This window comes from Lissotriton vulgaris, chromosome 11 (assembly GCF_964263255.1).
Source record: "Lissotriton vulgaris chromosome 11, aLisVul1.2, whole genome shotgun sequence".
In the NCBI taxonomy this organism is placed as follows: Eukaryota; Metazoa; Chordata; class Amphibia; order Caudata; family Salamandridae; genus Lissotriton; species Lissotriton vulgaris.
In genome coordinates this window covers 172,553,419-172,625,507 of record NC_141699.1, presented here as the reverse complement: position 1 = coordinate 172,625,507, position 72,089 = coordinate 172,553,419, and positions in this window count along the sequence as shown.

Below are 72,089 nucleotides of genomic sequence, written 5' to 3'. Positions count from 1 at the left end.
GATAATCGCAAACGGTTTTTGCGGCCACTTGCGAATCGCTTTTTTTATCGCAAAACATCATGAATCCCGTTCTGCGATTTCTCAACTGCGATTCGCAGTTAATCGCTAATTGAGAATCGCAGAATCCGGTTTTCATGAATCAGGCTGTTAGTCCCTTGTCCTGAACTTGTATACAAAAATAATATAAGGCGGCAGGGTAGGGATACCCTGCCCTGCTAATTCCCATGGGGGGGGAGACCACATCCCAGAGGCAAAACATCCCCCCTCCCCCCAAAAAAACCAGTGGGAGTGATGTGGCCACCATCATTTCAAATGTATATGGGAAGGGGTGTTGTGTAGTTCCCAGTAATCCATAGACCCGAACATTTGTTGGACTGCATTAACTTTGGGTGAGGTGCCTAGACTGATTCTAAGCACCCCAGCAGGATATGTTGGCCTAGATACCAGCTAGCTCACAGTACCACCATAAGCCCCCCTAACCCTACATGGGAGTGAACGGTTTCTGACCACCACTGAACATGACAACCCTGACACCTCAGGATCGTGCTAACAGATCAGGAACTCTCGCTCAGTCACTCATGCTCTTTTGTTTTCAGAGAGATATACAGAGGATACACAAGGGGACATTTTCAATATTTTTATTGAACCAACGTTATTCTTGTGAAAAATACACCTGCTGCGATAATCAGTAGACAGAAGCAGATGAAAGTGATTACAAGCGCCAAAAGAGTAAATAGCAGATCTAGTTCTACAATGGTGCTGAAACATTGTATATACGCAGGCATATAAAACAAGGTAGCAATCGGGCCACTCTTACTGTGCAAACCCTACACTGTGTGTACTTAGAGTGTGTGTAGGTGTTAAATCAAGAATCCCCTCAAGGGATAATCCAACCCCATTAAACCGGCTGGAGTGAATGTAGGACCCTGTTTTGGTCGTTAACTGGACACCCCTCACAGAGATGTCAGACCGCTGCATGGTGAAGTTTTAGCATGCAGGGACCCTTGGTTTAAGCTGAAGTGCCTCCTCTACTAAACTTATGAAATGCTGATTATTTATAATAAAAAACATCCTTGCGATGTGCATATAGATTTGTAATGTTATGGATATATAGATAGCCCTGTCGCCAGTGGATGAAGATAAAAAGTCATTTGTACATTTGTGCGTAAAGGCATTATACTTGGTGTTCGAGGCATTGTGATAATGATTTGTGAAGCCAGATGTGTAAACAAAAGTACTTTCAAAGAAACAAATCCAACATTGTCACGCCCACGAATATGTGCAAAAGATCGCAGCAGTAATGTTATTGTGAAAAAGAGGACAATGTGAGAAATGAGCAGCTTCACTACATTTTGCCTAACCCAGGCACATAACAGGGGAGGGCATCAGTCGGACTCTCTCCCCGGCGCATTAATGCTCCCATCCCCCAGGCCTGGATATTTTTAAGGGGAAAGAGCATGCGGCTCCCCTACTTGAGCTATTTCTGATCCTGCGGACCCCATCCCTGTGGCCCAATCGATCCACTAAGGGGAGGAGGTGCACTGCCCTCTTCCCCAAGCTGTTTTTGATCCTAGGGACCCTGTCCCCAGGGCCCAATTAAATTATTATGAGGAAAGGTGGGCATGAGCCATATTTGGTCCCAAGGATCTGATCCCCCAGGGCCCAATGTATTTAAAAATGGAAGGGATGGTTCCTACCCAGCCTTTAAAATTCCTGGGGACCCCATCGCCCTGCCCATCATATAAAAAAAAATGTAGTGAGGGGCAGTGTGTGCCCACCCTCCTTGAGCCTTTAGTGTCCCCGGGACCCCATCCCCCAGGCCCAGCTCACCTGCTGTGTCTAGAGGAGCCCACCCCAGGACACAATGGTTTCCCTTCCCACACTGCACAGGCAGGGAAACTTGTGTTTGCCCCAGCCTGGCGGGTGCATTTTTTAATCTCCGGACAAACAGGAGCAAACACAAAACCATCTACCAGTGGGCGGGAGATTTAAAAATTATCCTGCCAGCTGTGAACAGACTTCTGTTCTGTTTCACTGCCTGCATTGATGCAAGCAGGGAAACATAATAACATACTGCTTCCACCCGCAGGGAGCAGCTATTTATACTGCTCCCTCCGGGTGGGAGCAATGTGGGCTCCTGCACCATGCGGGGAGCCCGCTGGGGCCACTTGTGCCCTGGAGCTCCCCCTGTGGGTTGGCCAACAGACAAGGGTTGTGGGCAGGGCCTGGCTGCAGTCTAGGCTTTACAGCCAACGCCAGATATGCACAGGCTCCTTGTGCAGAAAGGGGTTGGCCACTATTGGGAAAATTGGCTGCCCATGTGGGAATGTGTGCAGACCCTGCTCCCAACCTTACATTGCAAATTACCAACGGCCGTATGCAGCAGGGGTTGACCACCCACATGAAGTTAGGTGCAGAGCCTGGTTAGAGGCCAGGCCCTGTGGCCAACATTGTGCTGATAACAGCTGATGACCTTAAACAGAGTGGGTTTGGCTGTCCGTGGGCGACTGGCCACCAATGGAGGGTTGAGTGGGAAGACTGTTAATAGAGATCAGGAGAGGGTATAGGAGGATAAGTGAAAGCGAACAATGAAGCAGGACAAGTATGGAATGGAAGAGCAGTGAAGAATAACATCTTACATGAGAGAGATGAAAGAGGAAGAGGACTGGGGATAATATAAGATAATATAAAAGAAAAGAGCAGGATAGAGGAAATGAAGATGTGAAAAATATGTAATAATTATGAAGGCTATAGTTAGTAAATTTAGAAATAATATTGAAGATTTTGCTTACTTTAAAGGGTGGACAGCTCACAAAGTTATGAAACAACAGGAAATGCCTTAAAACAGTTTTGGCTGTGTGTTAAATAAATAAGCGTAAAATAGACCTTTTCAAACAAAAGGCAACACAAGTGAATCAAATGAAGAGGGAAGGGAAGTAGTTGATCTGCTTAAAGTAAAAGGCATGCAAGTTTTCAGTGAAGAGGACTGGTGAAAAGCGAGTAACCAACAGCTGCTGCTGTGGTGCAAGTGGGTGGGTATGCACAGCTGGGATTTCGAGTATTACTTGGTATGTGAGGCACTGTCGACTACTGCGTGATTCCATGTAAATGCGTGCGTATGTCTGAGCATATATATTTAGATCGAGCCTAGAGGCAGCGCTTATGTGCTGCTCTTCGAGGCATGCTGTATTGGATTATGCACTTGAAGCCCCACCCACTCTCTACCCATATTTGTCATTTGGCTTGTGTCATTGTCCTTCCTAAGTGCTGGCTTCTGATTCGTAAATAGGCTTGTTAGTCCCTCCTTGGTACCGCCTTGTCTGCATTTGTTGCCTAGTGACACAAGAAGGGTACAAAGTTCCCCGGAAGAAATGTGAAAAACAGTATGAGTGTAGCGTAGAGGACAGAAAAGGGGGAAATTCCCTTTTTGGAACTAAAACCCTCACACACCCAGTAAACTAGGTGTCATGGTTCATCATATGGGTTCTGCTCCTCGTCAGACTGGCGCTGCAATGTCTGACGGGCTCCCGAAACGGGGCTCTTTACCGGAGATCTTTTGTTCCAGCCATATGGTGCATGCGTGTGAGAGGGCAGAGGAAAGTGTAGTCGTGAAGTGAAGGTGGATTAAAAAAGGCAGGTAAGTCCACAATGCACTTTATTAGCTTGGTTGACTCCCTTGATTAAAAGGGGTGGGAGGGGAGATATATACCGGGAAGATTCACAGCAAAATATCTACAACCCTCAGGTCAGGTCAACATGTTTCTTGCCGTCATGGCAATTCTTCAGGACCTAAGTGTTCAGTACTACACAAAGAGAAATGAAATAATGTAAATTACAACCTCATCTTGTAGGTCAGTAAGCCGGCAGGCCAAATGGTCCTACTCTAGTGATGCGACCTAGAAAAAAGTATAAACAAGCAACAGAGGAAGTGGTAAGTGCAATACTCTATTGCTTACTAGTTCGCAAGTACTATACATAGTACACACACACAAAAGACATTAAAAACATTAATCAAAAAAGGGTATTGTGAAAGCAAAATACCCTTAGTTTTGCAGGGACAATCTCAATCGAGAATGAGGGCAAAAACGCTGCGAATAATGGAAGGGAGGGCTCAATGCTTACCCTAGGAGGTTCCCTAAGGTGCCCTGCAGACTGCTCCCGTGTGACCGGCACAATTGGGTATGGTACCTAGGAGAGAAAAAGATGCCATGCAGGGGGCTTATCTTGGAAGAGACAACAAGGGACTTTGTTACCTCCCATAACGACTGGACCTTTTACTTGGTTTGTTACACGGGCTGCATTATTAAGTCATGAGCACTATTTTGTCTATTGACTAATGAGGACAAGGGCAGGGCCCACCCAGGACAATGGCTGGCGCATTTTTGTATGGAGCACTATGCCGCTCTAACTTTAAAAGTGGCTGCCCCTTACCCCCGCAGCACTCACAGGCCTTCTTTCAGCTTTCATTTTTTTATTTAATAAACTTGAATGCTGAGAGTGGCGCCCACTTCAGGGACACCGTCCCCAGTTTCATTTTTTTTTTTTTACTTTAATGTTGAGCGCGGCGCCCGCTTCAGGAACACTGTGCTCTGTTTCTTTCAGGTTTTTTATTTACTTTAATGGTGAGCGGAGCCCGCTTCACGGACATCGCGATTCGCGCCTGCAATACAATAGGTCTCGCTTTTGCCAAACTTTGACCTCTTGGTATTGACAATGACAATGCCTTTTAATAATATAAAAGGCATTGCCATTTACAATGCCAATAGCTCACAATCTCGCAATTGCGAGACCTATTGCTTTGTAAATGCTTGTTTTATGTAGATGTCGGGCAGACAGTGATTTTCTTTGTATGAACTTTGAGAGGTTGTGGGCTTTGCAGCATGCGTATGTATGCAATAAACAGTACATGCAAAAAGGGCAGTAAATCTTGTCTTTAAAGACTAAAAAATCAGCAATCAAACATACTTCTATAAACAGTGTTGCTGCTAATTGCAATAAATCGACTTTCAACAGAAGTCACTGATGATTCAGTTTGTGAGAGTGTACTGTCTGAGTGTTCATGTGCATCTTGTTACTCAACAGCAAGTATTTACTTAAAACAAGCAAATAATGTAGTCATAATCACAATATGTCTTCCCACCAAGTGTCAGCTGTAATGGATTCTAATTTCGCTTTTAGCAAATAGACTAAATGCCTCGTAAATCAGCACTTTTACTGCTTGCAGTAATTTGGAGAGCAAATTATACTAGGGTGAATGTTTAGTGCAACTACAAAGGTGACCCTTGCCCTTTCACTCGTATTTGTTTTAAACGCAGCTGTCATCGAGGGAGTTTGTCTGAAAGCTCAAATCGACTTGCGATCTTGGCAAGATATGCATGGGTAAACGTTTTAAATGAGAAAGCATCAAGGGTAGTCCTAGTTTAAGAGTAAATAATAATAATTTTGCCCTGTAATATCCTGAAATCAGGCAGCGTGTTATGTTACAACAGAAACATTTAGGGGCAGATTTACAAGCCCCTTGCACCATTTTTGGGTCACTTTTAACATGGGAATAGTGACGCAAAAGTGGCGCAGGGGGCTTGTAAATCTGCCCCTTAGTTTGCAATAGGATTAAAGAAGGCAGGAGGTAGAGAGTGCTAATGTTTAGGAGAAAGCATTTATTTTGAGATGGTTGACATACAAGTAGGCCTCACATTCAGAGCCATTATACTTAAGATATATTTAGGAAATAACAATTATTCTGCGGCTGCCTGAAAAGTATTTAGGCAGTAGGAGCAACGTTGCTATGTTTGAGGTAAAACATTTATTCTGGGGCTGGCAGATATGAAAGTAGGCAGGGGCGGTTTCTCCGCTAAGGCGGAGGAGTGTCGCCCCTCTGCCTTATAGCATTGCAAAAAAGGAAAAATAAAATGATAATAATGTGCTTAGACCAATTACAACGCTGCATTGCCGCATTATGATTGGCTTAGGGGAGCCTGGGTGCTCCTTCTCGCACAGAAGCCAGAAGGAAGAGGAAGGAGAGGACGGAAGAGAGGTGGCGGCCAGCCAGCTGATCAGCAAGTGATATATTTTGTTTTTAATGTAACACCCCCTATCTCCCCTCATCCCTGACCCACTACTGCTTCCCAGGAGCAGCACCTATTGAAAGTAGGCTGCCTGAAATACAATTAGACAGATCAGAAATATTGTAATTGAAATCAGAAGCAAATTCAAAACTTCTGTGACATAAAAGTATTTGAAATAATAACGTGCAGAAGGTTGAAGACTTTGATTTTTTGACTCAAAAGAAAAAAATATATATATTTTTTTTTTGGAGGCTACCTGAGACTGACAATAGCTATGGCCCCCAAAGGTAGAGGATTAAAAAACAATGCCACTAACTTAGCTAACTCCGCAAATATCACGCCAGGACCTATAGGAGCTAATGAAAAAACGACAGCAGCTTCAACGTCAGCAACGGTAAATGAGTCTATTAAGGAGCCCATAATACCTGAACTATTTAGAAAGAAAAACACAGCCAATTTTTCTAAAAATAGCAGCAATGAGCATACTTCCTCTAAGGCTTTATCTGGTGCTACTTCTAAAAACTATGATGCAATTCCGTCAGCTAAATCTTCTGCAGACCCAGCAACGATAACAGAGGAAGAAGGAGTAAGAGACGGAACGAGAGTAGAAGCAGGAGTGAGTGATGATGCATTATCTGAACTCTGTCAAGCTGTTGAGGGAGTTAGAGTCTCGCCTAGATTGAATGAACAGCACGATGCAGACTCTGTTGAATCAGGGGGTCAATTCTTTTCATTTTCTGATGTTTCGATAACATCTGAAGGAAACCCTGATGAAGAACTACTTAGTGAGGATCAACCTCCAGTGGAAAGCTGGGCTGATGACTGTAATCACATTTCAGAAGAAGATCTACTTGGGTCTGATTTCTTATTGAATGAAGGAGCACCAAACACTGTCCGTAGGATTATAGAAGCTAAAACAGCTGAGAATCTAAGCTCTATTGGTCAACCGCAATGGGAAGGGGCTGGAGCGAATGTAGCAATTGATCTTGAATCTCCAGAACTATTGGAGGGAGATGAGGGAGATGAAGAGGTTACATTAAAGTCGATATATAAACTACAGACCTCTATGTACAGAATGATCATGACTCATTGAGAGGAAACCAAAGCAGAGGGGCTTCGCACTCAAGGAGCTGTGCGTAAGCTCCAGAATGTCGTTCGTCGGTTAGCTAAATCCAGTACGGACACTAATCCGAGAGTACAGGAAACTGAGACCCGCATATCTGCGGTAGAGGATGAATTAACTATACAAAAAACCTCAATTAAAGAACTTGATAGCACCAGAAAAGATGTTGATTGGAAATTAACTGACTTGGAAAATCGCGCTCGGCGTAATAACCTCCGCATATTGGGAGTGGCAGAAAAAGCAGAAGGAAAAGACGTCCGACGGTTTGTTGTAGAGATGTTCTCAGATGCCTTTCAGGATCTCAAAGGCTGGGATTGGGATAAAGAAGTTATAAGAGCTCACCGTTTTCCTTTTAATCAAAAACACAATCAGGACCCAAGAAATAAAAACCCAAGAGCCATTCTTATAAACTTGCAGAATTACTTACTTCGTGAGATTCTATATGACTTGGCAAGACCATCTAAAACTAGAAAGGGTCTGGGGCACGAATTTTTTGTTCGACCAGATTTTTGCTCTGCAACAGTGCAACAACAATGGAGATTTAAGCAGCGAATAACACCAATACAATCTAAGGGGGGACAAGCCTTTCTTTTAAATCCAGCCAAGCTTAAGGTTGTGCATAAAGGGAGAACAATCTACTTTGTATCGGAGATTAAGGCACCACAATTCCTAGAAACTATGTAATAATGAGTCAAATGACAAAGGTTAAGGATAACAACTGCATTTAAACTAGGGGCTGGCCCTCCTAACTGTGTTCTATCCTTATGTCTTTCTTTTCCTTCTTCTTTGTGTCAGAGGCATATTTTTCTTTCTTTTTCAGGTCGGACTGGTTTGGGCGGAACTAACAGCCCATACTCACTTACCATCAATGAGGGCAGTTGCCCTGTGGAATTTTAGTTTGCGAGCTAAACATCATCTGCGCCAGCTTGTCACCCACGTACGACGTACACGGCAGCCATTTTAGGTATCATGGTCTCCCTGTCCGCGATCAATCGCCAGCGCGCCCCTCTGACCCAGCAAGCATCCTCCGCGCACCCTGGCTCCCCCTCCCTCCCTCTCATGAGCATAACCCTTCTGCATGACCCTGTCCTTGGGAGTCACGCCTGCGCCTGACCAGCACCTCCTCTCCTCCCATGAATGCCCCTCTGTTGATGAACCTTCCCTCCGCGCTCAATTGTCCACGCGGCATGAATACCACTCCTTTGATGACCTCTTACCCCGTGTCCGACTGTCCACACAGGTCCGAGGCCATTGCCTAAGCCGGGAGATACCATTTACTGCCCCTCATTGTATGCAATCGCCCCTCTTCAAAGGACACACTGTTGATCAGGGCCTCCCCACACCCTGGGATATGATCAGGCGCGCACATCCTAAGACTTGGCGAAACACTCAGCTGCGTGATGACCCCCTCCTCTTATCAGCAGGTTGAGGACCTCTATTGTGAAGGTATATGGGGGTGGGATTGACACGAGGATTATGGGGATGTCTTTTTCCTTACTTCACAATGTTCTGATTGTAATAAAGAAAGGTCACATGCCATAAACCAGTGTATAAGAGGCCAGGCCTCCGAGAGGCTGTTAGAGCACCTCGAGACGATACCTTGTTGTCTGATCTGATGTGTTCTGCTCCGTCGGAATAAAACTTCTGTTTCCTGCCTTCTGGTCTCCGGCGCCTGCCTCATTGCTTGGTAATTTGAATGGTACAAAGGCGGTTAGCGCCGGGCAAATCTTGAAAAAGGTCATAGCCCTACCTTTTTCTACAATTGGCGTCCCAAAGCGTGGGGCCCATCAGCGACACGTGGATCCAGTGGGAGAGGTCCCGACGACAGAGTGAACGACTGCAACGATCGGGAGAGCTCGTGTCCGATAGACCCTCGTCTGACAGCCGATCATCCGACCTTCACTAGTTCCGAACAGACCTCTCTCGAGTGATCTACGGTCCTGACTGGGAACCATCAGGAGTGCCACGAACATCACGAAGAAGAGAGGACGATCGGGCGCTGGATTCAGAGGACAGGAAACCGTCCATGCGGTCCGGGTAAGGTCGTGTAGACACGACAAACTGAGAAATGATTGTTTGGTTTGGATAATACTAGTATTACGCTTTGTTGAACCCTCTGGAGATTCACCGTCTGCAAACGGAGAAACAACAGGCTCTCTCTTTGCAAACAGTGAAGGATAATTAACGCAGACTTTTGTCCCCATTGTAATCCGTCGTGCCTATCTTCCTCCCCCACTGTTTTCCCGAACTGTCGTTCGTGGATTATTGCCTGGAGATTCTTTGTCTGCAAACAGGGAAGAACAAGGTCTCTCTTTGCAGGTAGAGAAAGAGTGGGTAACGCAAACCTTTTCGCACCCACTTATTCTCCCCACTGATTGTTTGATTGACCGAACATTGATTGTTCGGTATTGGTTCTTTTGAGGTATTCACCGCCGGCAAACAACGGAGAATAGAAATATTCTGTCTAGTCTTTGCCCGCCGTGATAAGATAGGTAGTGCAGACCTTTGTCCCCGTTGTAACCCGTCATGCCTATCTTCTCCCCACTGATTGGTAGCCTGTACAGCCCGGACCGCTTATTAGAGATGAACCATCCAGCTCCACTGGAGGGCACCCCTAATAAGGACATGTTCACTAAGCATGGACTAGTCGCTATAGCTTATACTAAGCTATGGCATAAATATACAAAGAAGAACCCTGAAAGTCAGTGGCCACTGATAGGTTCCTTTGATGAAAACAAAATAAAAACATTGGAAATAGCGCTCCAGAAAAATAAGACCACGCCCACTATGCTTGATAGTATAGGCATGTGGCGCAAAGAAACGGAACAACGAAAGAAAAGAGAAGAAGCAAAAATAGGGAAAGAATTACGAAAGGCAGCCCACCTAGCCGCTAAGCAACTAGAAGAAGAAATAAAAGAAAGAAAAGAAGCAGCACAAAACCAAGAATCAGGGTCGACAGGTCAATGCCCTATTAGGACCCCCTCTGCGCTCTACCCTGAATTGCCCTCCAAACAACGGGCGAACGATGAGTTACTGCTAGGTCCCCCAATCATCTACATGCCCCCTCCATATGCTCCCAGCCAACAAAGCTTGCAAGCCCCGAGTGCGAGCGAAAGTGACCTTAGTGCTAGTGCACCAGCCCTCACGGCCTCCGCACCAGCCACATTAACAACATCGTCAGACGACCCCGAGGCTAGCAAACAACCACCAGCCAGACCAAATAGGTTGAGCAAAGATGAGCGGGATGGGATCGACAAAATAGCAAAGACATTAGTAGAACGAAGGGAGAGCGAAGAATACACAATGAACACATATAATTCGCATGCCGACAGCCACAGACGGCATTTCATTTTGCGATTCAGCTACCACACCCTGAACGCATATGAAGATAGGTATCAAAGTAAGGGTCCCGCTAAACTAACAACGCTGTATAGGAAGATTGATGTTGGAGATGGGACTGAATGTGAGGCGACGGAACTCTTCATGCAGATGCTTGAGGTCTTCCGCCACCTCACGGAACAAAAACCAGAAGCCAAGGTTACAGTCCCTGAAACGACCTCAGTAGAAGTAGCCAATACGATGATGCCCATCAGAGAAGCGGCCCCTTACTGGATCCCGCCACGTGGCCAGGGAACAAGCGATGATATTAATCATGCAGATGCAAAAGGGAGAGGTGTGTACAATTGGGTTTACCAACCATGGGACCGACAAGATATCCTAACCTTTAAACAAACTCTGCCCGATTTGAGAAAGAACCCGACAGCATTCTATACCGAATTAGGCACAGCCTTGGGTTCGACGATAATGACTTTAGCGGACATTGACTTGTTCTTCGGGTTATGCCTGCCAGCTGACGTGTGGAAGCAAATCCGGAAGGCTGACCACACGGATCTGTTTGGACATACCTGGGACCAACTCGGTAAACTAGATAGACAGCAAGAGCCAGGAAGGAAACCAGTAAAGGACATACTGGAACTCCCAGACAAACTAGTTCAGAAGTTAAAGACACTGATCCCAGAAAGAAAGGTAGACTGGTCGATAGTCACGGCCTGTCGACAGAAACCCCAGGAAGATGTGTCAGAATACTTCTCCAGATTCGAGACAGTGTTCTCCGACTACAGTGGCCAAGACATGACCACCGCAACCGGACAGCACCTGTTCGTACAAAATTATGTAAAGGGCCTATCACCAGAGGTCTCCCAAAAACTACAGACGAGTGAGAGTAGTTGGGGGGCCTCCAAACCCGCAGCTATCCTCCAGATGGCTCAGTATTACGAGCACCAAAAGAATGAGAATGATAGGGCGTCCAAGAAAAAGAAGAAAGATTTAAAAGAAAGGGTAATGATAGCTCAGATACAAGGTATAGCGGTAGGACGGGAACACCAAAGGGGGAACTACCAATCGACCACCCCCAGAAATCTACCTCCTAAAGATCACACCCCAACACCCCACACTGGACGTAGAGACATTAGCAATGACCAATGCGCCTTCTGCAAAGGATTTGGCCATTGGAAATCCCAGTGTCCGGTTCTGCTAGAGATGAATAGAAATAGGGACACCAGGGATGTGGCAGGTGGTCCGAGCAATAGAGGACAAGGACGAGGGCACACAAACGACACCAACAATGACAGATCAGGGAGATTAAACACATTTGACCGCCCCCGACAGAACCAATATCAGCTATCCGATGGTGAGAATGCCCCCGATTTTGCATAGGACTGCCAGGGGCAAGGGAGGGATCCAGTCGAGCTCTGTGTTGACCAGCAAGGTCCTTACGTCACTGCTAAGGTCCTGGGTACAGAGTCTCCATTTTTGGTAGACACTGGGGCGACACGTAGTGTGTTATCGAAACGACTGATTCCAAGGGCACCCTTGTCTGGCTCACACATTACATGGATAGGTTTCGATGGGACGCCCTCCACTAACCCCCTGTCCGTACCTATCACCTTTGACCTAGAAAACAACACCACTGACGCGACATTTCTGCTCTCCTCCAACTCCCCTGACGCCATTATGGGCATTGACTTACTGAAACATTTTCGAGCTACCCTTAGGTGTTCCCCAGATGGAATCCGAGTCATCCTGTACGACAACCCAGACATGCCCAAATCCTGCCCCTCACGACACATGTGCCCCATAACTGACGCTGACCTGTCCTTGCTTGATACTCTGCCACCGTACCTATGGGCCAAAAATGACTCTGATGTGGGACGAATGATGATTGACCCCATTCATATAACTGTAAGACAGGACGCTATGCTCCCGAAACTCCCACAATATCGGATATCTCCCGAAGGCGAGAAAGCACTGGTAGCGATCATTCAGTCTTTGGTAGATGCAGGAGTGGTTGAAGAAGTGGTTAGCAACGTCTGCAACAGCCCAATCCTACCTATTGTTAAGAAGCAAGGCGAAGGAGATGAGAAAGCATACCGCTTCATCATCGACCTGCGAGAAATTAACAAAGTGGTTGTACCCCAATACCCTGTAGTCTCCGATATCACCACCATTCTGACCCTCATCCCGTCCACTGCCACCACCTTCACCGTTATCGACCTTAAGAATGCGTTTTTCTCTATCCCCATCCATCCAGACAGCCGTTATCTCTTCGGCTTCACTTTAAAATCCCGCTCATACCGATTTTGTAGAGCTCCCCAGGGGTACACTGAAAGCCCCAGCATTTACAGCCAGGCCCTCAAAAGACAGCTGGATGCCTTCCAGCTACCAGATGGAGTGGTGTTGATTCAATACGTCGATGATATCCTTTTGGCGGCAGACACCACCCCCCTCGCAACCACAGCCTCTGTCCAACTCCTACACTTTCTTGCAGAGAATGGCCATAAAGTTTCCAAAAAGAAATTACAGTTCTGCCAGCCACAAGTGACATACCTAGGCCATCTCCTGTCCAAAGAAGGGAGGAAACTCACACCCGACCGAATCCAAACCATCCTAGACACCCCCGTCCCAAAAACACAAAAGCAAGTCCGCTCTTTGGTTGGCCTAACCTCTTTTTGCAGACAGTGGTTACCTAATTTCAGCCTCATTGTGAAGCCCCTACTTGCCCTGTTGGCCAAAGATGTCCCCTCCCCGCTCCCCTGGACCCCTGAGTGTCAAGCATCCTTTTGTGAATTACGAAATGCACTCTGTTCAGCACCCGTCCTAGGAACCCCGGATTACTCCAAACCCTTCTCCCTCTTCACCCACGAAAGGGAGGGGTGTGCATTGTCTGTCCTAACTCAATCAATTGGTCCTAAGCAGCGCCCTTGTGCCTACTTCTCCGCCACTCTTGATCCTGTAGCCAGAGCTTTGCCTGCCTGCCTTCGAGCAGTAGCCGCCGCTGCTGTCTCTATCCGCCAGAGCGAAGGAATAGTACTTTCAAACTCCCTCACCGTGTTAGTACCCCATGCTGTCGACACCCTTCTGAACCAAACCAAGACTCAACACTTAACTAGCGCACGACTTACAGGGTACGAACTGACGCTACTTGCACCCCACATCACGCTAAAGAGATGCACAACTTTGAATCCCGCCACATTGTTGCCCCTGCCTGAAAATGACCCCGACGTTCCTCCCATACACGACTGTGTGACCCTCACGGACGAACAAACTAGGAGTAGAATTGACCTCCGAGACACTGCTTTCACTGACCCCGATGGAGAGCTATGGGTAGACGGCTCATGCATCAAACTCCCAGATGGCACCACTTCAGCTGCCTATGCAGTAACGACAGCCCGAACAGTAGTTGAGACAGCCTGCATCACACAACGATCTGCCCAGGCAGCAGAGCTGATAGCCCTCACACGAGCATGCATCATAGCCACAGGGACCACCGCGAACGTATATACAGACAGCCAGTATGCCTTCGGGGTGGTTCACCATTTTGGACTCTTGTGGAGGGAGAGGGGATTCCTGACGTCCCACGGCACCCCTATCCTCCACGGAGATCTAGTCTCCGCCCTGATTGATGCAGTTCTCCTCCCCAAACGATTAGCGGTGATCAAATGTCAGGCACACAAAAGGGTGACAGACTTAGTCGGACAAGGGAATGCACTGGCCGACATCACTGCACGAACCACAGCTGAGAATAGGACGGTGACACGCATGTATGTGACCAGGTCACAAGCAGAGAAATGGACTGACACAAGGGAAATGATCAGAGACATCCAGTCGGCCAGCACCCCTCACGAACTGACTAAGTGGGCAGGGGTGGGTCTGAAGGATGATGAGGGCTGCTGGCGAACAAAAGATGCAGACAAATGGTTGCTACCTGACTCATACCTGATCCCCATACTGACAATGGCTCATTCCCCCGCACACATAGGATCTGCACCCATGATCGAACTCATTTTCAAAGTCTGGCACAACGACAAAATCCCCGACTCAGCCAGATGCCTAGTCCAACAGTGCCTTATCTGTCTGCAACACAACCCCGGGAAAGGAACTGTGGTACCCCGGGGAGGGTTTGGGACCCCCAATCACCCCTTTGAGGTCCTTCAGATGGACTACATCCAACTAGAGAGATGCCAAAGCTTGAAGTATGTACTAGTCATCGTATGTGCCTTCAGCAAATGGGTAGAGGCCTATCCAACCCGTGACAACACTGCCATGACTACTGCCAAAGTACTACTGAAAGAATTCTTCCCTCGCTATGGCCTTTGTCGAATTTTATGGAGCGACAATGGCCCCCACTTCATAGCTGAGGTTATCCAACTAATCCTAAAAGGATTGGGGGTGAGACAGAGATTTCACGCAGTCTTCCACCCCCAATCCGCCGGCCTGGTGGAACGCCATAATGCCACACTGAAGTTGAAATTGTCAAAAATAGTGGCAACCACCGGACTTAAATGGCCAGACGCTCTCCCTTTGGCCCTGCTATCGATGCGCTCTACCCCCACCAAACACCATTTGACCCCCTACGAGGTTGTATTCGGGCGACCGATGAACCTCTGGACCGCTCCCAAGCCAACCTCCATTCATGACGTCCCGGACGTCCTACTATCTGATTATTTGTGCAAGTTAACTAAAACGTTGTCTGTCATTCATCAACAGGTGCAGCAGGCCATCCCCGATGCTTCCAGGGGCCCCGGCCACGACATCCAACCGGGAGATTTCGTGCTAATACGAAATTTCCAACGGACCAAGAGTTTGGAACCCCGGTGGACGGGCCCCCGGCAAGTGCTGATTACCACACGGACGGCGCTTCGAGTGGAGGGGAAGAGGCACTGGCTGCACGCACATCACTGCCGGAAGGTCTCTGCAAACCTGGCCACAACAGAAAACGTCAGCACCCAAGAAGAGCTCCTGAACAAAGACCGACCGACATTGAACTGTTATCCCGATACTGAGGCACTCAAACTTGCAAAATTCTCTGATCCCACTGTGCCGTCCAGAGAAGGGTATTTCCTGCGTCGAAAGGAGGGAGCTTCGGCTAAGTAGGCCACGGACTAAGTTGAATCTCAGAACGGTGACCTAAGCACAACCAAGGGTTGCCGGGAGAGAAGTTAAAACGAGGTCTGTGGTTCTGCCCGCTACCGAGCCCCTTGAAGGTGATGGAAGCACCAGATAAGAAGATGATGGAAGCGCCAGATAAGAAGATGATGGAAGCAACAGGAAATACCCACTATAGAAACCCAAAGACTGACAATTTGCTCAAATCAAAGACAATCGCCCTCTTTATTGTCTTCCTCTTCTGCCTCCTCCTCATGGCCTCCTTCTGGATTCTGGAGGAAAGCACACCGGCTCATGAGGCATTGCTACCTACTGCACCACCAACACCCCTGAAAGAGCATCACCTAATCTCTCTGTCTCCTCAGCTCCGAGAAAGGCGCAGGGAATTCTGGAACAATTCCTTCGTGCAACTGTTGCACCAACACAACCTTGCTGCAAATGCTACGAACTGCTGGATCTGCGGGTTGCTCCCGCATGCCACTGGACACTCCATCCCCTTCATCCCTTCTCCTTTCTCAGTTCACGGCTCCTGCCTCGCCTGGTTGATCCTCAGGCAAGAGAGCCACAAGGACAACGCCACTTCCGGCCAGACAGTGTCGCACTTCTACTCTGGGTTCTGGCTGAACAAAACCGGAAAGACCTCTGCTCCCCTGTGCCCTGCGCTCACAGGCGCCACCTTCCTTAAAGACATTCCAGCCAAAGAACGTGTCGAAGTACAGGTACTCCACAATCCAGCTAGATCCACCTTCTCTCATCTGCAAAAACAAACCACCGCCACTCTGACTGTGGCCCTGTCTGTTATCAATATCACCGGTCTTGTGTGCCTAGAAGGCCAGGGAACGCAGCTGGTGGGTCACAGTTCCTGTCGAATCACCAGAACATTGGACTCAGTTGACCCCCCTTCTTTTGTTGCTTCTCCAAATATGTACTTTGTGTGTGGCACCAAAGCTTACACCTGGCTCCCGAAAGGTTGGAAGGGTACCTGCTACATTGCCTTCGTTCTTCCCCCCACGTATGTAGCCCCTGCCAACCATCACCGGCAGAGGCGTGCAGATGACATTGGACAAGCCGACTCCACTGGAGCACAGTTCCTAGATGCAGCAAAGGGACTTGTTCCTCTGTGGGGCCCAATGGCAAACAGCCGCGCTATCCGGCACCTGACCCAGACAGTGGAAACAACGATCAACATCACCGCTGGCATCCTCGCTAACAACACGGCGGAGCTTCAGGCGGTCCGCCTTGTGACCCTCCAAAACCGCCTTGTCCTAGATGTGGTCCTAGCCGACCGAGGAGGAGCATGCCGCATCATCGGATCTAGCTGCTGCACCTACGTGCCAGATAACTCGCCATCAGTCTACAAAGCCATTGAACACCTCCACAGACTTTCCTCGGAGGTTCACCAAGAACAAGAAGGATGGTCGCTTGGGAGCTGGTTTTGGGACACTTTGAGGAACTGGGGTTGGAGGTTGTTTTCCTTAGTGCTGATACCTGTTGTGCTATTATGTGGGTGTTGCTTGGGTATTCAATGTCTACCCTCCTTGTGCAGCTTTGTTTCTAACTGTATGTGCCCAAAGACTTTGGACTTCCGAACTGAGCACATGAGTCCCCTCTACGAAGTAGAAATACGTGGCCTTATGGGGATAAATCCGAACTGACAAGTTGGCGAGACATGTTAAAAGGGAGGACTGTGGAATTTTAGTTTGCGAGCTAAACATCATCTGCGCCAGCTTGTCACCCACGTACGACGTACACGGCAGCCATTTTAGGTATCATGGTCTCCCTGTCCGCGATCAATCGCCAGCGCGCCCCTCTGACCCAGCAAGCATCCTCCGCGCACCCTGGCTCCCCCTCCCTCCCTCCCTCTCATGAGCATAACCCTTCTGCATGACCCTGTCCTTGGGAGTCACGCCTGCGCCTGACCAGCACCTCCTCTCCTCCCATGAATGCCCCTCTGTTGATGAACCTTCCCTCCGCGCTCAATTGTCCACGCGGCACGAATACCACTCCTTTGATGACCTCTTACCCCGTGTCCGACTGTCCACACAGGTCCGAGGCCATTGCCTAAGCCGGGAGATACCATTTACTGCCCCTCATTGTATGCAATCGCCCCTCTTCAAAGGACACACTGTTGATCAGGGCCTCCCCACCCCCTGGGATATGATCAGGCGCACATCCTAAGACTTGGCGAAACACTCAGCTGCGTGATGACCCCCTCCTCTTATCAGCAGGTTGAGGACCTCTATTGTGAAGGTATATGGGGGTGGGATTGACACGAGGATTATGGGGATGTCTTTTTCCTTACTTCACAATGTTCTGATTGTAATAAAGAAAGGTCACATGCCATAAACCAGTGTATAAGAGGCCAGGCCTCCGAGAGGCTGTTAGAGCACCTCGAGACGATACCTTGTTGTCTGATCTGATGTGTTCTGCTCCGTCGGAATAAAACTTCTGTTTCCTGCCTTCTGGTCTCCGGCGCCTGCCTCATTGCTTGGTAATTTGAATGGTACAAAGGCGGTTAGCGCCGGGCAAATCTTGAAAAAGGTCATAGCCCTACCTTTTTCTACAGCCCTTACGCTTCTGGTGGGGTGGTGTTGGGGGAAGGGTGGGCTGGGGGGGGGGTGAGCTGGGGGGGTTGTGGGTGGGAAAAACTTTTTGTTTTGGGGTGCAAGGACATACAGCGGAAAGACTTTTTCATTCTAAGTTCATGATTCATTCAAGGCAGGTGTCGAACTTTGGAATTTTCAGTTATTTTGGTTATTATATGGTCAACTGTGCTAAATCACTAAAAAAATATAATGGCTAAATTGACTATATGTTCTATTAATGTCTGTGGCTTAAATGATAAACGAAAAAGGGGTATAATGGCACAGATGCTCAAAACCATGCGGTTAGACATAGTCTGTATACAGGAGACTCATATTGCTTGGCCTAACAGAAGTTGGTTAAGAGATCTCGGATTAGAAATCGTAGGGTGCTCTCGCCAGAGCTCTACAATAAGAGGAGTTGCTATTTTAAAGCGATTTGGATTGGGGGGGAACTAAAAAAGTCAAAGAAGATTCAATAGGACGATGGGTCATTGCTGAAATTAAATTTGGAGGACTAAGTATTACTATTTGCTCAATTTACGCATCTATAATGGATGATCCTACTGCTCTTGATCATCTAAGTGTGGAGTTAGCTCAATGGCCATCTAATATCATACTATGTGGAGATTTTAATCTACATTTAGATGAAACATTTGATATTTATGGCAGTACAATATATAAAGGCAGGAAGAAGAAGGTATTTGGGGCACTTAAAGGGATAATTCAAGATTATAGAATGTTGGATGTAGGGTATGAGAAAAGAGGAGCAATGTGCGGATATACCTTTTTTTCTGCCCCGCATCAAAGATTCTTTAGATTGGACTACTTCTTCGTATCAAAATGTTTATATAATGAGCTCATTGAAGTGGAATACGATGTGTTACCGAAAATTATTTCAGATCATAATCCCATCACTTTTAAGTTCGAAGCAGTTACTACTTTTACCCCTCGATCATGGTCTTTCGATCGCAAATTACTGTATGATTCACTTTATATCGAACATATGAACAATTGGATTCCGGAATTTTTTTCACATGACAGAGGTACTGCATCTACGGAAATAGTGTGGGATGCTTTTAAGTGTGGGGTTCGGGGAGAAACACTGAGCTACTCAATAAGAAAACAAAAGGAGGACAGAATGCGAGAAGTATTAGAAATGAAAAATCTAAGAATCCTAGAGATTCAACTCATGCAGGCGTGTAATAAGGGATCATCTACTGATAGTATTACAAAGGAGATAATGAGCCTGAAAGTTAAGATTCATCAGGGATTTGCCACAAAGTCTGCTCAACAATTTTTTGCCTTTAGGACAGAGGTTTACGTAGTTGGAGAAAATGTTGGTAAACATTTGGCTAAGAGGGCTAAACAGAAAGCGACATTTGCCAGTATTGATAAAATAAATAATATGACAGGAACGACTGTTAATAAAATAGAAGATATTTTGAAAGTATTCAGTGACTTTTACTCCAATTTGTATACTGAGGATGCTAGATTAGACTGTTCCGATCAGATTACCCAGTTTCTTGATTCAGCTTTGAACATCATTTTATCTAGCGAGGAGAAGGAGAAATTAGACTTGCCTTTTACATGGGAGGAAATAGAACTCTCTTTAATGTCTTTAGCATCAGGAAAAGCAGCGGGCCCTGACGCTATTCCTCTAGAGTTTTTTAAACAGTTTAGGTCTGTCTTAAAAGCAGAATTGCTGAACTTATGTCTAAGAGCGCAACAAGTAAATGCTCCTCAATCATGGCACGATTCTATAATTACTGTGTTTCTCAAAAAAGGCAAACCCCCGTTACTACCCTCATCTTTTCGTCCTATATCTCTTATAAACGCAGACAGTAAAATTTTCTCTAAAATCCGTGCAATACGACTATCTAATATCATCGCTTCCTTGGTTTCTATTTTTCAACACGGCTTTATTCCTGCTAGAGACACTGCTGACCATATTCAGCGAGTGATAGCATTTCTGGATTGGTCCCAAGCAACTCGGTCTAATGTAGGACTTGTATTCTTAGATGCTGAAAAAGCCTTTGACCGGGTTGCTTGGGGCTACCTCTGGGATCTTCTATCTAGGAAGGGGCTAGGCCCTGGTATTATAAAAGCCTTAAAAACTTTGTATATTGCTCCTAAGGCATATATTCGAATTAATGGGCAAACTTCCTCGCCCTTTTCAATTACCAGGGGCACCCGACAGGGCTGTCCTTGTTCCCCTTTACTTTTTGCCTTTTATATTGACCCTTTAATTAACCGTTTTCTTTTAGAACAAAAATTTAAACCAATTTTTCTAGCCAATGTTAATTAGCGAGTGTTAGCTTATGCTGACGATATAGTTATAACTACCACTGATGTTCAGACAGCCCTACCAGCGATTGATGATATCGCTAAGCAATTTGGCTTTTTTTCGGGTTACAAACTTAACCTGGAGAAAACACAAATTCTTTGTTCAGGAGATAAACCACCTTCAATTATTTCTACTACTTCAGAAGTTACATATTTAGGAATCAAGATCTCCCTACCCATAGAGAAGATACCTGAACGCAATGTAAATCCTATAATAATCCAAATCAACGCTTCATTACAGCGTCTAGACCACTTACATCTATCACTTTACGGCAGACTGAATATCTTAAAAATGCTGATTTTACCAAAAGTACTATATTTGTATCGCACAATTCCACTAGAATTCCAACCTCTTTGTTTTAAAAACTTAGAAAGAAGTACTTTTCGGTTCTTATGGGGCTATAAACGCCACAGAAAAGCATCAAAGAAAATGATATTGAGTAACGAACGTGGCGGATGGAATGTACCTTATTTTCTTTTTTATTATTTTTCTGCCGTATTACAATATATAACCCCTTTAATCTTGGGAGACAGAGTAGAAGTGCAGAATTTTCAGACTCCATCAATCTACGAAATGATTATGGGGGAGAAAGTCAAAGGCAGCTTTCTGAGGATTGTAGAGCCTAGTTACTATAAAAAAACAAAATATAAGATACTGAAGGCGGCTTTTGGAGTCACGCAAAAAGTTCGAAAACATTTGAAATTAAGCAAATTAAATTTTTATACTCCCCTTATATCTAAAGACCTTTTTCCTGACATTTTTTGTGATTTAACTATGTATAGATGGCAACTGAAAGGAATATGCTATTTGGGAGATTAGTTTAATAATGACCAAATGCTTTCTTTTCAAGATTTAATGAACATATTCACTGTGGGAAGAAATGACTTCTTTAAATTTCTCCAACTACGAAGTTTCCTACAGAATCATCCTTTAATCCCCCCAGTTAAAGTCTCATTGTTAGAACTCTTGCAAAAAAAAACCCGCATAGGAGTTATCTATTCAAGCCTAATTCAGGAATATGGAGATGACTTGGGACAATGTCAGCTGAGATGGGCTAACAACCTTGGTATACCTGATGTTGATATTTTGCTCTCAATTAATATGGCTGCAGATTGCTTAATAACAGGGATGATGAAATCTCAACATTTTATGTGTATTCATAATTTGTATTATACCCCTAGTAAAGTTGTTAAGTGGAGTACAACGACAGGTACAAACTGCAGTCGTTGCGGGTTATTTGCAGCTGATGAACTGCATATGTTCTTTCTTTGTCCTAAACTCTCTACGTTGTTCCAACACATGGAAAATTTCTTATTTATTATAGTTAAATGTCAGGTTAAGATAACGGCGGAACTGCTGTTACTAGGTATTGATCATACTGTTACTAGGTCAAGTTCAATTTCTTATTTCTTATTTCTTAGCATTGGCTGCAGCTAGAGCTTGTATTACCAAGGAATGGATCAGTTCGGATCCGCCGTCATTCTTTATGTGGCGGGAAAAACTACTATTTATGTATAACACTGAATCCGCTATATACAAGTTAAAGGGGGTTAGAAAAAGAGTATTGGGGGAGAAAATCTGGGCACCAATTGCCGAATGGATATAAATCAGTAAGCTGTTAGATTTACATTGACATTTATTTTACAAAATGATATGTACTTTAAGAAAGATGTTTTATTTTATGAGCTATATTTCCTTGCAATAAAACAATAAAATTTATTTTAAAAAAAAAGAAAAAAAAAAAAGAAATAATAACGTGTAATTTCTAGCTATCTTGTTTGGATAGAAAATATAACAGAGTGAAAGTGCACAGAGGTAAGACTTTGAAGTAATGTTTAAGAGTAAGATATTTGGCTACTGCCTGATATGAAACTGGTCATCAGATGATGAATGTGTATTTCCTTGCGAGTTAGAAAGGATGTAACCCTTTGACTCACGAGGAATTCAGTAGAACTGGGACGCAAGTGTTAGAGCATAAAGTATGGAAGGTTGTTTTTAAAATGTTGACTTTGCAGTTACATGTAGATGAATAAAGACCTGTAAAACTAAGCTCTGTGTGTGGTGTAGTTATTGGCGGGTACCCTAGCTGGTGAAGGTGCTACAACTGGTGACTGGTTAGGGAATAAGTAACATGAAGACAATGCGCTCCCAAAGAGTTTACTGTGGTTCAAGCAAACAGCTTGTGCGTGCCACGAGTGTTAAAGACAAAGTACGGAATCAACGCTTAACGCATATGGACTCAAAGCGCAATTTCAGTCACTGTAGAGAAGTTGAAAACAACAAAAGCACTGCAAAGAAATGTACATATTGGTGACCGAGAACCTGCTGGTCACACCATACATCAAGGCACAGCGCTGCTACACAATATACAGCCATATGTCATCCTGATCGTTAACGCTAAAAGCAAATACAACCAGGTTTTCAAAGAGCAGCTATTAATAATCCCAAATTGCAAGAGAACGTTGCAATGTGAAAGTGGTGAAGACAAAATGCAGACAGAGAGACAGAGAGACATCAAAGAATAAAACAGTTATCTACTCACCAGACCCAACAGTAAAGTGAGCCGGTATGACCTCTGCACCAGATGTTGCAAACCAGGTAGTACAGGGGTTGTGTTTAGCAAGCTGGTGACAATCCGAAACGACCGAAGATATCTTTGGAGCTGTGGAAGGCTGAGAGAATGGAGGCAATGACCGAGGTTGTCATTTCAAAAGTCACAAGGATGATCTAGAGGCCAGCACATCTCAAGGCCTTAGAAATGGCTGACACAAACCTATTCAAGATGAACCGCCGTGGGAGCTGGAGAGAGCTCCACCCTCAATATCAACCACTCCCAGAAATGGTTACAATGCTGCTGAAACCACCACCACAGGTCGATATTGCCAAAATGCTAAATATTGGCGATAGATGGACTGCTTGGATAAAGAAATTTGATCATTTCATTGATACACTTGAAAAGACTGGTAACAAAAAGATGATCAAGTATTTCATAAATCTTGCTGGTGATGGTGTAAAAGAAAACAGAAAGAAAATGCTGCAAACTGATGAAGATGTCAAATTTTGTCAGATTAAAGAAGTGTTGAATCTCAAGTTTAATCCAATGCCAAATGCTGATTACAAATGATGCATCTTCAACCAAGAACACCAGAAAGTTGGTGAAACCATTCATGAATTTGTGGAGAGACTCAACACACTCATCAGACATTGTAAGTTCAATGAAATTAATGATGAAGAAGCTATGCCTCTGAGAGTTATTGACAGATGCTTGTCAGATTCATTTAAATGATAAATGCCGAGAGTCTGGAATGAGTGTTGATGCCAGCCCGAGCTGAAGAGCGTGCGGATAGACCCGCTGCTTACATGGAGACTGGAGGTGCCCAGAACCAATCTTTCTGGGCTGTGAAAAGTAAGCTAAAACAAAAGACTGAAGGACACAAAGCGATGTCAACCCATGAAAAGAAATTGTGTTTTAAATGTGGATTTTTGTTTCTACATGAAGGCAAACGTCCCGCTCTTGGAAAGATATGTGAAGGCTGTGGGAAGGAATACCATTTTGTGACAGTTTGTTAAACAAAGGAAAAAGCAAGTGTGTCACGGCGTGAAGACAAAATGGGTGCCAGAACGTTCCCGAATCAATATTCGACGCACACCCACAAGGCCAAGCGGAGACATCAGTTAAGACAAATCAACACTGAAGGAAGTCGATCGTCATCTAAATCATTGTCAAATGGTTCTTCTGTAACAGTATCAAGTGAAAGTAATGAAAATAATTGTGTCATGTCGATGATTACCTCAGAAAAGCGTGGACATGTTAGGTTGGCCACTTGTGCAAATAAATGTCAGACACAGAAAGATGGACATGCCAAAACACCAAAGTCATTCAAACACTGTCCAAAAATTACACTGAAAGCAAATGGTTGTTCGATACCTTTCATCATTAAACAGTGGTGCCTCGAAAAACAATATGTCTGAGGAAAACACATTGAACTGTCTTTGCTGCAGCTTATGCCACTGAAATCCAAGGTACTTACTTGGGCTGCATGGATACCCTTTAAAAGTCAAGGTTAATTTGTAGTGACAATGAAACAAGAAGACGAAGGTACAAGCACCCATTTGTGTGCTTCAAGGCACCGCGTCAAGTGTCTGTCTACTCAGTTTCAGCCCAACTGTTGAAATGGGGCTGATTTCTGGGAATTACAACATGAATGCTCACCACAAAATAGTAAGTCAGTTCCCTTTGTTTTTTCATGGTTTGTGAAAACTTAAGAATGAATGCAACTTTCAGGCATTTTTTTTCTTTTTTTTACTTATATAACTCTGATTTTGTGGGTGTGGTGCATGCACCTATAAAAAGACGCCACCAGCTGTGCCAAATGCTTTTTTTTTTTAACTGCAATGAGGCACATTATTGGGGATGCTGGGCAGCTTGGTTGAGAACAATTGACCTAAAAAGATGGTTCTTGATGACAATCTACTGTTCTAGGTTAAATGGTTTGACTATATGGTTATCAGGCTTAGCGGGATTGGCAGCTCGACAAAGACTGAAAAACAGGGGGGGCGTGGCCAACTGCCGAACATGGCGGCAGCTTAACTCGGGAGCTCCGCAAGGCAGACCGGCCCGCGCAAAAATCCGACTGCTCATCCGTATACTGACCCGCCTGAAGGGGTGAAATCGGCTCCAGGTACCAAGCGGCGCACATCGAGCCGCCCCCGGTGCAAATCCGACACCGAGAAGTGCTCCGTTCGGCAGCGGCGAGGTGAGGCCTCCAACAGCTCGGCAGCACCGGCCTGAAGTACTGGGAGTGCCCGACCGGAAGTTCGCCCTACCCGGCCGGAAGAAGTCGACTCCAGCCGGCGCCCACGTCTCGCCGCCAGACGCCAGGTCTCAACACGGCGTTTGCATAGCGCTGCCCCTGGGATCGGCCACCGGTCCCTCTGAGAAGCGATATAACCGCCCTCGAGGGCGGAGGAATCCCTGCACAGCGAAGGAGCCATCCCAAGACTGCTCTACCGGGCGGGCGCCCCACACACACGACAAGGTAAGGCGGAGGGCACCTGGATCGGCGCAGCCCCCCCCCCGCAGCACTGAACTTTGGTCCGGGACAACGTTGGGGAGGAGGGACACTCGCAGCTTAGCGGCGCCAGCCACCAAGACAACCGTAGAAGGCCTGGGGGACGGCAGTGCGACCCACGTGAAGGGGACACCGCCCTGAGCGGGAAAAAACGGCGAAGTACACCAAGCGCGGACGCCGCCGGCGACACAGCGAAACTTATTATTGACTCCCATTACTGCGACCACGGAGGCGAGGGCCTCGCACGTGGCTGAAACATAAGACTAAACTCCGAGCGGAGTGCGACTCGGGCCTGGCATCAAGGGGCTGCGGTGAGCCACGACCCGAACCTTTACCATCTGCCTCAACGGCACACGCCCAGGGGACAGTGAACACAGTGGGAGGCCGGGCCAAGAACCACGGAACAGACCGAACAGTGCGGGCCATACTCAGCATAATGGCAGGCAAGAACACGAGGAGCACAACAACGACGCAAGCGAAGCTTGATAAATTTGCCTATTCTCAGAGCGGCCACTCGCAGGGGCCTGGACGTCATTCCACCGGTGCCTCCTCTGATGCAAATGGGACTGGGAAAGTTACACTGGAAGCCATTATGAGAACCCTCACTGAGGTCCAGGCGACAGTGGGCACCATTTCCACCGAGGTGAACCTGCTGAGAGCAGACTTCAAGAAAATGTCAGAGAGGGTGTCTCAAGTGGAGGTAGTCACAAAATCCCTCATTGAAGATACCTCAGATCTACAGGTGGCGATGGAGAGACTGGAGAAGACCACCAAGCAACTACAAGAAAAACTGGATGACCAGGAAGGGCGCTCCAGAAGGAATAACGTCCGCATCCTAGGCCTTCCGGAATCGGAGGGGAAGGGAGCCATGGACCTATACATCGAAGACCTCATCAAGACCAAACTGCAGCCTAAAGGCCTGTCCAACTTCTTCTCCATCGAGAGAGCACACCGCGTTCCGGGCGGTGCGGCCAAACCGGGAGCCTCACTGCGGCCGGTGCTGGCTAGACTCTTCAACTTTAGGGACAGGGACGCCATTCTGCAAGCAGCCAGGGTGGCACCGCCGGTTAAAATTCAAAACTCTACTCTGGCATTCTTCCCAGACTACACGGCCGAGGTGGCCAGACGTAGAAAATCCTTCAATGAAGTCAAAAAGACACTACGTGACAGGGGCCTGCCCTATTCGATGCTCTTCCCCGCCAAACTGCGGATTGTGGCGGAGGGGAAGACGTGGTTTTTCGACACCCCCGAGGTGGCACGAGAATGGCTGGATGGCTGGAGACCGGTGGGCAAACCCCAACGCCCGCACAAAGAACGCCAAGACCGCCGCAGTGAGAGGACGACGGACCACCGTGCGGCCAGCCCGGCTACTGAACAGGGCGCAGCCGGGGGAATAGACTCTGATCTTGAGAGGGACCCGTTTGATTCTGGTCAGCCTAGCAGGGGTTGATTACCGAGCTGGATGTAACATGATCTGGACACAGCCCTTGGGACTTCGGGCCGATGGAACTGAGTAGGGCGGGTTATGGCCGGTGCCTGTAGGGGACTCACCAACCCCACAAGCAAGTAAGACTAGATAGGGGGGGGACAAAAGCACTCTGCCAAGTTGGGGATGCGGGCGGGATTTCGTCCGTGGTGCAGGGGAGCAGGGAGGGGGTGGGGGGATGGCAGTTGTGAGGTTAAAGTTAAAGTTATGTTTATTGGTCATCATCATTACGATTATACAAGGCACAATTACATTACTAGCCGCCGGCGACAGGCATCGCATCCGCACACTGGCTTCGCCATATTGCTGCACATTGATATCATGGGTCGTAAACCTGAATGGCACAACAAGGCCAAGCAACGCCCGCTGAGGGTACCCCTGTAACAACAATGGTGCCCCCACTGACGCTCCTTACATGGAATGTCAGGGGGTTGGGGGACAAAATTAAGCGTGGTCTGGTGCTGCAAACTATTAAACGTCATAAATCTGACCTAGTGCTGCTGCAGGAAACACATCTAGCAGGGACCACTTGCAAAGCACTGAACAGGGGTGGCTACACCATGGCAGTACATTCCGAATTTACCTCAGGCTCCAGAGGCACCGGAATACTCCTCAAAAACAACTCGTCCTTTTTAGTCACTAGCCACAAGGCAGGTGATCAGGGGCGGTTTGCGGCACTCTCAGGCCAGTGGGAGGGGAGGGCCCTGAATGTGGTATCGGTATACATCCCCCCAGCACTTCACTCTACAGCATTACCAGCACTTGGCCAATTTCTTATCGATCTCCCGGAAGGTGATATGATCCTTGGGGGAGACTTCAATGCTATAACAGACCCCTTACTAGACACCTTTCCCATACGAGATCGCCAAAGAGGGGCTGCCACACTTCCTGGATTTCTGACGGCCGTGGGCCTCACGGACGTGTGGCGTCACCTGAACCCCACAGCGAAGCAATACACACACTACTCAGCACCCCACAATAGCCTCTCACGTATTGACTACTTCTTCTTTCTAGGGGTAGGGCTGGGCTCAGTGGATGGACTTGAAATCCTGCCGAGAGGCATTTCTGATCACTCCCCGATCTCCCTTCACCTCTCTACCAAAGAACGTAAGCGAGCTAGGCTGTACCCGATCTATCCTAATTATCTGCAGATACCTGGCATCAGGAAGAAACTTAAGTTGACTACGACACAATATTTCAAGGAGAACACAGGATCAGTCACCTCACCCTCAGTACTATGGGAGGCATACAAAACGGTCCTACGAGGAGCATCCATATCGGCCATTACTGGGTATAAAAGGGAGTCCAGAGCTGAGCTGGCTAATTTGGAATTGGCATTACACACGGCGAACATTGCGCACATGGCGGTCCCCACCCCTGACACAGCACACGAGCTACAGCTCCGTCAGCAGCAGCACCAGGCACACCTCACTACAATCACTAAAGGACACCTTGCGAACACCGCGCACCGCATCTACGATGTGGGTGATAAGGCAGGGAAGATGCTGGCATGGCTGGACAAGCGGGGAGGCAGTAACAGGGGGATTCAAAGACTATACGATGCGATGGGCCAGCTACAGACTCACCCAGAACGGATAGTCCACGCACTAGCTCACCACTTCCAGGGGATCTACACACCGACACGACCGGTCACTGAGCAGGAGGCCATAGCGTCACTCAGTCACATTTCCATCCCTGTGCTCACACCTGAAGCACAGCAGGAACTTGAGGCTGACCTGACAGAGGGGGAGGTCCAGTTAGCAATACAGGCGCTGCAGTCCGGCAAGGCTCTAGGCCCTAACGGCATTCCTGTGGAGTGGTATAAGGCGATGGACTCGGTGCTGGCCAAGCCCCTCTTAGACATGTACAAAGACAGCGCGAAAAAGGCACTGCTTCCACTCGATCAACGCACGGCCACTATCGTAGCCATCCCCAAACCAGCCAAGCCACCGACAGAATGCGCCTCGTACAGACCCATTTCCCTACTCAACACAGAAGCAAAGGTCCTGGCGAAACTCCTGGCCAGTCGTCTGACTAAGCACCTGAGTACCCTGATACACCCTGACCAATCGGGCTTCATGCCACACAGGAGCACAGCGCTGAATCTGCGGAGGGTACATGGGGTACTGGCGAGGGCGCATCTTCTTACGGAACAGGCTGCGATACTCTCCCTAGATGCTAAAATGGCGTTTGATCTGGTGGAGTGGGAATACCTGTTTGCTGTCCTAACTCGGATGGGGTTCGGCCCCCAATATCTAGCATGGGTGCGACTACTCTACACCCTACCGATGGCGCAGGTGGTTGCAAATGGCCACACGTCGTCAACCTTTCCACTGGGGAGGGGAACTAGACAAGGGTGCCCGCTATCGCCCCTACGATTTGCGATAGTGCTGGAACCGCTGGCAATCCTGCTCAGGGCAACGCCGCTATTCCGGGGCATCACTTGGGACGGCGGGTGGGAGGACAAGGTTTCCCTATACGAGGACGACATGCTGATCTACATGACCGGGCCGAATGAAGGGGTCCCCGCCCTGTTGGCCGTCTGCGATGAACATGGCAAGGCCTCGGGCTATACCTTGAACTGGTCCAAGTCTGTACTCTATGTCCTCAAGGGCCCGGGTCCGGTACTGCCGGCTGACTGTCCCCTCAAGGTAACCACCTCCTCGTTTAAGTATTTGGGTATTTTTGTGACGACCGATGCTAAACAGTTCTATACCGAAAACTTGCAGCCACCTCTGCAACGATTGCGTACTGATGTCAAATATTGGGCTGCACTGCCGCTGACCCTCCTAGGGCGAGTGGCGCTCTATAAAATGATGGCTCTCCCAAGATTTCTTTATGTGCTCGAAAACTCCCCTTATGTAGTTAACCCACAGTACTTCCGGCAGGTAGCGGCTTTGGTTTCCAGTCTGCTATGGAGTAATGGTCCAGCGCGGATAGCGCAGACTAAATTGGTGAAGAGCTGGTACGAGGGGGGAATTGCACTGCCCAATCTCCAACTATATTACTGGGCATCACAGCTTAAGGTTATTAATCATTGGATCCATGTCACACGGGAGGACCCCGCATATAAGGCGGATTGGTCACAGCTGGGGACGGAGGGCATGCTTTCGGTGCTGTACAACTACCCGCAAGTGAAAGCCCTACTTGGCCCAACGCTCCACACAGCGACACTCTGGCACGCGGCACAATCACGCCTAGGGTGGAAGGGTAAAATCACCAGGCTAACTCCGTTGTGGGACACTAAAACACTGGGTAACCTGCGGACTTGTAAAGAGTTTGCGAGGTGGGACGACATAGGGATCTCGGTGGTGGGGGATCTCTGGGACAAAGGTACGGTTATTCCCTTCCCACAGCTCCAACAGCAATACAGCCTGAGCCCCACTGAAACATACCGATATGTACAAATCAGGCATGCTCTACTACAAGCAATCCCGCCAGACACCACACTCCCAGAGTCGTCGCCACTAGAGGACAGGCTACTCACCGAATTCATGGAGCAGAAAGCGACCTCACTCACGTACAAAAAACTGATTAATAACCTGCCAGATCCTACACAAAGACTTAAAGAGAAATGGGTGGGAGAATTGGGTGACATGGATGAAACGGAGTGGAATGAGGCACTGGCCTCGCCGCGGGAAGTAGGCATTTCGGCTAGATTCCGCCTAGTACAGCTCAAGGTGTTACATCGCACCTACTACACCCGCACACTGCTACACAGAATACAGAGGGCACCGCACCCATACTGCCTCAGGGGATGCGGGGAGGAGGGAACTCTCCTCCACACGTTATGGGAATGTCCGCTAATCAGGGAACTATGGAGGCAGATTATGCGTACAGTCTCACAGGCCATCAATGTATCTGTCCTGCCGGAACCTCGTAAATGCCTGCTGAACATCTGGGACCCTACGGACTTAAACAGGTATGGACAACTGTGGGTCACACTGGCAGTGACAGTGGCAAAACGAGATATTGCACAGAGGTGGGGCGCCCCGGAGTTGCCGACGGTGGCAGGGTGGATAAGAAACATGGACCTCCTCATGGTGAAGGAAAGAGCAGTGTATGTATTAAGAGCTTGCCCCCGCAAGTGGAATCAGGTATGGACGCCATGGAACAAGTATAGGGGCGAGCCGTGTGAGGCATTGCCGGAGGGTGAGGACTCGGAATCAGAGGGGGACGAGGACTAGTGACAGAGGATGTGCCAGCATAATGAAGAGGGGGGCCGGGAGGCGGCGGGTGCACACCGCCGACATAGGTGAATTGCTGAATGACTGAGCCTGTAGGACATAGTATGTAAATGAACACACTCAATTGCACAACGATGACCACTGTTGGGTTTAATGTTTGTTTTCTTTTTTCCTTTTTGCTTTCTCTAAGACCTCATATAGTTGATATCGGACAAATGTATCAAAATTACATTATCGGGGTATTCGTTATGGGCAGGGGGCAGAACTGGGCCGTGATATGCATGTGCTTGTTTTACTCCCTGTTCGACCACTAGGCCGTCACTGAAACTGATAGTTGCTGCTGTAAAATGTGTTAAGTTTTTACCCTCTTGGGGACACATGCTGCTGAAATGTAACTGCAACTACCGAATGACTGTGTGAATATCTCTTTTGAACTCCTGACAATAAAGAATGTTTAAAAAAAAAAAGACTGAAAAACAGTGCAAACTGTTTTTTGAGGTGTTCTTTTTATTGTACAATTACTGTATTACAAAAGCCCCTCTCTCTCCCACAGCCCTCAGGAATGTTTCATCCCAGGTGGGGAACAATATTTTTAAACAATGTGTGTTGGCTTATGACAAACAAACTAACAAATAAATACAATAAGGTGGCAGGCAGAGACAGTATACATTTTAGGATCCAATACAATATATTTATATTAACAAGTATTCAGGTTTACATCTAGAATGAATTCGGCGGCATCATTACATCTTACAACTTCATTGTATCCCCTAAATGGTTTTCAAGCTGAGGATGACCCTACCTTTTATAACCCTACTAATGTGAGAAAGTTTTACTTTCTTTTCAGTCATTCAGTGCATAGACTTTCTTTTATTCCATCAGCCATTATTGCAATTTCCACTTCCACAAGTCAAAGGAAAGGCCAGTGTTTTGCACCAAGAGTAAAGTATACATGTGTTTGCAAGGAGGGACAGTGTCATCCATTTGTACCTTAGCCTGCCCTTCCTTAGTCTCGGATGAAGATCAGGAGTACACTGGTGTAAACTAAAGTTTTTCAGCCCACCCTCTGTGCAGGAACGAATACTACATTCAAAGAAGGGTTTCACTCTCCCTACCAAATCACAGTTAGCGCAATCTCAAGAAAGGCATACTCAAGGATTTCAAGACAGGCAAAGTTCCATTTCCTAAATGTCTTAAAATTCTGTTTATTTCTCCATGGCTAACAACTGTAAATATTTGTGGGACCGTTGTTCAATTCCCGCTGCCTCCTTCTTACAGTGAAGTGTTATGAGCATATTGGAGGAACACAACATGCAAAAAATTCTATCGAGGGAGTGGGCTGATGAGACGGCTGAGTAGACAAGTTACAGCAGCACTCCTCATGCAACATTTTAAATCCTAGATAAATAGCACGTGGCCTGAAGTGCTGAAGGATAACCCTAAGACAGAGGGCTTACTGCAAAAGCATCGCCCCAGCCAGGGAGGCCCAGTAGTGTGGGTGACAGTTGGCCCAGTGCAGTGCTTAATTTGAGCTAATGCTTTTTGGTGCAAGACACCGGCACAACTTGTCAACACTGTTGCTTGTGATAGAGTGCCAGAAGGTGGCGCTGTCTGTCTAATTTAGAGATGATCACAACAACAATTAATAATTCAATATACATTAAAAATGACTATTACCTGCCGCCCAAGCCATTCTTATAGCTTAAGGGGCATGGAATAGTGCAAACTGTCACATTTGCGGGAATGTGATGGTTAGTAGTTGTGTTTTTACCATCATTGGCATCATGGCAGGAGCAATGTGTGGTTAAAGCTGCAGTGGCCTCCTGACTGGAGCCCTAACAGTTATTTTTTTAATAAATTAAGCACTGACCCAACTGGCAAGAGCAGGGGAATAACATATGCTCTGTGGTGCAGGAGGAGCCTCATTTATGAGGCCCCCAGCCCTTTAATGGCGCTCAATCACTCCAAGTCCAACAAATATTTGTGATGTATGGGAAGGTTAGGGGCCCCTCATCACATTCTGCAGGGGGGCCTAATTATTTTGTGTTAAACCGTTGCAAAGGGTTCAGGAAGGAGGAGAGGAGGGGAGGAACGGAAGCGGATGCCTGTGGCAGCCACGAATGTCTGACTAAATGTCGATATACAAAATAGACATACAAAAATATCGCAACAAAAATATCGATGTCAACAATATCGACATCCTATCTCCAACAAGGTAAGAATAAAAATATTGTGAAAAAAATATCGTCAAAAATATCGTAATTAAAAATATATATATTTTTTTTTAATGAAAAAAGATGTAAAATAAATTAAATAATACTTATAAATGTAATAAACATAGTTAAAAATATGTTATAATATTTAAAACTAATAATTAATATACATTGGGGTCGATTCCGATTCGGCAAAATTCCCTACGAGTCGCCGTACGGAGCGTTTTTCCCATAGGATTCGTACAGCTTCAACGTCCCCGTACGTACGATCAAGTACGATCCAAACCCAAAGCAGATCTCCGTACAAATCGTATCAAACACCGTACGACAAAAAAATACATACGATTTGTATCCGGTTCACGCAGTACGCGACGTCCGTACGTAACCAAGCAGCAGTTTCCGGATCAGCAAGTACGATTCGTCTCTGCAACACTCCGTACGACCCTTTTTCTACTGGAGCTGAAAACAGCTGTAAAAGCAGAGTCCGGCTCGAACTGCACCCCGGTACGCGACATACACGCCATGAACCCCATCGTCCGTGTCATCCCAGTCCTGTACGCCTAATACCTGGTGCATAGAAACCGATGACGGCGCAGATGGTGAGTACAACGTACCGCAGCAATGGAAGTTTACTTGTATGTTGCGTCTTACAAGTTCACCTATACCACCATTGCAATAGGGATACGAGCCGCACATACGCTATCAATGTTGGGGTACGGTGCGTTTGACGCTCACGTATGGCACCATTGTAATAGTGATACGACCCGCACACACGCCATGAATGTAGGGGTACGGTGCGTTTCACGCTCAAGTATGGCACCAGTCTAATAGTGATACGAGCAGCACACACGCCATGAATGTTGGGGTATGGTGCATTTCACGCTCGCGTATGGCACCGGTCTAATAGTGATATGACCCGCACACACGCCATGAATGTTGGGGTACGGTGCGTGACATTTGAGGGGTGGGCGTATATGACTCCCAGCAGTGTCCAGACAGATGAGGGCTGGGTGGATATGACTCCCAGCAGTGTCCAGACAGATGAGGGCGGGGTGGATATGACTCCCAGCAGTATCCAGACAGATGAGGGTGGGTGGATATTACTCCCAGCAGTGTCCAGACAGATGAGAGGTGGGTGGATATGACTCCCAGCAGTGTCCACACAGATGAGGGGTGGGTGGATATGACTCTCAGCAGTGTCCACACAGATGAGAGGTGGGTGGATATGACTCCCAGCAGTGGCCAACATTATGGGGTTGGGTGGATGTGACTCCTAGCAGTGTCCACACAGATGAGGGGTGGGTGGATATGACTCCTAGCTGTGTCCACACAGATGAGAGGTGGGTGGATATGACTCCCAGCAGTGGCCAACAGTATGGGGGTGGGTGGATATGACTCCCAGCAGTGTCCACAAAGATGAGGGGTGGTTGCAGAGGACTCCCAGCAGTATCCAGACAGATGAGGGGTGGGTGCAGAGGACTCCCAGCATAGGCCAACAGTATGGGGGTGGGTGGATATGACTCCCAGCAATGTCCACACAGATGAGGGGTGGGTGGATATGACACCCAGCAGTGTCCACACAGATGAAGGGTGGGTGGATATGACTCCCAGCAGCATCCTCATAGATGAGGGGTGGGTGGATATGACTCCCAGCAGTGGCCAACAGTATGGGGTGGGTGGATATGACTCCCAGCAGTGTCCACACAGATGAGGGGTGGGTGGAGAGGACTCCCAGCATAGGCCAACAGTATGGGGTGGGTGGATATGACTCCCAGCAGTGTCCACACAGGGGGGTGGTGGGTGGATATGACTCACAGCAGTGTCCACACAGATGAAGGGTGGGTGGATATGACTCCCAGCAGTGTCCACACAGATGAGGGGTGGGTGCAGAGGACTCCCAGCACTGTCCAGACAGATGAGGGGTGGGTGCAGAGGACTCAGAGCATAGGCCAACAGTAAGTGAGTGGGTGGATATGACTCCCAGCAGTGTCCACACATATGAGGGGTGGGTGGATATGACTCCCAGCACTGTCCACACAGATGAGGGGTGGGTGCAGAGGACTCCCAGCATAGGCCAACAGTATGAGGGTGGGTGGATAGGACTCCCAGCAGTGTCCATACAGATGAGGGGTGGGTGGTTATGACTCCCAGCAGTGTCCACACAGATGAGGGGTGGCGGCAGAGGACTCCCAGCATAGGCCAACAGTATGGGGGTGGGTGGATATGACTCCCAGCAGTGGCCAACAGTGTGGGGGTGGGTGAATATGACTCCCAGCTGTGTCCACACAGATGAGGGGTGGGTGGACTTGACTCCCAGAAGTGTCCACACAGATGAGGGGTGGGTGCAGAGGACTCCCATCATAGGCCAACAGTATGGGGGTGGGTGGATATGACTCCCAGCAGTGTCCAGACAGATGAGGGGTGGGTGGATATGACTCCCAGCAGTGTCCACACAGATGAGGGGTGGCGGCAGAGGACTCCCAGCATAGGCCAACAGTATGGGGGTGGGTGGATATGACTCCCAGCAGTGGCCAACAGTGTGGGGGTGGGTGAATATGACTCCCAGCTGTGTCCACACAGATGAGGGGTGGGTGGACTTGACTCCCAGAAGTGTCCACACAGATGAGGGGTGGGTGCAGAGGACTCCCATCATAGGCCAACAGTATGGGGGTGGGTGGATATGACTCCCAGCAGTGTCCAGACAGATGAGGGGTGGGTGGATATGACTCCCAGCGCTTTCCAGACAGATGAGGGGTGGGTGCAGAGGACTCCCAGCATACGCCAACAGTATGGGGGTGGGTGGATAGGACTCCCAGCAGTGTCCACATATATGAGGGGTGGGTGGATATGACTCCCAGCGGTGTCCACACAGATGAGGGGTGGGTGGATATGACTCCTAGCAGTGGCCAACAGTATGGGAATGGGTTCATATGACTCCCAGCAGTGTCCACATAGATGAGGGGTGGGTGGGTATGACTCCCAGCAGTGTCCACATAGATGAGGGGTGGGTGCAGAGGACTCCCAGTAGTGTCCAGACAGATGAGGGGTGGGTGCAGAGGACTCCCAGTATAGTCCAACAGTATGGGGTGGGTGGATATGACTCCCAGCAGGGTCCACACAGATGAGGGGTGGGTGCATATGACTCTCAGCAGTGTCCACACAGATGAGGGGTGGGTGCGGAGGACTCCCAGCATAGGCCAACAGTATGGGCGTGGGTGGATATGACTCCCAGCAGTGTCCACACAGATGAGGGTTGGGTTGCAGAGGACTCCCAGCTCTGCTCATATATAGGGTGTGTACATAATCATCAGCATACCACAACTACATGGGGGTATGTGCATATCCCTAACTTGTGACTTTCATGACAGTGCCATAGCAACACATCACTTACAGCAGTGTCCCCCTCCCTGGATGATGGATTACTGTCACACACTGCGTGACACACCACATGTGGGTGTGATGTCAAATTCCACATGCATACCCACCCATGGAGTTAGCTGGCTAAATACACACCCGACCATCATGACACTATAGTGTCTAGTGATGTAATAGCCCAACAATCAAAGAGAGCGAAATTGAACACAAACTGTCACATACATCCCTGGGCTGATATGAATGTCCAGGTGGTGGGCAGACCACCAAGATGTAGTCTATCATGGAAGGAATAGGGTTCAAAACCCTTAGGTAAAATGCTCCGAATTGTGAGTCATGTGCCCAAATACCATGCAGAACAATTTCCAACATAGCTGTAGGCTGTGATAACACACATGCATAGGGCCAAAAAGGGTGAATGTGTCCATGAACGCATTTGTACATACTCAAAACACAAGTAAAGTGAGTAGCATGGATGGCACACACAAATGAGCAGTACAAATCTGTGAGCGGGCATGGCCTTTGCTGAAGGGAACCGTCACCAAAACAGGAAATGTGCACACATGTCAGCACAACAATTATGCAACTGTCTGCAGTGAAGATCTCAGGTGTCACAGAGGAAGGAACACTTTGTGGGACAATGTCTGTAGCCAAACTGAACATACACAACCAATGATTAATTTCAGAGCCATTGTGAAGACACACAGATCCCATGGTCGACCTCATGACCATCATCAAAAAATATAGTTTACAACCCCAAAACATTAGCATGACACCAACTCCATGGCCCTCATCAATGACATCAAGTACCTGAAATGCAATAGTGTAGAATGCAAAATAAAAGGCTTTATTCAGCTTCAAAATCAAATAATGCAAAAATGAGTCCAAGCTCTAAAGAGTCCAATTGGCAGTCCATAACAAAGTCCTTTGGGGGACGTAGGGGAGGTTGTCTACCCCAAACTTGCCTGCACAGGAATGAACATATGGTCTGTTAACCCTTGGGGGGCATCATCGGGTTCAGGACCAGGCACCAAAGGGACAGTAGTGGGAAGGGTAGGTGTGGTGGGTGCAGGGTGGGACGTATCATCCTCAGTGGCTTGTGCAGCGTCAAAGGTGGAGAGGTACTCAGTGCTGCACACTGCTGCCAGTTCATCAAGACTACCACCTGCACCCGGGGACACTATGGGAGTGGAGGTTGAGGGCTGTGTGGGTTGCAGACTGTGAGTTTGGCTGCGTGTGTGTGGTCTGACCTCAGTCCCTGTGGGTGTGCCTGCCGCCCTCTGAGATTGCGTGCCAGGAGGTGTGTGCTTTGACTTTCGTTGGGGTGTGCTGCATGTGTCCGTTGGTGTGCATGATCGTGCCTTCCTGTGTGTGCTTTGGACAGGTATGGGAGAGGGTAGTGTGGATGGGTCCGAAGGAGGGGGGAGACGGACCACTGCAGGAGGGCAACTGCTGCCGTCAGTGAGGAGTCCATGGACATGAGAATACGACGTTGGTCAGACATCATAGCTGACATGCCCTCCATGAACGACAACAACTGGGTCAGTATTTTAGTCTGGCCATGGAGGACTGTCAGCATTGATGTCTGCCCAACATGAATCTGCCAGAGTAGGTCCACAGACTCGGCACTGAGGGCCGCAGGGAAGACAGGGGCAGGGGGTGCGGTACCTGGGACGAAGGAGACATGGGGGGCTGCGTGGACAGGAGGGACTGGAGCGACTGGGAGGGTGGAGATGGTACTGGAGGAGGCGGGGACAGACACAGTGCTGTTGTAGGGTGTTGCAGCGTATTCTCCCTCCTCCAGGGAGTCAGAGGCGGACCCATCTGCATGGTAGGAAGTGATGACTTCCAAAAGGTCCGCAGGCCAACTCCCCTCACCCTCCGTTCCACTGGCTCCCTCCGACTCCACAGCGATGGTGGCACTGTTGCTGGGTCCCTCCTCTTGGTCCGTGCATGTTTCTCCTTCTGTCTCTGTTGATGATGCTGTGGGCAAGTAGAAGAAACAGAAAGGCATCAGTCACCTGTACACATCTGACACATGAGCACAAAAACAGTAGGTCACACTGCAAATCATGGCATGCATCATGAGTAACAGCCAGATAGCCCTGCACATATTTTAGACTTGCACTGCCCAGTTGGTATGGACACAATTCTACTTGGACACAAGGATCCAAAGAACACACCAGGCCACAACTTGAATGAGAATTACACATAGAGGCTACTGTTTCTTTACAGGAGAGCTAATCAATACAATGAAGTGATGCCACCTCAAATACATCAAAAAGTAACAGTAGTGGTGACCCTCAGGGAACAATAACCCACCTCACTCCCCAATGTGATACAACACTCAGAGCCCTGTAAGTACATTGTTTAAAAAATCAATTTTAAGAAATGTTAGCATCTTGGGACTCACCACACTTTACACAATCAACATGTATTGAATGTGGTAATTCACCATCTTGTGAAGTCAACACGTATGTGCCTGCATGACAGATGTCTCACAATGAAAAGCACACAAAAAAGATTTACACTTTTTTGAAACAGCTGGCACCCTTTAAGATAAAACACTGTTAGAAACAAATGGCATTGCAGATTTGGCACATACATGTTCCAACGGAGTTCTGGATGTCTTGACACTCATTACTTTGTACAATTGACAACAAACGAGTTTCAAGACCTCAAGACCACTGTGGGGACATGTATATGGCAATCAAGACACGCCATTAATCACTAACACGGGACTCTTTGAAAAACTGCCTGCTTCTTTGACGAAAGACGAAAGGTCGTTTTGTGTGCACTACCTTGTGAGAGAACTATCATGCAGGCACATGAGTGTCATTTACAAAATTCATCATATTAACACATCCAAAACATGAACAACTTTTTACAAGTCTTGAGTGCCAAGGTACAATCATTTATGTGACACTACTTGAAATATGACAGTCCTCACATGGGCATCCATTCCCTGATGACACAGTTGCTTGCACATAAGACCTACTGGTTGTCATTTGAAGTGGCACACATGTCCCAACTCAGGACAATGCTTCAGCTAATGGGCCTTCAATTGTGATGGACAACATCATTGCTGCATTGTGGACACACCGTTATCCCCAGGCAAAATGTCAACGCAGAAGTGAGCACAGTAACACAATACACCGTAGCATCTGAACTACATACATTTGACAAAATTGTATGACGCACAATCATGTCTGGAACCAAATGACATCGGCTGCCAAGCCCCAAATGAAATCACTGACCAACATCACAGGGGCAGTGCTTGGTGAAACATTGATCAGCCAATTCACACTCACAGGTCGGACCTGGCAAGGCTAAATCAGGCAGGCCCATATAGACCTCTCCTGCACAACACCCCCATACCTCAGTCAATGTGACTGCTACAGCTCAAGAAGTGAGACCTCAGAATCAGGCTAACAAAAACTGTGCAGCAACAATCCAAAAAGTAACAGCAGCTCACCTTGTGGGGCTGGCAATACATTTTACTCACAAACAACCAACAACAGATTGTTGTGAATAGGCACACAGGCACTGCCCAGTGTGAGTATGCACAATCCAAATCTTGTATCCATGTCCAGTGGACACATGTAGCAGACACAGGAAAAATACAAACTATGCCAGGGATCAATACCACTGAGGCAGACCCATGCTGAAGCCACATAGAATGGGCACAGTGTTGGATGACACACATGATTAGGAGTCCAGGGTGTCTCAGGGGACTGTAGTGGGCACACTGATCCGTGGGTCTGGAATGAGCTGACTGTACCATGAGTAACCGTCATGGTACCATGCATACCTCACACTGATGTACATCATGTCTGACAACCCAACATGGGTCTTGCATGCTGCAAGGGTGTGCAGTAGAAACCTCACACTCCTATATTGAGACTCATCATCAGTGCAAACAAATATGAAGCCAAAACACAGTGCACAGGTCATGGCACAGGCAAGGTCCCAACCCATGTCACAGACCACCCTCCCACATGATGCGGAAATCAGTGTGCAGTCTTATTTCCCTGCACTATAGATGAGCATGAATCAAATGTGATTACACACAGACCAGGGGATACATGTGAAGGAGGGGAAGGGATGAAAATTAGCACAAGGTGACTATGGTGAACGGAAAAAACAGTGCACTTATAACCTGTCTGACTAGACACCGCAACTGTGGGAGTGTAGCCATGCCTCAGAGCACTCTAAAACGCATGTGACACACTACACAACAAACAGCCATGTACCTACCCCCTCCTTGCTGTTGTCTCTCCTGCAACTGCCTATCGAGGTCTGGAAAGACGACAGCCAGGACCCGGAGCATGTGGGGGGTGAGGTGACGGCTTCCACCATGCCGGCGTGGGGGCTCCAGCTCCAGCTGGACCCGGGCGATACGCCGGGTCCATCACCGGATGTCCTGCCACAGCTTCTGAATGTTGTGCAGCCGCTGGTGATGGCCCCCCCGCAGACCTGATGGCCCTGACTATCTCCAACCATATTTCCCCCTTCTTGTAGGCAGTTACCTGTCAGGAAGACAAAGTGAAACAACATCACTACTCCTGCTCCATGTCCCCGACACACACACTTGCACACCATTGATAATGTGAACAGGGCATAGGATGGTGACAGGACTTGCATCATTGTCCATGTGAATTAGGCCTGTGTGCAAGCCACAATGCACTACATGGCATTGAAAGCCTACAGATGGCGTAACGGGTGCAACAGACTCACAGATCATGGCACACACTGGGCAACACATGCAACTGCAGGGTTAGTGATAGCACGTGACAAGCACTCACATATCCCACTCCACTTGAGAACCCTCAGCAGACCAGACAGACACACCCTGGCACAGATCACTCGCCTGTCACTGGCAACAGCGGAAACAACCCTCACTTTGCACATGTGCCATTTGACAATGGGATGTCCCAGGTGTCTTGCTAGCTTAGCAATTCAGGCACACAGCACTACTTACATGTCACATCAGATGGCAGAGCAGCTGCATACGCCATGCAGCAGTGGTGGAAGACATCACATGCACACTCAGCAGATGACAAGGAACATTCACACACATCAATGTTCATGAGGTCTAACACATCATTTGGACAATCTCACCACAGGTTCCCTCAAGTCATAAACATCTGTGAGTACAGTCACCTGTCACTCCTGGGGGAACACTGTTCCACCTCAGGACATTTGAGAATGAAGCCACCAAGGTCTATGCAGTGAAGGTCACAGTAAGCACAATGCAAGTGAGGAGTGAACACACATGAACTACATCATGCTCTGCATGAGGAACACCACCATGTACACCCCCGGACTCACTCACAACCACATTGCATGTCTGTCCCACCAATACACAATGCCTGTTGTGACACTCACACAACAGGTGCACACTCAAAGGTTGTGCAGTCAGCACTCACCTGCTCCTCTGGTCTCTCATACAGCTTGCTGTACTGTGGTAGAAGGGTATCCAGCAGGGACTTGTTTTCCTCCTCACTGAAGGCTGGGGCCCTATCCACAGTACGAGCCATCATGATATGCCAGAGGATGCAGAGACAGCAGCAGTGTGGTCCAGTCCAATGTTGTGCAGGCAAGTGCTCTCTCAGGGCTACATGCAGGCTTAAATCAGTGCTGCTGAGGGGCTCTCAGTTTCAGGAGTACAGTGTGATAGGCCAAATTAGTTTGCACCCTACGTTTCATCCAATCCTTTCACACATAAGGCCCTGACACACATTTTCATGGTTTAAATTTGAGCTTCACCTCCACAATCATTTTACAACATTGTATATTTAGGACCAACTGAATTTTGCAGGGCACATGTAGCACACATTCAAATCACAGTATCCATGACAACCAGGATGCATTCAGGGCCTACTACTCGTCCCCTAGGTGTTCCCTAACTCTTTTTTTACATACACACACGTGTACGGTGCGTTTCACGCGCTCGCGTATGGCACGGTTACAATAGTGATATGATGTACACACACGCACAGAATGCAGGGGTACGGTGCGCTCGCGTATGGCATGATTACAATAGTGATACGATGCGCACACTCGTTCGAAATGCAGGGGTATGGTGCGCTCGCGTATGGCACGATTACAATAGTGAGACGATGCATACACACACACGGAATGCAGGGGTACGGTGTGCTCGCATATGGCACAATTACAATAGTCATATGATGCGCACACACGCACGGAATGCAGGGGTACGGTGCATTTCAGACTGTACGGTTCACACGCTGTAGGGAATGCAGGGGTATTGTGCGTTTCAGATGGTACGGTTCACATGCTCATGTATGGCACCATTACAATAGTGATAAGAGGCGCACACATGGCACGGATGTACGGGTACGTTTCAAACAAGGATGTCTATCAAGTTCTTGTCATTGCATACTTACATGAGCAGGCCCTAGGTGTGGCAGGCAGTGTTCTAGCACAGGACATGTGATCTTGTTGCACAATCGCTGTGTGATGACCTGTTGACACATGTCATGTGTGACGGGGCACTATGTGGTACACATCACCTTTACACTTGTCCCTTATGTATCATTATGCAGATGTTGTTATGCACATCAATACCGGGATGGCACATTCATCACTACGGGCACCTGTCTCATGATGCCAGGGACCGGGGCACTTTGTCACTTGACATTTCACGCTCAGCATGACCCTATAAGACTATGTCCGGTGTGTGTAGTGTTAAAGATTGACCTTGCTGTTTGTGTTCCGTAAACTGCATCTGCTGTTGGTGCATCTAACATGGGTCTGTGTTGAGATGGGAATGGTTTCACATGTACGTAGACCATGCCACATGTGCATTCTCACGGCTTTTGGCTCTGATGGCATCAGACATCATTTTTCCCCAAGCATACATGTCTGCATCATGACAATGGCCGTGTTGTTTTGTTGTCACATGCACACCTTATTCGCAATGTGTTTGATATGTACATTAGACATTCCATGTGACCTGTGCGTGTGCCTTGCAGTCTGCTGTCTGGATGGGATGACAACCTTACACTGCAGGTATTGTGACGTGTGTCACTCCCGTGATATCTTGGGCAGTTCACTCAGACCAGACCAGCAGCTCATTTGAGGGCATGTCATGTTTTTAAAAAAAAATTTTAAAACCTTTATTGTGCATTATCAGCAAACAGTTACGGGCCTACAACCACCTGGCCGGCCTCGGCTACAGTATGTAGCACATCAGCAAATTTACGGGAACTCAGTAGTACACCGATAAAAACAGCAAGCATTTCAAGTTACACTGGAGACAAAGCGACCACTGAGAAACAGGAGGAGATAAGGTTCATTTTTAAAATTTATAAAATATAAAGGATCAAATGCTGCACAGTCTAACAATAAGTACCGAGCGGGCAATGCATACAACAGGGCAGCAAAATAGCAAATAATCAGAATACCGGTGCTAAATCTCTCAACAAGATAGAAGGTAGCTATACGCGTGTCACACCAGTCATCGCCCATCCCAAGAACGTAGAACGCCCCTAGTACCCCCCACAGGACCGCAATAAGCGGAAGACAACGAGAGGTACCCCACTGACCCAGCATGTTGATCCAAAAAAAGGAAGATAAAGAAAGGAAACACAAGAGAAAAAGAAGAAGAGATAGAGAAAGGGAACACGAGAGAAAGAGAAGAAAAAGAAAAAAGGCCCATAGTAACTAAGGGAAAACAAAACAAGAACCCCAACCCCCAACCCCCCACCCTGCACAGGCTACGGCCTACCCCCCCCTGACAGCGTGCCTGTCGCCCTGAAAACGAATACCTGAAATATAGAGAGGAAGACTTGACCAAGAAAAGGGCCATAGAGAAAAAAAAAATAACCAAGAACCCCATCCCCCCAACCCCCCACCCTGCACATCCGAAGAGGCTATGGCCCACCCCCCGACCAACGTGCCTGTCGCCCCAGTAATGACCCCAAAGAAAGGGAAAAGGCGGAGGAGAGTCATTAAAACCAGACCCCTGCCCTCCCCCCGGCTCGCACCAAACAGCTCAGGCTCGATCCCAAATAAGCCCACGAATCAACAATCAATAGTGGCGTCATAACACAGAGCAATAAGGCATCCCCATCTCCATAGCTGGCCGGGTCCCCGTCCCTTGTCATAAAAAAGAAAAAGTCAACCCTGACCCACTTTGACCCTTCCATCGGTACGTGTCAACAGAATATCAGCAGTACAGTACAACCTCACACGACCAGAGTAGACAGGAAAGCAAGGCGAAGCCAACTCCATGGGAGACACCAGCAGCCGGGAACCGGGAAAGCAACCCATACAAACATCCAGGTGCAAAGGCAAAGTTCCAAGCCATCCTTCCAAATCGCGACAGAGCCAGGGCAACGCAGGTCGGGTGGGCAAAGGAACTGTTCCATGAAAGCAGTCCACCTGCAATGTATTTCCGGGCCCCCATGCCGCACTCACGCGACCGGTCGAATTGAACCCATCACAGTCATCAGCCGGGGCCCCCCACGGAACTATCCGTAGGTGCATAGTAGTGCCATTCGGTGCCGGTGCGGAGCCGCAAGCGGCACCGCTCATCCCAGGATCGTCAAGGCTACCATCCAGCGGTGGGACAATAATGGCATCCAGTCTCCGTCCAAGTTCTCTGACTCCTCCCACCCAAGCGACATGGAGGGAGCCCAGAGCAACAAAGAGATCCCGGACCGTGGGCTCCATCTTGCGTGTCCGGTCCAATCTCTGGCACACTCGATGTGGCTCCGTACCTAACTCGGTACCAGAAGCCCAATCAGTTCCACCTAGCAGAGGAGCAATAAGTAAATCCACCAGACGGGGGCCGACAACACACTCGGCGATTAGGGACAATCCGTCAATACCAGCACGGTCATGCACAGGTCACTCAGTCCTTGGGCATCGTATGTGGAGCGCAGGCCACAATAGCGCTGTATGACACGGGGTCATAATATCAAGGATAGACCCTCCAAGCGCGGGCAAGAACGCTGACCGCCATGTCGCTGAGGTCCGAGAAACATGCAGCACAAGTCTGTCCCAAATCCAATAGTAGTTGCGATGCTGTGCCCAATCCAAGATGGCGGCCCCCCGTCCTACCGACCCACACAAGCAGCCTCCAGAACAAAGAGAAAGTCTCACGAACTAGCAGAGTGGAATCTCCAAGGCGTGCATACGTGTCTGGGGCAGCGCCCTTAAATCACCTCCGTCGGCACAGGTCCAGTGCTTTTTCCGCAATGCCGTTCAGTGGACGTCTTGGCCCGCACAGCCGCGTCCTCAATTAGCCTCAACCGCCGCCGTCGACCTCCGGCCCCTCAGTTAGCAGCCCAACTTCATCTCGGCCCAGGCAGGAAGGACTAGATTACGGGTTGCCAGGTCTTCCGACGCCGCGTCGAGTCGGCTCCGAGCTTGTGCGAGCAGGGTAAGGCAGGATTTAAACAGGATTCATGTTGTGGCAAGCGGAGCTCGCTGACTATGGGCATGTCATGTTTATTTTTAACTCTTACAAAAAACAGGAGCCAAGGGGGAAACAGAGACAGGCCGCCCCCCACTCAAAAGTCTCTATCACCAAAGTGGCCTGCTCCTAAGTTGCTCAGAGGCTAAACAAGTTAAAGAGATTTATGTGATGGAGCAAAACTTTAGCTTCTATCCATAGAACTACACTCCGTTGTAATATTCAATCTGGCAATGTTGCCAGTTTGTGTGTGTGTATGTCAGTGTCACCACTACACTTACAGGTATGCCCTCCCTTCCATGTATGTAAAAAAAGGGGAGGGGAGGTTGACAGTGTCTCACGGAAGCAACACCAAGGGGAGGATTGTATCAGACTGGTACTCGCCTGATTCCTCACTTCTCATCATTGACTACTGTCAACCTTTTAAAGAAAAATGGGAGAAAAAACCAACATAAAGAAAGTGCATATAGGTCCAACAACCCCGTGGTGTTGTGAGTGCTAGAAACCCAATGTGATATCATTGTGCCCCATTACGTGAAAAACAACAAAATACCACGCTAAAAAGAGTGCAAACTAGCTGGCAACTCACAATTTTATTCTGTGCTGCTAGTTCACTCTGATTAAAAGTCAACCGACATGTTTCATCACTATTACTTTTAGTGATTTCTTCAGGGTTTAGTTGATGGGTCAGCGTTTTGCATGCACCTTTCACACGTCTTCCCTTATTGTACCAGGTGGCCTGTCGAGATGAGCCTACCCGGCCCCCGTGGAAGACTGCGTCACGAGTGTAGTCCCTGTCTACGTACTGGGATATTCTGAACCGCCAAGTGGTCGGTATCGCGTTGGTGTGCAGCTCACGTCTCCGACTCACCCTCGTGTACTGTGGAGACGCCGGCCGGCTGTTTACCAAGCCGGTTTCCGGGTCACGTGAGCTGACGCGGCGTGCCGTGACCCGGAAACCGGCTTGGTAAACAGCCGGCCGGCGTCTCCACAGTACACGAGGGTGAGTCGGAGACGTGAGCTGCACACCAACGCGATACCGACCACTTGGCGGTTCAGAATATCCCAGTACGTAGACAGGGACTACACTCGTGACGCAGTCTTCCACGGGGGCCGGGTAGGCTCATCTCGACAGGCCACCTGGTACAATAAGGGAAGACGTGTGAAAGGTGCATGCAAAACGCTGACCCATCAACTAAACCCTGAAGAAATCACTAAAAGTAATAGTGATGAAACATGTCGGTTGACTTTTAATCAGAGTGAACTAGCAGCACAGAATAAAATTGTGAGTTGCCAGCTAGTTTGCACTCTTTTTAGCGTGGTATTTTGTTGTTTTTCACGTAATGGGGCACAATGATATCACATTGGGTTTCTAGCACTCACAACACCACGGGGTTGTTGGACCTATATGCACTTTCTTTATGTTGGTTTTTTCTCCCATTTTTCTTTAAAAGGTTGACAGTAGTCAATGATGAGAAGTGAGGAATCAGGCGAGTACCAGTCTGATACAATCCTCCCCTTGGTGTTGCTTCCGTGAGACACTGTCAACCTCCCCTCCCCTTTTTTTACATACATGGAAGGGAGGGCATACCTGTAAGTGTAGTGGTGACACTGACATACACACACACAAACTGGCAACATTGCCAGATTGAATATTACAACGGAGTGTAGTTCTATGGATAGAAGCTAAAGTTTTGCTCCATCACATAAATCTCTTTAACTTGTTTAGCCTCTGAGCAACTTAGGAGCAGGCCACTTTGGTGATAGAGATGTTTATTTTTAAATCAACTGGGGTATCTGGGTTGCTTTAGGAGTGCCAGCAAGCTGCCATATGTGTCCTGGATGTATTGCACACGCCACACTCCATAGTGACACTATTGCATGTGCTATGTACATTGCTATCAATGTTGGCTGACAGTTATTCTCTATACTTCCCAAATATGTCCTGCAGGGCACCGCCTCTACCAAGGCCATTTCCAGACTTGGCTACCATGAGGGAACGTGACTGCATCCGACGTTACAGATTTACTCGACAGTTGATTCTGGACTTGACGAACAGGCTGGAACCACATCTCCAACTGCGACACAGGTATCCAACTGCGCTGAGCCCCAAGCTAAAGGTGATGGCAGACCTCCATTTCTTTGCAACAGGTACGTTTCAATTAACCATAGGGGATGTCGGAAGAATGTCCCAAACAATGTTCAGCCGTGTCCTGCGTGATGTTTTAGCTGCCATGTTGGAGCACATAGATGAATTCAGCAGATTTCCAACTCCGGAAGAGTTGACAGATGTCAAGGGTGAATTCTATGCCCTGGGAGAGATGCCACATGTCATTGGGTCCATTGATGGGACACATGTGGCTTTGGTGCCACCATAGGCTCAGGAGCAGGCTTACCGCAACAGGAAACATTACTATTCAATAAATGCCTTGGTGGTGTGTCTTGCTAACATGCAGATTTCCCCTGTTTGTGCCCGGTTTCCAGGATCGTGCCATGATGCATTAATCCTGAGGCGTAGCAGGGTGCCACTAATGATGCTGCAGCTGCGCAACGATCGGGCATGTCTTGTTGGTGGGTAAACTCGGTTTGTCCTCTGTGTCTCAGTATCTTTTGCCCTGAACCACTTATTTACATGATGTATATTTATAAGTGACGCTGGATATCCCAACATGCCATGGCTAATGACACCACTCCGCAACCCAAAAACAGCTGTAGATCAGCGGTACAATAATGCACACGGGCAGACCAGACGAGTGATTGAGCGGATGTTTGGCCTCCTGAAGAGCCGATTCCAGTGCCTCGATAAGACCGGCGGATCCCTCCCCTATGCCCCGGCCAAGGTCTGTAATATCTTCATTGTGTGCTGCATACTGCACACCATGGCAGTTGAGGAGGCAGTGCCACTCATCCTGGATCCTGAGGAGCAGGAACATCCACCCATTGAGGATAAAGGGCTTTGTCACGATGCAAGTGATGAGGAGGAGCAGGATGATACCTGGAGTCAGCTCATACGCAACCTCTTCTCATAATGGTGAGTCACTGGGAATGAGTGTGCAAGCTTGTAGCATTGAGTGGCATGTGTTGCAATGTGTGTGTCCAGCAGACTGTATGCAATGTAACTTTGATGTGTGTGTTCTGATGTGTCACGAAAGTGCTGATGTCATGCCACGCTGAAATGCGCAATGACTGAGCTAGAAATGTACATATGTACTACATTGTTCCAGTTTATTACATGCCCATGTCTTTGTCAATGAATTTAAATGGTGAGCCCTTGTGTGTCTGTCATTCCCAGGTTGCCGTGCCTGTTGTCTGTTCGTGTCATCTTCATCCTCCTGCTATTCCTCATGATGATTGCAACGTGGACCGAATCAGCGTTCCATGCATGGACATGTGTAAATGTCAGTTCGGGTAAGAGATCCAAACAGGCTGTTTATGGTTGGTATGGTTTGAGAATGTGTGGGAACTGTTTCTGTGCATGTTGAAGAACCATACATACATGTCTCATCACCATGGATCAAATTTCATGTTGCACCACTCCCATGACAGGACAGTCACCTTTCGTGACAGTCATCTGTTGTGGGTATTTTTACTCTGGTGAAGCATCAATGTCTGTAAACCTTGACACACATTGCGGATACCAACAGTTGACATTGTGTGGGACATCACAACCACAGGCTCTATGGGAATTGCAGCATCACTGTGTGCAGCTGGATGTGTTTGGCTCATCCACTTAATCTTGTGTGCCAGTACAATTGGATTTCCAATAAAACATGTTGTGAAGGTGTGGGCCAGCGTATGTCCCACATGATCTGTCAAATGTCCGGTGAGTATGTTTGTATGGATGCATTGTCCCTTGTGCCAGTATGTCATGTCACTGTCACGTCGCTTCCTCAGGGCCGGTATAGGACACTGCTTTGAAACCCTTCTCGGTAAGTTGAAGTTAACTTTCTATTCCCATGATGGCAGGAATGTTGCGCTGATGATGTCACAACGTTGTGCTGTAGCAAATGTCAATGCTTCCGTGGCACGTTGTGTGACGTGAATCCCAGGATTGTCTTGTGCAGTGCTGTATATCCTGGTCACGGTAGGGGTGGTTTTGTGCCATTGTGTATCATTACTCTCTGTTGAGTTCTGGACCGGCAGCTTGTTATGTTAGGCATTTCAAAGCCCAGTTGGATGAGCCAATGACTGTCTCTTGCAGGGCTTCCTTGTGTTTACCTAATTTACTCCCTCGTTGGATGAGGTTCTTAAGTCTCATGCGGCTGATGTGTCATTTCCCTTCTTGACCCACACTGATTCCCAGGGATAACTACGGATTGTTGTCTTTCTGTGAGTAGCACTGCAGCGCATTAGAATTTCTGTTTATTTGAGCCATATTCATACACTGTGATTCCTTGATATCCGCATGGCAATAATTGCATAGAAGCAGCCTGCAGAGCGTTATCCCCCCTTCATTTAGATGCTAAACTCTGCTACCTTTTATGTGTCCGTGTTCAATCCTCAGATCTACTTACATTATTATTACTGTGATCTCAACTAGGATACAGTGGCTGTTGTTTTCCTTTACAGGTGTAACTGTTACAGTATAGGTCCTGAGAGATTCTGTGATTCAGTGACAAGAAGTGTTGAATCCTTATGCTTGTTTACCTTTGTTTCAGATCTCACTCCATGCTGTTCACTTCCTTTCCTTCCCTCGCCTGATCACCCTTTTGAGTCAGTCAATTATAATCCGACCAAGGGGCTATTGGGAGATGGACCACTTTGCGCAGCACACTTTTCTGAGGATTCAAGGAGCCGACAGTCCCAGGCAGTCGTGTGCAGATTGTTTCACCAGCATTACAGGTAACCTGTTTGGATGACTGTTATTTACTTCTGAGCAATGCCACTGGCCGAGGATATTGGCTATAGCAGCATAGCCTCAACACAACCTTGATCCATTTGTGTAGTAAATGTGTTCCCCACACTACAATGTGCCTCATTATTGTCACCGCAGATCTCTTGCCAGTTTGCATTCGTCATCTGTGGCATACTTTATGATGATTGTACATATGGGAGTATGTGTACAGTGGCAACATGCATGCATTTTATCATGGCTAATGATCCATAATGTGCATGAGGTACATGTTTGTGTATGTATTTGTGCAGCTTGCAACCACAACAGGCAGGCAGCACCTGCTGATGCTGTGTGTCCCTGTTGCAGCTTGGCCTTTTGGTGCCTGATCCTATGACCGTCATGTTTGGTGATTGATCATCCATTTTCTTACAGTGACCCATGAGTAACCAGACAAACTTCTTTTCAATACACCAGTTACATTTTGCCTTTCAAAGCTCCTTGTCTTTGTGTGCTACTTTATGCATGGTGTCTCACCCCTTCCGCCGTCATGTGTTCACTCATTCCTGCTGCTGCCTCCCCTGCGGCACCGCATCCACCGAGTGCCCTGATTCTGCAACACACACGCCTCAGAGATGCTCCTCCTTCCCTCCACCCATTCTTATTGCAGGCAGCAGCTTGTCAGTGCCACTGTTGCGCCACCTCTATGCCAAAGGCAGTACCGTCAGCACCTGCAACGTGTACAGTGCAATACCCTCTCTTCCTTCCATGACGTAGGTAACACAACAGACTCATGCTCCAGCAACCTGAGGGAAAGGTTCCAGATGGCGGTTAAATGGTGATTGTGAATCTTAGAAAGGATGCTGTATTGCTTGGCGGGCAAGGGGTCAGTAGGGAAACCGGATTTACAAATCTGCAATTCGAGCAGAGAGGCTTCCTATGAAATTGTGGCAAAATCTGAGACCACAGAGCTGGGAAATGGCTTTAGTGATTGGTCCTCAGACAATGGACTACTACATCAGCATGCAGGCCCTCACCTACACAGACTACATGGGTCAGGGGGACAGCAACTCCTGGCTGGAGGACAACCACATCACCAACCTGCATTGGTACATCAACATTTGCATCCACTTGTCCAAAAAACAACACACTGCACCACACTCCACTTCAGATGCACCAGGAAAGCTTGACCAGAGTCAACACAAACAAGCTGTGTGGCACCCTCCCACAGGACACTCCAACCAACTACACCGCCACACCCTGCAACCGCACACACTGCATCAGCAACTGATCCAACACTCTTGTCACATTGGCTGACTTTCCTGTGAAGCACAACAACAGTTAAGCCACCAGGGAGAAGGCAGGCCTACTGGACTCATACAGGTCTAGCCGGACTCATGTGCACACCTTATAAAACAAACAACCATCTGTTAACTTTCAGCCCTGAAATCCTCCACACACAGACATCACCATATCATCAGCACGGACAAGAGGAAAACCTTCAGGTATGGCCTAGGCACCAACACACACAACATGAATGACATCATTGGCATTGTGAGTAAATTTAAATGTAAATGTTTTTGTACTTGTATAGCGCACACCTACCCGCAGTGGGTTTCCCGGCGCTTGTACAAATACCGCAAGGGAACCCTTCCTGGCTTTCCCTGTGAAATGTCCACTCCTGGGCACCCCCATGGTGCAGACCAGGCATCCCTCGCGTTGTGGGGGCCGCTGTGGAGACTAAGCAAGCTATTGCCCAGAGTTGCAGCGTGGGACTCATGATCAGAATAGGCACTGAGGCGAGAATATCCGGTCCGGGGAATTAATGAGCCCGAGACCCGCTAGGGCAGGAATCGAACCCTGGTCCTTGTCCAGAGCTCTGCATCGAGGTCTGCCTGCTCTAACCATTGAGCCACACTTCTGTGAACTATATAACCCCAGCTCTCCATCCAAAATACATCACACCTTTGCAAGGCCAAGGGGATCCGTTGCAACTTACTACCACTCCAAGCTCGTGGACGTACACGAAATCCTCCCCACACAGTGGCAGACACGTACTATTTTCCACAGGACATACCCCCCTCAGGTTCTGGACTCCCGTCAGCAGCAAATACACCACCCAGCTCATGTACACCATCCACTGCAGCTATCCATCAGGAGCCTTCACACACAACATCTCAATCACAGCATACACCATCCTTGAAGCCCACATCCGGCACGTCATGAATGTGTCCTTTGAGTATGCCACTTTCCATGGGAGCTGGAGGCATGCCGAAACCCAGGCCCTTCTTTGACAACGGACGTCAGTAACGCAGGATGTCCTGGAACATCACCCTGTTTCCCTACCCGGCAAATGTCATCAATAAGACAGTAAAGGAGCAACTGATCATCTGCCTCCAAGCAAACATCTCCAGCCAACCTGCCCCAGAGCATCTTCCACAGTAATCTCCCCACTGCAACAGCCCTCATTGCCGCCACCAACGACATCTTGGACCCTGTTCAACAATGGTGAGGCCACCACCCTCACCCCATCGACTGCTCAACGGCATTCATTACCATGTGCTAACACACTGTCAGATCACACATCTCCAACACTGGGATCCACAGGAAGACCCAGGATGAAATTACCAAGTACCTCCCCAGCAAGGCCCAGGGAGTGTGCATCCTCCTTTCGTCGCATAGTACACTGGGGTCATCGGTCCCATGGCCCAGGCCACATCTCTCAGCGTGACAATCTAGAATGTCTCCATGACCCCCCTCTCCAACATCACATGCGCACACGATCTCATCATCATGTCCTATGCCATTGACACCCAGCTGCTCCTCACCCTCACCAAAGACGCAGCCACTCCCAGATCCAACATTCAAGAAGGCATGAGGTGCATTGACAAATAGATGAACATCAGCCACATGAGACTGGAATTGGACAAGACTGAGCTCATCATTTGAGGAATGTCTCCTTACAGCTGGGACAACTCCTTCTGTCATACCGGCCTGGGCAGCGCACAAGCACACAGTGGCCACACACGCAAGCATGTGCTCATCGTATACTCCTCGCTCACAATGACCATGCAAGTCAACACCATCACTACCTCATGCTGCAAGTCCCTCCGCTTGCTGCAAATGATCTTCAGATAGATCCACTCCTAGTCAAGACAGACAGTCATCCAGGTTCACGACACCAGCCGGCTAAACTACGGCAAAACCCTCTATGCAGGAATAGGAGCCAGACTCCAGGAAGACTTGTGCACATCCAGGGTGCATGCGCACACATCATCCTCAACATCCCCTGCCACAGTCACATACCGTCCACCTGAGATACCTACAATTGTCTCACTGCCAACTGCAGGATCACCTTCGTACTCCTCAGCCACACTCAGTAGGCACTCCACAACCCCTGCCCCAAAGACGAACATGGACGTCTCCCATCCAATACCCCGTTGCACCAACTCCGTCCAGCCACCCGTGCCCTGGGCACCATTCATCACATCCACAGTATAACTGCATGCAGGAGATAGTTCTCCCACATCACCAAACAGACCAGGTACTCCCTCCCTGGGCACCTCAACATGACCCATGACCTCTTCACCTTCATGAAACTCTTCCAGAACTGTCTGTCAGAGCAGTAGGGCAAACCTCTCCCCTCAGAAGATTGAAACCATCACAGGTGTTCTTTTGCGCTCCATGTATGTATTTGATGATTTATTGTGACCTATGTGTGTCCTCAACCGGACTCAGATCCCAGTGTATTGATGGCTTGAGTTTGTTGCACACTCTAGCATACTTTGAGATATCCCCACACGTATGTTGTTGAGTCATGTAAAAAGAATGCAACATCAAAATATATTGTGTTTCTTTTGTTTATTTTTCTATCTTGTGCGGGAAACGTGAATAAGTGCTAGCTGCTGTACAAAAAGGGAGGGAATCCAAAGTTCACAAAGGGAGATGTGATGCCTTGCAGTTAGAGTCAACAGAGTCCAGACCACAGTGCTTGCCATCATTGCTCAGACTGCAACCAGCAGGTCCATGTGGGTGAGTGGGACAGTCAATAAGGTGATGCTGTTGCACACAACGGCAAGATGCTAGACCAGGTGACCTGGGAGATGCGCATGGCCCACTGCCTCTCACTGTCTTTTGCGTGGACGACCCACCTTCCTTGGGGGACCCTCATATGCAGGCCTTGACGATGCATGGGATACTCCGTCAGATGATTCCTCTTCCTCCTCCCTCCCTCTGCCTGTTGGCGATCTTCGCCTCAATGTTTCTTGTCTGGTGACACAGGGAGGGTGCTGCATGTTGTCAGCGATCCGACGGAGTGAATGGCATATGTCCCTGTGCACCGCCAAGAGATCATCCAGTCTTGCCTCCATCCACCCTTGGTGTTCTCGTTGACTGGCGTGTTGCTCGCCCTGCAGGTTTTTGATTTCTGTGAGGGCCCCCACTACCTGGCTGAGCTCCCTGGTGTCCCACTGGTATGCCTCCATGATGTTTGGTAGTTCAGTCATACCGGGCCCTTCAGCTGGGTGGCAAGAAACTCGCCTCCGCCTGGTGCCACTCCCACTACCCCCGCCCACACGAGCCTGGCCTGTGGTTGTGGGCACATCGGGTCGACGGGACCCCTGAGGGATCGCAGTGGGGGTGTTGTCTGCCACCTCCTGAGTGCCCGGCGAACCTTGTCTCTCATTGTCAGACTGGCTCAGTTGTGGAGTGTGGGCAGGGCTCCGAGCTGTCTGCTGGGATGTGGCAGGAATGGGTGTGGTGGTTGGCGCAGATGTTCCTGATCCAGCTGCTGCACGGGTTTGGGCTCCAGAGGTGCCAGGTTGGTCGGGGTCATCCATGGAGTGGTGAGAGGCGTCGCTGTTGGTGGGATCAGGGTCCTGTGTAGCCTGGGACTGTGATTCGTCTCCCCCCTCGTTGGGGTCGATTCAGCACATTGCCCTGTGGGTGTGAGAGACAGACAATGTTAATGTCATTTCATGCAACATACAATTTTCATATACATTGTCATTGGCACTGTTCCATCTGGTAGTTGTCTATGCTTTGGATTGTTGTCAATGTTCACTTGTGGATGGGTATGTTGTGGGGTCAGATTGATCTGTGCTCCGGAGTCATTGACATGTGAGTGACTATTTACAATGACTGGCACAGCCATGCATGTCAGCAGTGATTTGCCAGTCATTGTGCACCACAGCTATGCCAGCATGTATGCAACACATTGACACTGCGTATCACCATGGTGGAACAACGGCACAGCTGCGTCACGCATCTGTGCCATAGAAGTGGCACATTGCTGGAGTTGTGTCGCCGGTGCAATGCAGATCCAGCAATGCTCTGTGTGGCCCTATCTGCACAATGCGGTAATCCTTATGTCTGCTTCAAGCATGCACAGGGTTTTGAGGCAGCATGTGCATAAAAGTGACTGAGTGAAATCTTGAAGATTATAATCAGCCACTTTTGTGAGGTGTTGCTGCACCGTGACAGCCACCCACCGCCCCCTCTTCCCCCGGACCAGTACACCTACTTCTGGCGCAGGGCTTTGGAACGTGGCACATCTCCCAGATGCATCACCTTGTAAATACCCAGCACCATGGCGCAACCTTTGTTCGTCCGCTGCGTCTCAAAGGTGAAGCAACGGCGGCGTGAAAGAAGTGTAAGGGACTTGTGAATCAGCACTGTGCATTGTTTTTGCTTGGATGCTTCATCTAATCTGTATTTGTTTTGTTGTGTTACATGACGATTGTGACAGTGGGGCACTCCATTGCCTGTCCCAGGAGGCTATGTTTATGTAAGGGGTGTGTGTGACAGGCCGTGCTGGTAGTTGGAGTCTGATTTGGAACTGGGCATCTCTCGTGGTGTGGCTGTCCCCCATGGGGCATGCTGCCATGACAGTGTTTTTGAGTTCCTGTCCAAGATATCTGACTTTGTTGTCCTGGTGTTAGTGTCTGCACTGGTCACAAGAGGGCCTTGTGCTGCCTACACCAGGGCCCAGTGTCAGCTTTCTTGTCAGTACTTTCCCACTCCCTGTGCATTGAGCATGGTGCATGGGTGTGTACATGGGACATATGGGATGAGTGCAATTGGCCATGGGCGTACACAGAAATGTTGATAGGGGTGGCCACATTTTTAGTTTCATCGGCATCCCCCTTGCACCCTTCGGGCCCTCTGCCTTGCACCCTCCTCACCTCTGCCTTGCACCCTTTTCGCCCTCTGCCTTGCACCCTTCTCACCCTCTGCCTTGCACCCTTCTTCCCCTCCCCCTTGCACCCTTCTCGCACTCTGCCTTGCACCCTTCTCCCCCTCCCCCTTGCACCCTCCTCCCCTCTGTCTTGCACCCTTCTGGCCATCCCCCTTACACCCTCCTCCCCTCTGCCTTGCACTCTTCTCACCCTCCGCCTTGCACCCTTCTTGCCCTCCCCATTGCACCCTCCTCCCCTCTGCCTTGCACCCTTCTCGCCCTCCCCCTTGTACCCTTCTCGCCCTCCCCCTTGCACCCTCCTCCCCTCTGCCTTGCACCATTCTTGCCCGCCCTCTTGCACCCTTCTCGCCCTCCCCCTTACACCCTTCTTGCCCTCTGCCTTGCACACTTCTCGCCCTCTGCCTTGCACCCTTCTTCCCCTCCCCCTTGTACCCTTTTTGCACTCTGCCTTGCACCCTTCTCAACCTCCCCCTTGCACCCTCCTCCCCTCTGTCTTGCACCCTTCTGGTCATCCCCCTTACACCCTCCTCCCCTCTGCCTTGCACTCTTCTCACCCTCCACCTTGCACCCTTCTTGCCCTCCCCATTGCACCCTCCTGCCCTCTGCCTTGCACCCTTCTCGCCCTCCCCCTTGTACCCTGCTCGCCCTCCCCCTTGCACCCTCCTCCCCTCTGCCTTGCTCCCTCAACCCTCTGCCTTGCACCATTCTTGCCCACCCTCTTGCACCCTTCTCGCCCTCCCCCTTACACCCTCCTCCCCTCTGCCTTTCTCCCTCATCCCCTCTGCCTTGCTCCCTTCTGGCACTCCCCCTTGTACCCTTCCCGCCCTCTGCCTTGCACCCTTCTCCCCCTCCCCCTTGCACCCTTCTTCCCTCCCCCTTGCACCCTTCTCGCCCTCCCCCTTGTACCCTCCTCCCCTCTGCCTTGCTCCCTCATCCCCTCTGCCTTGCACCCTTCTGACACTCCCCCTTGCACCAGTCTCACCCTCTGCCTTAGACCCTTCTCAGCCTCCCCCTTGCACCCTTCTCACCCTCCGCCTTGTACCCTCCTCCCCTCTGCCTTGCACAATTCTCGGCAACCCCCTTGCACACTTCCCACCCAATGGAGGGTGCTTCCACCTGGGACAATGGCACCATTTCAAAAGCATGATCGACTAGGGCCGGCCCGACTTGGCCCACACCAGACACACTGGCGATCCAATGGGGGCCAAGAGCCACCCTTGCACCCCCACTGCGGACGCCCATGCAATTGGGTCTTATTTGGAGTCCCAAAATACATTTTGTGACAGCCACCCTCCCAGGAAACCAGAGGTCCATTCATGGGTTTGTGCTTCCTGTAGCATGGGACATAGCATGGCCTTGGTTTGTCAATGGGGCATACACATGTTAGTGGCATTAGCGTAATTTTGGCCTGTAGTTATGTGCGGCGGGTGCTTGCCACTTGTTGCGGGCATTTTTTGTACTTGGAGTGTGGATGCCATTACCCACATGTTACTTGAGTTGTTTGTATACTCACCAGGCTCCACGACTCCTTAAATGCAATGTACTCCCACTGGTGGTAGCAGGGCCATGACCTTCTCCTCCCAGGGCTGGTACTGTACTGGTCTGCGGGGACCACCACCTCCAGTGTGCTGGCTATTGGTGTAGTCCTCGTCCATCTTCCGCTTCACCATCCTCCGCAGATCGTACCACCTGGACATGCAATCCTTCCTGGTGCGCCTATAGGTGCAACAGCATTGACCCTATTGACGATCCTCACCCAAAGACGTGTTTTGTCAGCTATGCTGGTCTGTCTGACCAATGCGCCAAACAGCTGTGGCTCGACTCTGATGACTTCATCTACAAGGATCTCCATCTCCTCCTTTGTGAACTTTGGATTCTTTTGTGCGGACATGGTGTGGGGTGAATGTGATTGGGGGGTGACGGTGTGTATGGATGTGGGTGTGTGGGTCTGAATGTGAATGGGGGTGTGTGGGTCTGAATGTGATAGGATGGATATGTGTGAAGGTGGATGTGTGCAGTTGTTGGTGTGTTGTCTGTGTGTCTGTAGCTAAATGGCTATGTTGCAAAGGATGATGGTTTGTGTGTGGGGGCCATTTTCATTGGTCCATTTGTGGGTGGGGCTTAGTTTGAAAATGTTGGTGGATGTGTTATAAGGGGTGGGTCTGAGTTGGGACCTCTGTTTGCCTGTCTGGATCTGGCCAGGACATTCATTTACAATGGTTTGTACACAGGAGACATTTTTTGGGGTGTTGTGCGAGTCGTTTCACCCTTCTTGTGCTGGTTTTAGGGGTTAGCGTGCGCTTTGTTAAGGGAGGGTTCATTTCGTATTTGGTTGTGTGGCTCTCTCAAACGCGATGTTTTTACGGGGTTCACGTGCACTTTGTTAAAGGGTGTTTGTTTTGTATTTGGTTGTGTGGCTCGATCATACGTGATGTTTTTACGAGGTTCGCGTGCGCTTCGTTAAGGGGGTTAATTTCGTATTTGGTTGTGTGGCTTGCTCATACGTGACGTTTTTACGGGGTTCGTGTGCGCTTCGTTAAGGGGGTTACATTTCGTATTTGGTTGTGTGGCTCGCTCATACGCGATGTTTTTACGGGGTTCGCGTGCGCTTCGTTCAGGGGGTTCGTGTCATATTTGATTGTGCGGCTCGCTCATACGCGATGTTTTCCGTACAAATCGCTGTTCATACACGACAACGTTTTCCCGTACGAATCGCGATCTTGGTCCCCGGACTGGATCGTACTTGTCGGGTTGTACAGCATGTTTACGAATCGTAGGGTTCACTTTCCGAGTCCGTATCGTACGGTTTTTCGCTTGTTTTCCTTACGGTTCGAAAACATTCGGACGTATTTTTTGACAACGGATCGTACTACGCGATTCGGACGGATTTGTATGATTCGTACGGAAAAGGCTACGAATACGAATCGTCGGACGGTTTTCTTTCCCGAATCGGAATCAACCCCATCATGTAATAAAAAATAAATTAAACATATACATATAATACATAATATATGCGTACTTAATAATAACTGTTTATAATTATTTTAATAACTTATAAATAATTACAAATATTATCAATTACAAATACATCTATACACATAAAATAATAATATAAATAAAAATTAAATAAAAATGTAAAACAAATTAAAAAAAGTAAGGAGAATGTTGGATAGCGTAAGGATAAAAATTACTATTCCCACTCCAAAGAGTGCAACAGTAGGGAAAGCGTTGGATAGCCTAGGGGTAAAAATTACTATTCCCACTCCAGAGAGTGCAACAGTAGGAAATGCGTTGAATAGCGTAGGGGTAAACATTACTATTCCCACTCCAGACAGTGCAACAGTAGGGAAAGCGTTGGATAGCGTAGGGGTAAAAATTACTATTCCAACTCCAGAGAGTGCAACAGTAGGGAAAGTGTTGGATAGCGTAGGGGTAAAAATTACTATTCCAACTCCAGAGAGTGCAACAGTAGGGAAAGTGTTGGATAGCGTAGGGGTAAAAATTACTATTCCCACTCCAGAGAGTGCAACAGTAGGAAAAGTGTTGAATAGCGTAGAAGTTAAAATATAACATACTTATAAATAAATTATTATTTTAAAATATTTAAAAAAAAATTATTAAATAAATCTAAACTATTTACAAATACCAATACATAATTATTAAAAACATAATTACCAATGAATAATTGAGTAACAATAAATTAGTAATAAATACCAATTAATAATTACTTTAAGATAACTTTATTTCGGTCATAGACCATAAAAGTGCAGATAAAATATGTACATAAATAGCAATAAAATGCATAAATAATTGAGGACTTTAAGTTAAAACGTTATTAAATTGAAAGTTATCAGAAGTGCACATCACAATTTTAAAATGATTAGTTAATTAATTAATCAGGGAAGACCTTCTTCGCCACATTCCATATAAAAAGCGGGAGACCGAGAAGACGATGGGAGGGGAACTGTCGTGCCTTAGCATTCTGCAAGCCTGCACACATTGCCTTAGTCCCAAGTTTTTACACAGCGGCACCAGCCAGCACCTTCGTAATAATAATTAACAATAATATAATTAGCAAAAACAATTAATCAAAATTAATTATTACTTAATTACATTTAAATTACTTCCCAACCTATTCCCCTATAAACTCATAACCCGCTACTGAACATAATTATCAATTAATCAATTAATAACATTAATTACCAATTAATTGAAATTAATTACCAATTAATAATTAATTAACAATAATATAATTAGCAAAAACAATTAATGAAAATAAATTATTACTGAATTACATTTAAATTACTTCCCACCCTATTGCCCTATAAACCCATAACCTGCTACAGAACATTATCAATTAATCAATTAATAAACAATAATTACCAATTAAAAAACATTAATTACCAATTAATTAAAATTAATTACCAATTAATTAAAATTAATCTATAATTCCTAAAAATTAATAATTAATTTAATATAATTAAATTACTTCCCACCCTATTCCCCTATAAACCCACAACCCCCTACAGTACTAAAATACGAAATGTACTTAAATTACATAAAACAAAATAAAAATAATTATTCAATACATAATAATATACATTAAAATCATATAAAAATTGATATTAGTAACATCGATATTACTAACATCGATATTAGTAACATCGATATTACTTACATCCATATTAACAAAATCGATATTACTTACTTTCGAAATTCTGTCCCTTAGATATTAAAAAAATCGATATAATTTTACCTTCTATATTCTGTACCTTCGCTATTTAAACATCAATATTATTGTATGTCGATATTTAAAAAACAATATTTTGTCTGCCTTCAGGCAGCTACATCCCACGCAGAGAGGACGGTAGGAAAGAGCACCAGACGAGTGCGGTGACCAGACCAGAGCAATCTATTGAGAGTGGCGTAAGTACTAATGTAGCAAATAAAATTCTTGAATCCAGTAAGTATAAGTAGGTATGATTTATTGTAGGTTAATCCAAGTTAAGTTAACAATTAAATGATCAATAGATGTAATAATAAAAACCCCACCAGGAGCAGCTCTTCTCTCGCTCAGCCTGTCTGCCATCAACTGCCTTTACTCAGAGCAGTCAGGTACCAAACATTCTAGTGTGTCATCAAACATTCTTCTAGATGCAGTGGCTAAGCAATGGGGAAATCCAAGCAAGGGAAATGTAAAGCATAAGCAAGATGTAACACATCCCCCTTCCTTAGAAAACAACAAACAAAGATGAGAGAATACATTACATTGCATTCTCAAATATATATTTAAAAACACAACGCAATATGAAAGAACACATTACATTGCATTCTTAAATATATAACAGTTGAAATATAATAAGGATTGTATTTTCAACTATATTGCATTCTTAAATATGTAACAGTTGAAATATAATAAGGATTGCATTTTCAACTATATTCACAATTACGTTCTCAAATATAATGATAACCCCATCCCCCTTCCTAGGGAAAAATTAAACAGATGTTCCTAAAATTTCCGACAACCTCCATAACTAAAATAAATACAATATGAACTCCTCTAAAAAAAATTAGAGCCCTTGCGTGGTTCATATCAGCCAATAGAATAACTTGCGGCTCCAAACAAACTTAAACAATTGAACTCCTCAGAGTTCATATCAAGAAAATTGAGCAACCAGCCACTAGAGTAGCATGCGGCTCTTATCAAACTTAAACAATTGAACTCCTCAGAGTTCATAACAAGAAAATTGAGCAACTACGGCTCTTCACAACATCAAACCATTGAACCCCTCAGAGTCCATATCAAGAAAATTGAGCAACTTACTGCTCTTTACAGCATTAAACAATTGACCCCTCAGAGTCCAAATCCAGAAAATAGAGCACCCTACAGCTCTTCACAAACAAAGCTAGGAAAATGGAGCACCTCAAAAATGAGCAACGAAGTGGCTTCCCAGAAAGTACATAACTTATATGGAGCGTCTCAAACATGAGCACCGAAGTGGCTCCAGCAAAAATACACTCTAATAAGTTCAAACACCTGAACAATTAATCTTCAAGAAAAACAAAATAGCACTGAACACCTCAAAACAAATTGAGCACACTTGTGGTTCAAATCAGCGTATCAGAATCAAAAATATCTGCAAATAACACGAGAAATAAACAAATTGAGCACCACAACCAAAAGTAGAGCATAATAATGGCTCACTCCGTAAATAACTAAAACCAGAAATCTCAATAAAAATGATAGGGCACCTCAACATACGTTGAGCATAAACATGGCTCTCACATTCAAAATACATCATGCAAAGTACACACATGCAAAGTACACACATGCAACTAATATGAGAAGAAATACATTGCAAATTAGAAATGATGTGCTGTCCTCCCAATAAATACATAAATGAAACTTCCCTCTGAAAACAAGTTATAATAAAGATGTTAAATTTCTACAAAAAGATGAACATACACTCCGGTGAGCGATCTCTCACCCGAATGGGTTTCATTTATAAGTAGTAAAATTCGCAGTTCCAAGGAAAGCACTGAAAATATCTTCTTAGAAAACAGTTTAGATGTTATGACAGTAAATCGCTAGGACGGGAAGTTCACAACTGAAGCCTTAATAAGCATCACCAATGCCAAAGTCATGTAAGTAGGTTCTTCACAATTTTGCAAGTTCCCTCAAAGAAGGCAAAGTCATGACCTCTATTTAATTGGGCTTCAAAACTGACGAAAAATTCATGCGTGTTTCACGCGGCTTCAAAAATTGGGCCAGAGATCCTCCATGAAGTGTACAATGAAAAGAAAACTCACCCCAGGACTCCGTTCCGCCATGGGATAAGAAATCAGCGATGTCCTTCTGTCAGCATAAAACAGTACCTTTCTTTGAAAATCGCATCCACATTTCAGACGCAAATGGAGACTTGGTGCTTCACAACGCGATATCTGCTCTCAACACACAATGAAAACAAACTGGATGTTACGCGTAAACCAGTGACGACAGCACGTAGCAAGCATCACGCTGTCACGTCTTCACCAGATGGCTCACGGCGAAGGTGTGCTGACTCCGACTGGACAAAGGCCGTGACTCAAAGTCTGACATCACAGCAGAAGAACGCGAGAAGAGCTTCACTTCGCTAAATCCTCGGAGCCCTCTGAAGACGTCATCAATCACAGTGAGGCAGGGAAAGGGCAAAGATCGCTGCAAACCAACTGACAGCTCAACCGTCATCCGCTAACCGGACGGTGAGAACGCCTTTACTTAAAATGATGAAAGGAAAAGAAAGCGTTTTGGCAGCATGAAATAACTCCAATGCATGTAACTTGACATAAAATGCTGGTAATGTACTTTTGTAATTTCAAAGCAAGCTCAATGTCAAGCAGAGTGAAAACATCGGTCATCAGTTGAGTTTCTTTTTAAATTTAACGTTGCTAAGCAAAACTTTCACTCTCAAAAAATTGCAGACAATATGTAAAAGTTCACTCTTCAAATATGAAAATTCAGGCCAATGTGATATAAAGTTCTCTTCCAAACCAGGCCAACTCACGTAGTCTGAAGTCTAACAATGCCCTGGGATGATAGGCTGTCCAGATGACTGGGGACACTGGTGGGGCTAACCAGGGCGTTTCAGTTACCTTTTCTTTTCCAGCTTTAAGAAGTTCCTTAGTTGCAGTAGTAATATATTAAATCCGTCTTCCTTCCACGCATAGGTTCTGTTCTGTACCTCGTCGCCAATTTGTAGCAAATAAAATTCTTGAATCCAGTAAGTATAAGTAGGTATGATTTATTGTAGGTTAATCCAAGTTAAGTTAACAATTAAATGATCAATAGATGTAATAATAAAAACCCCACCAGGAGCAGTTCTTCTCTCGCTCAGCCTGTCTGCCATCAACTGCCTCTACTCAGAGCAGTCAGGTACCAAACATTCTAGTGTGTCATCAAACATTCTTCTAGATGCAGTGGCTAAGCAATGGGGAAATCCAAGCAAGGGAAATGTAAAGCATAAGCAAGATGTAACAACTAACCTAACCTAATCGATTTGATTTGATTTGAAATCTTATATAGCGCATGAATGCCCAAGGGCATCTAGGCGTTGAATCGATTGTACAGTCAGTGAGTTCGGAAGTCTATAAGGTTCGCAGTGAGGGAAGTTTCTTTTTCAGAAACCATCCGAGGTGTGACTGGTAAAACAACTACTGAGATAAATTCAACCTCTGTCAAATAGGTCCTTTCTAGGTGGATAACCATAAAGTGTATATATTCTCAGATCGTACAGCAATGGATCAGCAACTTTGTAGTAAGTACACTAAGAACAAGAACTATTTCACAGCTCTGTGCCAGGACCTAGTATATCCTGTTCTTTCCAGCAATAATCTCACTCCACTTCACCTACGCAGCGGCGGGAAAAGAACGGGCAGCAGTGGCCAGCAGACCACAAGATACAACTGACAGAGCCATGCAAGGAGGCAAGCTAACAAAACACAATAATAAGGACACGAGAACAAGCACAAACCAACCTGAGAGCAATCAGTGAAGAACAAACCAAGATGGTAGACAAACTGCTCCAGTGCAAAACTGCAGAACAAGAGACCCAAGAAGGTTCTACGGATTCAGAAGCTTTGGGATCAGACGAGGACACGGATCAGAACAGCTGAATTTAGATACCTGACAAGCACTGAAAATAATGCCAATGACAGCGGAAGACCTGTTGTAGACAAAGACAATGTACAAACTTAGGCGAGAATCAAGAGGGAGAGAGAGGACCAGAAAGCTAGTCCAGATCCCCGGTTTATATGTATCGGTATCAATAGGAGACTAGCTCTAGAATGGATTAATCTGACACGGTTATGGTAGATTAATATTAGTTATGTAGCGACTCAGTATTTTGCCGGGTGGCAATGGCACCTCGTGGGTGTCTTTTGAAAGCCCTCACCCACCAACCTAGTTGGTGGCATGCTTCATCATCGGGCCCACCCTGGTGCTGGCCAGAAATCCTGGCTTCACCCTGCCACTTCAATAACCTTGGAGCTATCAACAAGCATTGAAAGCGTGATCTTGAGAAGGGAATCCCCCCTCTCACAGCTAGATACACTTTAGGGCGTGTAGACACATAGACTACACTACACAACCCCTAATTTTAATCCACACATATTTATTGTCCTGATGAAAGCCAGATTAATATAAGGCACTGGCTGAAACATGTTGACTACTCAAGGACGTAGGAGGTCGTAACCCGCCTCTAACGTCCCACAGCCTTATTTTTAACCGCTGGCAGAGGCCCTTTTAATAAAGTATCCTTACCCCAGGGACCATCTGCCAAGCCGTTTTAACTTCACTTACCATAGCACCTCACACCGCACACACAGTGACATACCTGCTCCGCTGTAATCAGGCGTCGAAGCACACCCGGGACACGCTAGGTGTCACTGGGTGGGCCCGATGATGAAGCATGCCACCAACTAGGTTGGTGGGTGAGGGCTTTCAAAAGACACCCACGAGGTGCCATTGCCACCCGGCAAAATACTGAGTCGCTACATAACTAATATTAATCTACCATAACCGTGTCAGATTAATCCATTCTAGAGCTAGTCTCCTAATGTACAAACTTAGACAGGGGATCATAGTGCTGTGCCAATTCGCCGTTTGGAGTGATGACTTTTGAAATTATAACTTTGTCAGGGATTCTAGGCCAGCAGGATTAATGACAGGTAAAATGGCGGACATTGTTCAATATTTACCTCAGACCACTGGCTCTTGTGAGCAGATCCCATGTATAAAATATGTTAATTACGCAGATGAAACACAAATGATCCTCACTCTTGATCATACCTCTCAATTGCTGTTGGACTTGTTTTATGATTGCATGCATAATGTCTTTAGATCCGTCACACTCAATAAGGCTGAGTATTGTAAGTGGCACTCGGGGGCCTGCCGCAGCAGACACATACCCTCATGCATGCAAGGTCCCAAAAGTGGTCCAAGGTCATGTATTTGTGGTGTTAAGTGTTATTCATGTAGTGGCAATTTTGAACCCCGCCTTAGTGGGGGGAGTTAATTGTTTAGGCTACCATAGCTATTTGATGCCAGACAAAATGAGACGAGACAATAGATGGGCAGACTAGCTACATTATTCCCAATGCTGAACATTTTCTTGGAATCCTGACACGCGCTTTATAACCAGGTTCAAAAGATATCACAAGATACATTAAGTAAGTACTTGGCAACCACAAATACAAAAACACATTTATAACCTGGAATGTGAGGGGCCTGGATAGCCCGCTAAAAATGTATAAGGTCTATTCCTCCATCCGAACTATGTCAGTCAACATAGCATGTCTCCAGAAACACACTTGAGGGTTTAAACTGCAGAAGTATTGGAGAGGGCCGCTACTCTACGCCGCATATTCGCCTATACTAGGGGTACATTGGTCTGCATAAGGAATAATAGCTCTTACATGGCTGAGGAGGTGATACCAGACCCTGAAGGTTGTTACATGTTTTTGAATGGTTTGGTGAATGGGTAGCACACTAGCCATAATTCGTGGATATGGACTTTCTGGGACACATTGCAGAATCAAGCCATTGCATTCATACAGACTACTATTTTATGTGGGGTGAGACTGCAACAGCACATCAGATGTTAACATGGATACATTGATTCCTACTTTGCCAAATGAAAAGCCTAATAAAGCTTCTCAAATATTTGATAAGTGGATTAATGACTACAGTTAACTGAGATATGGCGCTCACTATATTTTGCCATGATTACATTTTCACACTTCTTCAATGCACATATTACACTCCAGAATAGACACAGTTATACAAATAAACCAACTGAAAGGTATGGTGACATGCCAAGTATTTGGGAGATACCATTTCTGATCACAGTCCATTGTTGATACACATGGAATGGGATAAGTTAAGAACAAATGCTCCCATGTTGAGATTAGAAGAAGCAATGCCATTTGACTTGTTTTGCAAAATACCATGAGAAAACACATTGTTGAATATTTTAGTATTAACAAAGGTTAACACTCCTGGAATGGGATACAGTTAACGTATTCATATGAAGAATGTGCATACAGAAAGTACATGGGGTTAAATTGACACTCAACAGAGACATACCATAATTGGAGACTACGAAGAGACATTTGGAAATCAAAGTGATACAGGCGTACAGGCGAAGTTTGAACTGATGCAAACAAAGATTAAATACGGTTTACTGAGTAAGCAACTCGAATCAGTAACTAAAAACAAAAAAACCGACAGCATCCTTTTGTAGGCGCAGGAATGTATGGTGTGCGTCCCTGCATAATGACATAATCAGCCTTGTAAAAGTTTTTTTTTTTACTATTGCCTCAATGCATAGCATTGGGGATGCTGTGGAGTGTGGCTAACAACCATTGGGAAAGTCAACAGGTCACAATTGCGAGACGTATTACCTTTGCCAATGCTTGTTAAATAATGTGGCATGCAGTGATTTTGGATGTCTTCACACGTTTACAAAAATAATATGAATACACAAAGAAAAGCAGAGGTATGACTATAAATAAAGCGTTCATGGTGTAATTATTGAAAGTGTGTTCATTTTGAGTTAAAGGTAGCACATGATTTACAGGAAGTTTCCCTATATTCTTACAGCCTTGAAAAAGCGAATAAAATCATGAAACGTGCCAGAAGGAACAGCTGCATGAACAAACATGTACTTTCGGTGAACTAAGGATAACAAAATGTTCAATGACTAATGAAGAAATCTAAACTAATAGGCACTGTCTTTTTTGCAGACAACAAGGACCCATGTTTCTTACTTATTAAATAAACTAACGTAATAAAAACAGATTTATTATCTGTGTGGAGAAAACTGACAAGTAATCTTGAACCAAAAACGTAAACTTAAGGTTATCTGCAAAGATTAAAGTCAATCCCGGTTTCACTAACTCTACAAGGATAAAATGCAGACTAAGGTACAGTACCTTGTAGAACCCTTGTTAGCTGAGCAAAGGTAAACACTAAACATCCCCCTCTATCTATAGGAACCAAAGTGCAAACATGTGAGATGTGTTGCTAACAGCAACCATTGTATCCTTCTGATAGGTCTGTTGGAGTTCATCCAAAGTAATCTTTCCATTCTTTTGACAGATAAGTTGGGGGTTGCGACAAGCTACCACTGCATCCTTCTAATTGACTAGTTGAAGTTTGCCAAAAGCAACCATTGCATCCTTCTGATCGACCAGCAGGGGGTTACCAAAAGCAACCCTTGCAACCTTCCGATCAACCAGTTGGGTTCACCCTAAGTTGGCAGGGTATGCCCAGACGTGGGACCCTTGCTCACTTTGCCACTGGCTTCAAACTAGCCTGGCTGAAGAGGGGTGTGACCCCAAAAACGGTCCCAGGTTGTTTGTTTCCGCTACAGGGAAGATGTTGGTTGGCAGTTCGGGCTGGACTGTTACCATGATCGCAAAAACAATAGTTGATGGACAGAATGCAGAACAATGTCATACATTCACCCCAGTGCAGAGATCTGGGCCTAAATCCTTCGTTTTTTTGCTCACCATGCCATTCCAGTTTGAGCCCAGCCATATGCAAATCAGTCTTGGCCCTGTGCCACATGGGAACAGTCCAGCCGAACTGCCAAACCATGTCCTCCCTGGACTGGAAACAAGCATCCTAGGACCGGTTTCTGGGTTTCACCCCTCTTCAGCCAGAATAGCTTGATTCCAGTGGCATGGAGAGCACGGCCTCACATCTGAGCATACCCGTCCCACTCAGGGTGACAAATGCAAAAACAACTTTTGATGGACAGAATGCAGAACAATGTCATACATTCACCCCAGTGCAGAGATCTGGGCCTAAATCCATCATGTCTTTGCTCACCATGCCATTCCAGTTTGAACCCAGCCATATGCAAATCAGTCTTGGCCCTGTGCCACATGGGAACAGTCCAGCCCGTACTGCCAAACCAGGTCCTCCCTGGACTGGAAACAAGCATCCTAGGGCCGGTTTTGGGGTTTCACCCCTTTTCAGCCAGAATAGCTTGATTGCAGTGGCATGGAGAGCACTGGACTCACGTCTGAGCATACCCGTCCCACTCGGGTGACAAATGCAAAAACAACTTTTGATGGACAGAATGCAGAACAATGTCATACATTTACCCCAGTGCAGAGATCTGGGCCTAAATCCATAGTTTTTTTGCTCACCATGCCATTCCAGTTTGAACCCAGCCATATGCAAATCAGTCTTGGCCCTGTGCCACATGGGAACAGTCCAGCCCGAACTGCCAAACCAGGTCCTCCCTGGACTGGAAACAAGCATCCTAGGACCGTTTTCGGGGTTTCACCCCTCTTCAGCCAGAATAACTTGATTCCAGTGGCATGGAGAGCATGGGACTCACATCTGAGCATACCCGTCCCACTCGGGAAGCTTGATTCCGGTCCAGGGAAGACATGGCTTGGCAGTTCGGGCTGGACTGTTCCCAGGCATAGGGTCAGACTGATTTGCATATGGCCATGTCTGAACTGGGGTGGCGGAGTGAGCTAAAGAACAGTGATGGATTAAACCCAGATCAGTTGACTGGGGGTGAGTGTTTGTATTGTCAATGCTCCGTCCATCATCCCCTTTGGTTTTTCTTTGTTCGCCCTAAGTTGGCAGGGTATGCTCAGACGTGAGTCCCTTGCTCACTTTGCCACTGGATTCAAGCAAGCGCGGCTGACGGCTGTAATGCCAGAAACCGGTCCTGGGAAGCTTGATTCCGGTCCAGGGAAGACATGGCTTGGCAGTTCGGGCTGGACTGTTCCCATGAGGCACAGGGTCAGACTGATTTGCATATGGCCATGTCTGACCTGGGGTGGCGGAGTGAGATAAAGAACGGTGATGGATTAAACCCAGATCAGTTGACTGGGGTGAGTGTTTGTATTGTCAACGCTCCGTCCATCATCCCCTTTGGTTTTTCTTTGGACTGTTACCATGAGGCACAGGGCCAAGACTGATTTGCATATAACTGTGTCTGAACTGGGGTGGGAAAGTGAGATAAAGAATGATGATGGATTCAATCCAGATCTGCAACGGCGGGTGAGTGCCTGAAAGGTTTCAGTGCTCCGTCCTTCATCTCCTTGTGTTTGCTGCGCCACAAGCAGACCTTATATCCTTCTGACCAAACAGTTGGGATTCAACAAAAGAAAACCTTGCATCCTGCTGATCAACCAGTTGGGTTTCACCACAAGCAACCATTGCATCCTTCTGATTGACCAGAGGAGGGGGGCGGGGGGTTACCAAAAGCACCCTTTGCAACTTTCTGATCAACCAGATGGGTTTCAATAGTTGGGATTTGTCAAAAGCAGACCTTGCATCCTTCTGGCCAAACAGTTGAGGTTCACCAAAAGCAAAACTTTTATTCTTCTGATCAACCAGTAGGGGTTCACGAAAAGTAAACCTTTCATCCCTCTGAACAACCAGTTGGGTTTGGCCACCATCAAACCTTGCATCCTCTTGATCAACCAGTTGGGTTTGGCCACAAGCAAACCTTGCATCCTCCTGATCAACCACCTAAGTTTTGCCCCAAGCAACCATTGCATCCTTCTGATTGACCAGTGGGGGGGTTACCAAAAGCAACCCTTGCAACCTTCTGATCAACCAATTGGGTTCGCCCTATGTTGGCAGGGTATGCCCAGACGTAGGTCCCTTGTTCACTTTGCCACTGGATTCAAGCTAGCCTGGCTGAAGAGGGGTGTG